This window comes from Malaya genurostris, chromosome 1, assembly GCF_030247185.1.
Source record: "Malaya genurostris strain Urasoe2022 chromosome 1, Malgen_1.1, whole genome shotgun sequence".
Classification (NCBI taxonomy): Eukaryota; Metazoa; Arthropoda; class Insecta; order Diptera; family Culicidae; genus Malaya; species Malaya genurostris.
This window is the reverse complement of record NC_080570.1, coordinates 16093554-16160553: the sequence shown is the minus strand read 5'-3', so window position 1 is coordinate 16160553 and position 67000 is coordinate 16093554. Positions and strand designations below refer to the sequence as shown.

General features: G+C 39.0%; 2 protein-coding genes across 2 annotated transcripts; both read left to right on the top strand.

The window, feature by feature from the left end:
* Positions 1 to 6461: 6461 nt before the first annotated feature.
* Positions 6462 to 29563, top strand: LOC131433309 (zinc finger protein Xfin-like). The gene is made up of 3 exons (XM_058600096.1): positions 6462 to 6634; positions 6715 to 8154; positions 26366 to 29563. The coding sequence occupies exons 1-3, from the start codon at positions 6558 to 6560 to the stop codon at positions 29433 to 29435; spliced, it is 4587 nt and encodes a 1528-aa protein (XP_058456079.1). The 5' UTR covers positions 6462 to 6557; the 3' UTR covers positions 29436 to 29563.
* LOC131433325 (uncharacterized) lies at positions 20545 to 23730 on the top strand. Its single transcript, XM_058600097.1, has 2 exons — positions 20545 to 23461; positions 23541 to 23730. Exon 1 carries the CDS (start codon positions 20957 to 20959, stop codon positions 23168 to 23170), a length of 2214 nt encoding a protein of 737 aa, XP_058456080.1. The 5' UTR covers positions 20545 to 20956; the 3' UTR covers positions 23171 to 23461; positions 23541 to 23730.
* Positions 29564 to 67000: the final 37437 nt, after the last annotated feature.

Genomic DNA, 67000 nt, shown 5'->3' with positions numbered 1-67000 from the left:
TAAAAACCTCAAACGCTCAGGTCGCATCTCTCATTCGCTTGCTGGCCATCGAGGCGAGAGGACCAGCCAGCAGCAGCAGCGGGAATTAAACTTTCCACCAGCAGCGAGAGAGAATGCACCTTCTGCGTGGTTAATAAAAACCTCAAACGCTCAGGTCGCATCTCTCATTCGCTTGCTGGCCATCGAGGCGAGAGGATCTTAACCAGCAGCAGCAGCGAGAGTTAACCAGCAGCGACGGAGAATGCACCTTCTGCGTGGTTAATAAAAACCTCAAACGCTCAGGTCGCATCTCTCATTCGCTTGCTGGCCATCGAGACGAGAGGACCTTAACCAGCAGCAGCAGCGAGAGTTAACCAGCAGCGACGGAGAATGCACCTTCTGCGTGGTTAATAAAAACCTCAAACGCTCAGGTCGCATCTCTCATTCGCTTGCTGGCCATCGAGGCGAGAGGACCAGCCAGCAGCAGCAGCGGGAATTAAACTTTCCACCAGCAGCGAGAGAGAATGCACCTTCTGCGTGGTTAATAAAAACCTCAAACGCTCAGGTCGCATCTCTCATTCGCTTGCTGGCCATCGAGGCGAGAGGACCAGCCGGCAGCAGCAGCGGGAATTAAACTTTCCACCAGCAGCGAGAGAGAATGCACCTTCTGCGTGGTTAATAAAAACCTCAAACGCTCAGGTCGCATCTCTCATTCGCTTGCTGGCCATCGAGGCGAGAGGACCAGCCAGCAGCAGCAGCGGGAATTAAACTTTCCACCAGCAGCGAGAGAGAATGCACCTTCTGCGTGGTTAATAAAAACCTCAAACGCTCAGGTCGCATCTCTCATTCGCTTGCTGGCCATCGAGGCGAGAGGACCTTAACCAGCAGCAGCAGCGAGAGTTAACCAGCAGCGACGGAGAATGCACCTTCTGCGTGGTTAGTAAAAACCTCAAACGCTCAGGTTGCATCTCTTATTCGCTTGCTGGCCACCAAGGCGAGAACCAGCAGCGACTGAAACTGGATTCTGAGTCTGTTATTGGATCTAAATTTAGGTCTTGAACTCAGGGTCCAGTTCTCTATTCCAGACTTCTATTCGGTTCTTCTTAAAACCATAATAATACTCCTAAAGGATTATGCGGAATTTACTTTACTGTACCTCTATACAACCCATTTTTTATTTATGGCGAAAAATCGTTTTCAAATTTCAGAGCTTAGTTCCGGAATATGAGTTTAGAATTCAGAGTCTGCGTGCTGAATTGGATTCTGGAAAATGATTGTAGTTCTAGAACTAAAATCCAATTGAGTTCTGAGTCTGTTCTATGTTCTAAATTTAATTCTTGAACTCAGTTCCAGTTATTAATTTCAGAATTCTTCAAATCGGTTCTTTTTAGAACCATAATAATACTCCCAAAGAATTAAGCGAAATTTTACTTTTCTGTACTCTATACAGTCCATTTTTAAATTAGTTGCAGTTTGTAGAACTTCCTTTTGATTTGCTATATAAAATGCATAGCACCGACTCGGAAGCCATTCATTTCGAATTTGGCTGTCGTTGTCAACGTATCGATTATTTTATTATAAAGAACTATACTGCTTATTTCATAATATTTAATTGCGTTTCAGAATGATTAATGTAACTAATCTGTAATCTAGTCTAGGCGCATCGTTTAAAATTCTAGTAATGAAAGAGGGGGAAGTTGCACAATTCAAACAATCGATCAACTACCAATTCGAATTCGGAAGTATAAATAAAGCGTGTCATATTCGTATTCACGACATCCAGTTATGTCTCTGACATTACACACCCGTACTTTTTATTAACCACGCAGAAGGTGCATTCTCTCTCGCTGCTGGTGGAAAGTTTAATTCCCGCTGCTGCTGCTGGCTGGTCCTCTCGCCTCGATGGCCAGCAAGCGAATGAGAGATGCGACCTGAGCGTTTGAGGTTTTTATTAACCACGCAGAAGGTGCATTCTCCGTCGCTGCTGGTTAACTCTCGCTGCTGCTGCTGGTTAAGGTCCTCTCGCCTCGATGGCCAGCAAGCGAATGAGAGATGCGACCTGAGCGTTTGAGGTTTTTATTAACCACGCAGAAGGTGCATTCTCTCTCGCTGCTGGTGGAAAGTTTAACTCCCGCTGCTGCTGCTGGCTGGTCCTCTCGCCTCGATGGCCAGCAAGCGAATGAGAGATGCGACCTGAGCGTTTGAGGTTTTTATTAACCACGCAGAAGGTGCATTCTCCGTCGCTGCTGGTTAACTCTCGCTGCTGCTGCTGGTTAAGGTCCTCTCGCCTCGATGGCCAGCAAGCGAATGAGAGATGCGACCTGAGCGTTTGAGGTTTTTATTAACCACGCAGAAGGTGCATTCTCCGTCGCTGCTGGTTAACTCTCGCTGCTGCTGCTGGTTAAGGTCCTCTCGCCTCGATGGCCAGCAAGCGAATGAGAGATGCGACCTGAGCGTTTGAGGTTTTTATTAACCACGCAGAAGGTGCATTCTCTCTCGCTGCTGGTGGAAAGTTTAATTCCCGCTGCTGCTGCTGGCTGGTCCTCTCGCCTCTATGGCCAGCAAGCGTATGAGAGATGCGACCTGAGCGTTTGAGGTTTTTATTAACCACGCAGAAGGTGCATTCTCTCTCGCTGCTGGTGGAAAGTTTAACTCCCGCTGCTGCTGCTGGCTGGTCCTCTCGCCTCGATGGCCAGCAAGCGAATGAGAGATGCGACCTGAGCGTTTGAGGTTTTTTTAACCACGCAGAAGGTGCATTCTCCGTCGCTGCTGGTTAACTCTCGCTGCTGCTGCTGGTTAAGGTCCTCTCGTCTCGATGGCCAGCAAGCGAATGAGAGATGCGACGTGAGCGTTTGAGGTTTTTATTAACCACGCAGAAGGTGCATTCTCCGTCGCTGCTGGTTAACTCTCGCTGCTGCTGCTGGTTAAGGTCCTCTCGCCTCGATGGCCAGCAAGTGAATGAGAGATGCGACCTGAGCGTTTGAGGTTTTTATTAACCACGCAGAAGGTGCATTCTCTCTCGCTGCTGGTGGAAAGTTTAACTCCCGCTGCTGCTGCTGGCTGGTCCTCTCGCCTCGATGGCCAGCAAGCGAATGAGAGATGCGACCTGAGCGTTTGAGGTTTTTATTAACCACGCAGAAGGTGCATTCTCTGTCGCTGCTGGTTGATGATTCCACTCCCACGACGTCTGCTTCCATCGAACGCACGAAAAGAAATGATCGATTTTCGACCACGGTTCCCCTTTTATACGCATTCAGTTGAAGATATGTGCCTGACTACCTCAAAATCGCCGTCCTTGCGCGAAAAACCCAAGCGAAAGTAAAAAGTTTTCCGCGTTGTTTTCAAATTTTAAGAAAACTTAATTTTTGAGTTGTTTGTGGTTATCGCACACTGTTCAAAATATTATCCTAAATTCCTGATCATATTTTTGATGAAATGGTGAAAGAATTATGTTGCTACCATTAATACAAGTCGAGATATTCGCGATTAAGTTCTGCCCATTCTTCCATATGGCTAATTTTGAAAAGGCGCCCCATAGTAAAGTAAGTCGTATTCACGACAAAAATACCGGCAATGTTTCTTGAAGAAATTCCTAACTCACAATGACAGCAAATAGAGAAACGGGTTTCAATTCCTACTACGAAATTATTGTGTTATTTGTGATCAGTATTTAAAGAGTCGATTAATTATTCACACCTTTTTGATCCGGTTCAGTTTCTTAACGGTACCGTACATTAAATGTGGCGACCCAGCTTCTGTCGATATTATTTTATTTTCACGGAAGTCGGTCAGCCAGCAACAGTTCTGTACTGGAACGGAAACGGTTTCCTACTAAAAAGCACATGGATCTGATCAGAAAGGTGTGAATAGCATATGCACTTTTCACCCCTTTCCTTCAATTTGCACTGATTGAACCCACGATGGTTCTCGGATGCCAAGCTCAATTTCGTAAAAACATTACCAAAAAAACTAAAAATGTTTTAGATCCCCATTAATATACATTTATACATCGTGGTTTGAGCCAGAAAAATAAGTCCTTTTTCGATCGACATATTGACGTTGAAATAAAGTGCAGAGGTGATTCTCGTTTAGAGATAATACTTTCAGTAAGAGCTGTCAAATCTGGAAAATTTAAAATTAGTTAATGTTTTTAACGATTTAAAAACAGCAAATTAATTTTCGAAATTATAGTAGAAATGGAAGAAAATGTTTTCACTCTTAGGTGGTAATGTCGATCTTAATTGATTTTGTGAAAACTACAGTTTATTAGAAATTGAGCATTATACTTGATTCAATACCATTTTTCCAATGCACGAAAATAACAAGTAAAGTATCTAAAAAAATGGTACTCGATCGCTGAACATTGTAGTATTCTAGATGTCAATATTAAATTGTTTTCTTGTTAAATAAAACTAATCTAACCAACATTTCCGAAAATTTTCCATGTTTAATCGTATTTCATACTAGAAAAAGTAGTAGTATTCACTTTTAAATCGATTTCCCGCCACTCTGAGTTTACTTCCATTGCTGATATCTATTTGTATAAATGAATAAACAAAAACATCATTTCAAATCACTACTGCCGACATGATTCGCACGTGACTAGCATTAGCTTTGACTTACGGTACGTTAGTAATATCTGTTGGTTTATTTTTAAAAGGTATGCAATTTTTACACGTTTTCTCTATATTTACTGAATAAATCAACATGAAAAGACTCGTCCCTTTTCAATTTATTTACTTTAGGCTCCCTGTGTAAATAATGAACTAACGCTCTCGCGCATTTTTCGTGAAATTGGTTGGTTTCCGTGACTAAGACAAATCTGCGGATAACTTTATCATCTCATTTACAATTTCCGGTAGTAAAAAGTTCGCAAACCATCTTAAATAAAGAAAAATAAATAGCCCTTCCTTTCTACCAATTGAAGCGTCGCTCTGATTGTTGGCATGGAAAACGGAGGGAAAAACTTACGTACACAAATGGAATAACAGTTTCGCTCTTCAAGGCGCATTGTATAGAGATTTTTGCAGAATCCATATTTTTCGGCTAAATTCTAGGATTTTGAAGCTTTTATTTCTAGAAAAGAGAAACTCGATATGTTTACTTTTTTGAACACGCAGACAATTTTATTTAAAATTTTAATATATTACGCTTTGAATTCATCGATATTTTTTTTTAATCAACGCTTATTTTCATTTCACTTTGATTCAAATACATTTGATATTTACTTCAAAGCAAATAATTATTATTTTTGCGCGCACAGAAATAAATAAAATGAGCTTTGAATTCAAATACATTTCATTTCCACCTGGATCTAATTTCATTTCACTTCGAATCAAATACAATTGTTATTTGATTCAAAGCAAATAATTTTTGTGTCTACAATCAGTCTTTCGTGCGATTGTGTGTAGAATCAATTATGGATTTTTTTAATTCAATAAATTGTTATTTAAAAAAAATTTGACTAATAATTTTGTAAATTAAATTTTTATTTAGTATTGAATGCATTTTGTGCGCTCAGCTAAGTACGATTGCGGTATTGGCTCCTCTGCTTCCTTTCGTTCAATAATTTCCAAAAGCTCTGCTGAGACATCATTCTCTGGAATGAAAACAAAGGTAAGTTCCCTGTACAGACATAATTCATAACCTACCTATTCGGACGATTTTAATACTGCAGATAATTTAAATTCATAAAATCCTACGAAGCTTATTACTTCCTCGAACGACGTTTAAATGATGTAACAATAAATGAAATCTCAGCAAAAGTTGTGTTAAATATCACAAATGCAACTATGTAGTACAAAATGTTTAATTCATTTAAAATATTTTAGAATCAATAATCTCTGGCATTTTATTCAATAACGAAAAAAATTAATCAACATCCCTGAATTTGAAGCTAAGACTTAGTATATATAATTCAGTTTACTTCTAGAGTCATTTTTTTGTAATCTATGCTACGACATATTTAATTGAAATATATTTAATGTACTGTAAAAAGCATTTGAATCAAATAAATTTTAGATTTGATTCAATAAAATTTTGAAATTTAAATCCATATCTTAATATATTTGAATCTAATATACATTACCACACTAAATTTATATCAAAGAGAGTTTTATTTCATTCAAATTTTATTTGTTTCAAACAAATGTTTGAAGTTGACCTAAATACTCAATATATTAGAATCTAAAATGTTCTATTCCTCTGCGTGTAAGATTCTCTCTTCGAAAAACAGCTGAAGTGGGCTTTATCTACCCGATCCTTTAATTTTTTTGTTACCCAATATTAGGGTAACTCAAAACCACCTAATGGTGAGCTACACAAACTTACTTACTACCAAGTTAACGTGCAACACGCACGCGAAAACCGCGGATCCGATCCGATGTACGATCACTGTGTGAGTCCATTTTCCGTGGACCTTCACTGCGCATACCTGTAAACATTTTTCAAATCTCTTTGCAAGTGTTAGTGCAATCGTCGGCGTATAAACAGCCCTTGACAAGTACTTGCAAAAATTGCCGATGACAGAAGAAGCAGCAAGAAAGAAAATTTTCTGACGGCCGAAAAAAAGTGGAAAAATGGATCTTTCGGCCTCCTCCAGGGAGGATCCGTTCTCTGCGGACGGTATTTTCTCCCAGCAGGATCTCCCACTCGTGTAAGTAATCCGTTTTGAACTGTTTTTGGGGCGTTTTGTGATGTGCTTTTATGGCTTTTTTTTTCGTTTCGTCATGCCAGGCCAAATGAGAGTCTCGAGTCGTACTGTCGCTTGTGCCTGACGACGCCTGATGTGGAACCCTTGTTTCCGATGGGAAGTGATCCAAACATCTACGCACTGGAACTGATCGGGAAATATATTGGCATTGATCTCACCAGCCAGGAAGACATCCGCTGTGCCATCTGTCGGCCATGTCAGCTTATTTTGGATCAATTTGATTTGTTCCGACAGAACTGCTTGAAGGTGGATATTGCCATAAGAAGACGACGGCTGGGCCTGGATAAGGTGATGAATAGTGAGCCACTTGACGATGCAGAAGGGGACGATGGAGAAGAACCGGCGTACATTCGGTTGGCGGATCGACACTACCAATGCCGTTTATGTTCGAAAGTGTTCCCTTCCTTAGCAGTGTTCATGAATCATTGCAAGGAGTATCACCCGGAGGAGTCGAAAGTTTTTAAATGCAAATATTGTACCAAATCTTTTATGACGAAAACTGCACGTCTGCAGCATATTCGGTCTCATCAACCAAACAATGCCCAGGAAATGGATATGAACAGTGATCGGATTCAGGTCTGCGAAAAATGCATGGCCACCTTCGATTCCTACAAACTGTTGAAAATTCATCTAAAAGAACATTCGAATGATCCGAAACAGGATCCTCTTACTTGTATTACTTGTCAGAAACAGTTCAGCCGGATTACGATTCTGCGTAATCACATCCTTCGGGTGCATTTGGGAAAACTTCCCCACGTCTGCAAGCACTGTGGTATCAGTTTTGGCTATAGTCGACAGCTTCTGGTTCATCTTCAAACCGAACATGGTGTTATAATATCCGGTCCAGAATTGGTAAATCAATCTGGTCAATCTTTGAATGAAGACGATGAGCAAGAAGAGGAAATCCCTAAACCAACAGTTGAAAAACCACGAGAAATGCCCCCTCGGCCTCCAACTCCTCATCATACCGCAACTCATAGAAAGAAATCTGATTACATGTGCAGCGAATGTACAGTTTCTTGTTCCACCACGGAGGAGCTAAGAACACACCGTAAGCTCCATCAGGATCCGACCTGGTGGAAGTGCATTCACTGCCGCAACTTCGTCAAGCACCAGAAGATGCATCTAATGAAAAAACACCCTTCGATCAATGCGGACGATGTCGATGCGGCTTTCCAGCTACGCTACCGGTGCTGGCTTTGCCGAGTTTATTTCAAATCATTGCAACAAATGGAACAGCATGTCAGCAGCCGGCATGAGGTCGAGCTACCGAACAATCAACCGGAACTGCCGAAACAGCCTCCGGTACCGGAGAAACAAGCACTGGTTCCGGTAATGGCAGCTCCCGGTCCACCACCGATGATGACTGCCCAGCCTCCAATGCCGATAGGAGCGGAACACTTGCCGCTACTGTTGTCGCAGCTTGAGAATGGTGCCTGGGATTATTTGCGTGATATGGCCAGGTGAGTGATCATCATTTGTTTTTATTTTCCATAAAAATGCTACACATTTTTATCATTTTGTGCTGAATAAACATTTTAACTAATTGTTTATGTTAAGAACAACCGAACAACTAACACTCATTTTGGCTTATATGAATAGCTGAATTGCATGGCCCTAGATATTTGTATTCTTCGATTGGTCGGATGAGTGGGTAGTTTGGTATCGCCGCCGTATAAACTGTTGTCATTTAACCGTGATAAATAACATATTTGATTTACCATACTGCTGTTAACGAACACTGTTTTGTTTGGATGCGCTCGGTCTTGACCAGCAGCCGTGAGTACACGCTGATTTTTATGTTCCGTGATTAAATTTCACATCAAATCATTTCGCTACTACTGAATACTAGAATAGATACTTTGGGTTGACAACGTTGTGTTCTGTTTCGAAACTGTCTTTCAAACTGCTTAAAAAACTCAAGACTGATAATCGTGCTATGAGTTGCTAACATTTGGTTTAAAAAGGTCTTGCCTAGTTTGATCTCTTCTCATAATTTCTGACTCTTATTACCTGTAGGAATTCTACCCACTCAACAATCGATCGCATGTTACTGTTCCATTCGTCCGGAACAAGGCAATCCGAATCAAATTTCTCTCTTGTGTAAAAACAACTGTTTATGGTAAAACCCGTTAAAAGATTTCGTTGGCTTTTTCGCTATCGGCAGGTTAAGATTGGAAAACCAGATGTTTCTGGTGTCCTATTCACACTGTTATGGAAGCTAAATAAAGCTGGATTCCCGAGAGATAAAGACTCGTTCATAAAAACCGCTGTTTTTCCTCCCAAAACATTTCATATGAAGAATATCTTCGTCTAGCTGTTTGGAGTTGGTATCTACCGCCGGGAAATGAGATTAGAATAATCTGATTCTCTAGATAGATAGCATGGAAGTGACTCACAAACCGGTTTTGTTTTAAAAGAATCATAGCTTTTCGAAACAAATTCCAAATTTATTAAAAGGTAGAAGCACTCGATTCAACGCAATGCGACGAAGCCACAATTGAAGAATCACGCTACAGCCACAGCCCATAATTTTTAGTTATGTTTACGATAAAACTACTAACTTCCGCAGACTGTAGAACTTTTATTCGGATGATTTTCATATCAATATGCCTGTGAAACGTAATTTTCCAACAACATTTATCAGTATCCCAAAGTAATTTTTGATTAATCCAATATCGAAAGCGTCGTGTGCTAAACTTAGTCCATATTTGCGTTTGTGACCCTATCGATTCTCTTCCATAATGTTGAAAGAGGTTATATTGCTCTTCCAGTACAAACGGTTAATTTTTTTCTAATAAAACTCTATTTGTGATAGTTTGTGCTTTGAAACGACTAATCTTTGTACAGGTGTTTGTAATATTCTTAAATCATCATGCGTATCTCGATGTTACTTACTTTACTTTACTCTGATCTCCGGAACATGACCGATCGATCTGTAGATTTCCAAAGTTGCATTCCCATTTAGTCCTTTCCAACGAGTGCGAGATCGACCCCACAGTCGATTTTCTCTTCAAGGATTTCTGCTAAGTATCACTCCGGTCATTCTCTCGTTCGGCATTCTTGCTACGTGTTCAGCCCACTGTAGTCTACTGTGTTTTATAAACTTTCCAATGTCAACATGTTTGCATACTTGATACAGCTCGTGATTTGTGCGTCTTTTATTTAACACCGAGTATCATGATTTTTCTCCTAAACCCTAAACGAGCTCATGATTTTTCTCCTAAACCCTAAGCTAAAAATCGTCCCTCATGAACGTATAGGGCAACAGCTAGTATGAACGATGTGTATAAAGCTTACATTAAAAAAATTGACAAAACTAGTTGATTTTTCATGGGTTTATCTTCACCCGCACTGACGACACTACCAAGGCAGCATCAATCATAGTAACCCATGAGTCAGCAGACAAAATTTGACAGCTCGAACGGCACCCCACCGCGTCGGAAACAGACATCGTGCGGCACTTTGTGAACGCCGGATACGTCCGTTTCGGCTTCTAGAACATGTTGGCACTATTAGGAAACAATCAGAGCATCAAAAGAAGGCCCGGTTCCGGACGGCCGACGACCCGGAGCGACAAGAAGCTCCAATGGAAGCTGAAGAGGAAGACCTAGGAAAAACTGGCTACATCGCTGCGTGCGCTTGGCCGGGAGGTCGGTGCAACCGGTCAAACAGTGAAAAAGTACATACATGCAGCGGCAGCGGCTGAACAAGATGGTCAACTCGATTTTGCCGGCGAATCTATCTCACCCTGGATGGCAACGACTGGCAGAGCAGTTCGTATTTTACTTCCCCACGCAGGCAGTGAGCTCCGATATGAACTTCATTTCACACACTATCAGCGAGAAGAAGATATCGAAACCTTCTTTTGCTCCGGACTGGCCGTACAAAATGCCTTCCGGAAGTTGCGTCGTACGTCAAGAAATACTATAAGAGCGAAGACGTGGTATTCTGTGCGGATCTGATTGCTTTTCTAGAATGTGTCGTATATTTATTCATTGTCCCCAATTATTTTTAAATTCTTTCGTCAGTTCTAAAGTGCTAGGCTCAGTAATAGGATTAGTTTTAAATGGCAGTATTAAGTCTATGATAATTTGTTTGTATGTATTGGTTGGACTATCGTAATCCGTTGACATGAAAGATGAAGAGATTTATTGCCTAATGAAGAGCAAGACTATGAAATTTTCGCTTCATTGGGCTTTTTTTAATGCAAATAAAATAAACAATACATGTAACGTTATATGTACTTAACATTATACCTAACTATACAAATTATCATAACTTTAAATGTGAAGTTTGAGTTTTTACTTAATCAAGTTCCTCGGATTTCTGATGTCTATAGCTTGTTCATCTTAATACTCTAGTAGCTTACTAACGTCTTCTAGGAGAACAGTTTTCAATTTGTGTATATTCCACAAACTTTTTGAAAATCTGTTCGATAACATCACTCCCACTCATAAACATCTCTGATTTTCTGTTACATAAGACCACTTGGTAGACAGAAGAAGAACTGTTTCGCCAATTAATTAATAGGTATTGAAACCCTTAAACACCTTTTCGAAGAAGCCATGCTAATAAGTCAACATGACCTGAGTTGCAGGAGTCTCCAACCCTGAACTGCACGCTAGCGTCATCAATGAGAAAACTTTTAACTACTGTTCGCGTAACTAGAGCATAATTTTGATATTGAAATATTTACCATAAAATTATACGAAATATAATTCTCACTTGTTGATAAACTTTAAGACTCTCGAAAAGTTGTTTGAAGATTCCAGATGCTAGAATATTCGCGATATTTCAAATTGCTCTTTTCAAAGCGCCTCTGGTGGAGTAGTTCTCAACTAATTGTGGGCTTCGCTAGTTCAAAAAAATCTTCTGAGATAGGCCCTGAGTAAATGTGGAATATTTTTCAATATATCATTGCGAAATACAATCCAGAATCAAACCAATCTAATTGTTGTAAGAATGATGTGATTAGTAAATCATTGAATTCTTGTGAGATTTCTGAGTAAGGAAATGAAAGTGAGAAGATGAACGCTTAAGTGGTATTACGGTCAAAAATTTGTCAAATAAGAATTGTTTCAACAGACTTCGCAGCCAATTCAGAGTGTACAGAACCATTGCATGGCTGGTGCTACGATTCTACTGACACTACGAATCCTTCCAGGTCGGGGCTCGAACATACGGTTTGTAAGACCAGTGCCATATGCATTGAACCGTCAACCCGGGTATCGAAAATAAGCTATCGACGTTTTTTTCTTTCAAATTATGATAAAAAACGATATTTTATTTAAACTAAAATTTGATCCTTTATTGTACGAGATTAAACTTGAGCTTAATGAAAACCGGATGAAATTTGAGTTATTCCTTCACGAATTTTCGAACTTTTGATCGAACGCTCTTCATCAAGTTCCGAACAAGTGTTGCATCGCATTTTTTGGACGCTATAGTCCAAATTTTTTTGAACTCCTGCATGTTCCCAGCTGCCTTACTAGTCTTCTTGAAGACCCTCTTCACGATTGCCCAGTAACGTTCGATGGGTCGAAGCTGAGGGCAATTTGGTGGATTGATATTTTTCTCAATGAAATTTATACCCTTTTCCGCAAGCCAATTGAAAGTGGTTTTGGCATAGTGAGTCGATGCTAAATCCGGCCAAAAGAGTGGAGGAGTACTATGCTTTTTATATAAAAGCAGAAATCTCTTCTGGAGACACTCAGATCGATAGATTTTTGCTGGAAGAACAGGATTTTCTGCCTCTTTCTGGTAGCTCATCCAAAGAATAGTGTTTCCCAAACTTACTAATGATGGTTCTAACACTGGTATGATGCATTCCAAACCGCTTCGTCAATTTTCGCATAGTAATGCCCTTCTCACTTAGCCATGTGTCCAGAACCTTAATTTTCACTTCCTTTTCAATACGCGACATTTTAAAAACGAAGAATTTCAACCGCACAAACAAGTAAACAAACGAAAGCTGACAGCCAAACGCACAGCATACTGTGATCTGAGCATAAAAAACCATCACAAATACAAGCGTACAACTCAAATGTATGTTGATAGCTTATTTTCGATACACTTCTTAGTTTAAATGTTTCACTAGAAAATACAGAACGGAAATTCAGGTACAGGTTCACATTCACGATTCAAATGTATGTCTCGGATCCCTGTTGAATTTTCTGAATTCGAGTCCAAAATATTGTTCAAATCTAGAATTAAGGTCCAGAATTCTGCTTCCCGGATCAGAATTTAGGTTCAGATCAAAATTTTTCCAAGAATTCAGATCCAGAATCTATGCCTGGAATTTAGGTCCAAAACTGAAGTCCTAAGTACTAAATTCAGACCCAGAATTCGGATCCCGATTTCCGCTCAAGAATTCAGGTTCATGTTCTGAAACTAGGTCCAGAATTCAGGTGAGGAGTCAAGGTTCAGGATCTAGTTTCAGGTTCCAAAACTCTGTTAGGAGTTCCGGTCTTAAATCCAAATCCGGGATCAGGATTCTGGCCCATAACCAAAGTCCAAGTCCAAATTGAGAATTATTTTCCAGAATCCGGGTTTTGGTAAAACCTCTACCATGAATTTTGGTCCAGAATCTGAATCCAAATTCAGAACTCATATCCATAGGTCAAGAGTTGAGATCCACCATCTCGTTCCAGAATCCAGGTTCAGAGTAAGAATTCTGGTTCAGAATCGATGTCCCGAATTTAGGTTCAGAAATCAGATTCTCAAATTCAAATTCAGAGGTTAGGAAAAGTTACTCTATTCATGTCCAGGTTCTGAATCCAAGCATAGAATACAGATCCAAGGTCAGAATCTTTATCCAGAGTTCTGTTCATGATTCCAGGTTCAGAATCCAAAATCAGCATCAAGTTTCAGATTCTGGTGCATGTCAAATTATAATTATTATTATTATTATTACTTTGAATAAATGGTACTTTCGAGAAACGAGAGAATCGTCGCCTGAACAGGTTGCAAATTTTAGGTTAAGTTTCACTTCAGCTTCGAAACATTACCTTGCTCACTATGTACATCTAACTGTAGGGCTTTCTTCAAACCTCTTCAAACTATCCTGTTTTCTTTTATAGTACGGTTTCTTCTAAAAAAAAAACAACCTATTATTTTTATTGTTAATTACTCTTGATTACAACCAAAATTAGTTTGCAAACATAACCAGTTTACTACGCTGTTTTGATGTTGTTTATTGAGTGTTGCCTAGCAACGCAATTGGAAGAACACGTGTGCCTTTTGTAGAAGTTAATTTGATTCTTTTAATTTTTTTTCCGTCACCCACCGACAGGCACTGACTTTGCTTTCAATTCGAAAATACTACTAACAGTTGAATAATCAGACAGCTCTTTCCGTAGATTAAAACCGTTCCAACCCGATGACGGTGACGTGTGAAAGGGTGAACATGTAAATATCGCACCGATTCCAAAAATGTTTCGATCAAACTGCGTCGCTTTATCAGACTGCCCGCCAATCCATCCGAGCGCTGGATACAGATACGAGGACGCTTTGTGAGCCCCACCCCCGAACCGACAGCGTCGCATAGTAAATGAGAATTTTGCCTTTGACTCTTCCACCAGATCATCCGAGGGAACGCTGACAAAGAGTGCATGTTGGCGGTCGCACAGTGGACACCAGGAGAGACAGGATTTCCGGCCACTGATGAAATTTTGTCCGGAGACATTCCATTATCTAATGCTTAAGGGTGGTTACACCAGGACAAGCTTCAAGTGTTCGGAATGCAATCAGATGTATGCATCGGCCGCCAGTCTGGAGCAGCACTTTGCTCGCTTCCACGATACCACATCCGATGATTTCGCCTTGGACCGTCACCACTGTCTGCGATGTAGTTCGTCGTTTGTCGAGGAGAGCTACTACAATTTACATCGTTGGGTGTATCATACGGGAGTCATAAACCACCGCCAAGGCACAGTTCCCCAGGGTCAGCAGCAAATGCAGTGGCACAAGATCGGTTTACAGATCCTATTTGTGTGTCTGATTTGTTCGCAGGTAACACGAAATCGTAGCCGACACATGCGAATCCGTCACGATACGCTATATAATCCTCGGAAGCATCGATTTTCGATTCGCTACAAATGCAAACGCTGCCTGGTGATGTTCAAAGGTAGTACTACCTTGCTTACTCATCTACAATTTTGTGGGGATATCGACATCAAATTGAGGTTAAGCTATCGTAAATTGATTGAGGAGAGGAATCAGTTGGAAAGTTATACTGGAACTGAATGTATAACAAATGGCGATGATACCATCGAACAGCTACAAATAGCTGTAGTTGATGACAAAGGTTTAACCGAAGAAATAGATATAGAGCACGAGCAGAACATGGTCGTACAGGATACAGAATCGATAGAAAATGTTTCTTCTTCTGAAGACGAAGCAGAAGAGGTGATAGAAATAATAAATGATTCCGAAGAAACTCTGAGTGTCCTGGAAGACGAACGGTTAGAGCAGAACACTGCGGCTCTTTTCAATGATGGGTTGTTCGAAATCGTAGAAGACACTGAAGAGCCTGATAATGACGCTGAAGAACCTGAAAGTGAAGCTGAAGATGATTGTATTGTACAAGAAATTGAAAACTCTGTAAAAGAAACCCAATCCGAAATAGAAAATAATCTGCTTAAGGAAACCGTCTATACGGTTGAGGATAGTATGGATGAAAGCAGCGGTGACGAAACGCGGCTGGGAACTGATGATTCCGAAGCAGCTAGTGAACCGTTAGAAACTGATTCCGATATCATGATGGCTAGCGATTCGGAAAGTGACACCTACGTCCAAACGAAGAGTTCACAGTATAAGTGCAAAATTTGCGCAGAAGAATTTCGCCACGTGGTGTTGGTTCAGCGTCATATTAAAAATCGACATCCTAGCCAATGGAAAAATTTCAAGTGTTATTACTACAAGAAGACGTTTCCATCGACCGCAAACCGTGATCGACACGTCCACTTCCACAGTCTTGACCATCATTTCAAATGTATGGACTGTGATCAGATGTTTGGTTCGCAAAAACTACTCGATCAACATACGGCTCGATTTCATCGGCCGTACTCAAAAACATTCACCACTATGCGGCTGAAATGTATGTACTGTGCTCGGGAGTTTGTTGAACGTAAATACTACAATCTACACTTGAAAATCTATCACAAACACCGCAAGGAACGCATCCGGGCTCTAACCGATGAGATACATCTTTGTGAAAGGTGTGTTGAAATATTCGAAACAAGAGAATTGTTGCTAGAGCACAAAAAACAAGTCCACCATTCCAGATTTAAACAGAAGCGTTTTGAATGTCCCCGTTGCGGTAAAGATTTGAAACTCAGTAGCTTACTGAAAATTCATCTCCTCACGGTCCATTTGGGTTATCTGCCCTATAAATGTCAGCTATGCAGTAAGAGATTTTCGACACGCTACGCATTGCTCAAGCACCATAGCGCCACTCATGCCAAAATGTTCAATTGCGTTGACTGCGGAGGTCAGTTCAAATCGAAACGTAAGCTGTACAAACATCAGGAACAATGTCTACAGGATGACGTAAAATTGTGTGACAACAGCAAAGCTGTTACTGCTCACAAAGATGAAATTGGTGGCTTCCAGGTCCAGTGTGGTCACTGTGGCGTGAATACTTAAGCGCACCTTCATGTGAGTAAACCAACTTTGCAATGCTCGATTGCGGCCCCCCGAAACTTGGTCATACCTGAAAATAAACTACACTGGCTACACTGGAATGTAAACACGAAAGGAAGTAAGAGAGACTAGATGAAAGCTATACTATAATTACTGTTTTTGAGAAGAATAGTCCAGCCACAGTTTCGAGTAATTGGCAGTGAATAACAGTTTATATAAAGCTAGTTGAATTTCCGTTTAATCAGGTACGATCAATAGATTATATATGTTTTGAATTGATTGAAATTTGAATGATTGTAAATAAATGTAGAATTAACTCTTTAGATTCGTAAGATCAGTTGCACGAGCCTAACCTTAACAGAGCAGGCGTGACATGTAACAAACCGCAAACTACTAATTGATCAGTTCGGAGATACTAAACGTAAGAAAAATTACATATTTATATATACACATGAACTCACAGCATAAATCATGATTACTCCACAGGAAAATTATAATCTTTCGTTGAATATAATCACAGGTGTTTTATTTCTTCGGGATTATCGTTTCGGAAAAGTCTCTATGGTCGTTAGCCCTCGCTAACAATTTATAATTTTCGTTTACATAAGTAAACCAAGCGAACGGTCATGTCAAGTCGAAAACTACGCTCAAAACGATCAAATAAAAAGGTCGCCGGGAAAGGTGCGAACGGTGATGTGCAAACGATAGTGACGGAAGATGCAAACGAAACCATGTTCGGACAAGCCTGCCGGGCGTGCCGTGAACTAGATACGGATGAGATGGTGATGTGTGATAGTTGCTCTAAATGGTACCATTTTCATTGTGTAGGTGTTACGCAGGAAATCGAGAATTTTCCCTGGAGATGTTCCAAATGCACTGACGCAAACGGAGTTCAGGAAACAAGTTCGACTGTTAACGTTTCTCATCACAGTGATAAAAATGCACGGGAGCGAACCACTCAAAAACCATCTTCAAAAATATCGCCAAAGCAGAAGCATCAGCTGGATAGTTCGGATAAAAATCAACCAGTAGATGTTTCATTGCCAAGCCATTCATTCAAAACAGCCGGACTGGAACAGCAGAAAGCCGATTTAACTTCAGTTGACGCCGTTCGGATGTGGACAGAACTGCGAAAGTCGATAGTTAGTGGAGCTCCATCTGTCGCGTCTAGCCGTTCGTCGCAAGCACTTGCAAGACTGCAAATACAGAGATTAGAAGACATGAGAGAAGTGGAACGACGTGAAGCTGAGCGCCAACGGGTGATCGCAGCAGAGGAAGCGAGAAGAGAGAAGGATTTTCTGGAACGGAAGTATCAATTACTCGAGCAGGCTATGAGCGAAGGCAGTTCAATCAAAGCAGCATCGGAACCTGGGGAGGATAATTGGCTGCCGGAAGAATATCAACAGGAAACTCCAGGTAACGTTAGCAATTATTCTGTATCACACGAACCGGGTCCCCCAGATCCATTTCCTGCACCATCGTCTTCAATGTCGTGTCTGAACCGCAACATCACGCTGAATGTGACTCCCAGCAAAAACCACCCACGAGACACAACCCGTAGGCAACTGAATCTGAGTGTATGCCACCTTCGAAAGATTTCGATTGCGCAAAAACATAATCCGCCAGCAAATCCAACTAATTTAACGTCGCCTTTAATAATGAATTCAGCACCACGGGAATTTCATCCAAATAACTCGCGACTATCGCAAGATGGTCAGGATTCACGATGCATCTCAAATCGAGAGTACCGAGGTGGATTGGATTATTCGTCGGACAGGCAACGGAATGTACCCCATCCATCATCAATGCGTAACTGTCACTCCGATGGCTATGAGCAAGATGAATCTCTATCTATTTCTCGCAAACAGTTAGCCGCTCGTCAAGCCATTGCTAAAGATTTGCCTACGTTCTCAGGAAATCCTGAAGAATGGCCATTGTTCGTTTCCACCTTTAATAGTACAACAGCAATGTGCGGGTTCACGAACGAGGAGAATATTGTCCGGCTTCAACGCTGTCTCAAAGGCCGCGCTTATGAAGCGGTAAGGTGCAGATTGATGCATCCTTCCAATGTAAACGGTGTAATGTCTACGCTAAAGATGCTCTTTGGGCAACCGGAGGTAATTGTGAATTCGATGATATCCAAGATCAACTCTATGCCAGCTCTAAAGGAGGACAAGCTCGAAACTCTCGTGGATTTCGCCGTCAACGTTGAAAACTTCTGTGCTACAGTCGATGCTTGCGGACTCGAAGAATATTTTTATAATGTAACCTTTCTTCATCAATTAGTAAACAAGCTGCCAGCGTCAATAAAATTAAACTGGGCCCAATACAGACGGTCGCTTCCCATAATCAATCTCCCATCCTTCAGTAACTGGTTATACTCACTTGCCGAAGCAGCCAGTGCAGTTACATTCTCAAGTATCATTCCTGAAATCAAGAATACTCGCAATGACTCACGAGCAATCAGAAAAAGTAACTCATACCTCAATGCGCATTCTGAACAGCTGTCTCCAGATCATCAGCCAGCAGTGTTATCCAACGCGAAACCACCGACCAATTGTTGTCTGGTATGCAAAGGAAACTGTAAGTCGATCGCCAAATGCAGACGATTTCTTGAATTCTCTCGTGATTCCCGTTGGTCAACCGTTCGAGACCTGGGGCTTTGCCGTAGATGCCTACGTCAGCATAAAGGAGGTTGTCAGACCAGGATGTGTGGCAAGAACGGTTGCGAACTAAAACACCACGAGCTGCTACACAATGATCTGAAACACACGACATCGCCTCAGGCAGTCTCTTCGAATTCTTGTGATCAAATTTCTCCAACTAAGCGTGACGATCTTCCCAAATCAAACTCTATTACATCGGAACATGGATGTCACACTCATCAGGTTTCATCTAACAACGCTTTATTTCGCTATTTACCGGTAGTGCTTCATGGAAAGCAACGTTCAGTTCAAACATTTGCGTTTCTTGATGACGGATCGGAGCTTACACTACTTGATAGCGATTTGGCAGATGACTTACAACTTGAAGGAAATATAGAGCCCTTGTGTTTACGTTGGACAGGAGGAGCTACACGCCGTGAGGATCGTTCAAGGAGTGTCCGACTGGAAGTAGCCTCCAAACATGAGCCGTTTAGGAGGTATAGTTTACACGGTGTACGCACAGTTAAAGAACTGCTTCTTCCCCCGCAAACTATGAATATAGAAGAGCTAACTACGCGGTACCCACATCTCAGTGGCCTGCCAATTGCTTCGTACCGAGACATTCGCCCAAGGATTTTGATTGGAATCAGGCATCAACATTTGAGTTTAGTACGAAAGAGTCGTGAAGGAGCTCCACATCAGCCAGTAGCCGTTAAAACCCGGTTAGGGTGGACTGTGTGCGGAGGGGGCAATTCAGACGAAGTTTCAAGCCTCGTACATTCCGTATTCCACGTGTGTTCTTGTAAATCATCAACGGATGAAGACCTCCACAAAGCGATGAAAGAATATTTCACAATCGATGGTCTTGGTGTTACTCAGCCGAAAAGAATTCTTCTCTCTGCAGAGGACGAGCGAGCACGATCATTGCTTCAAACTTGTACCGTATTCAAAGGAGATCGTTATGAAACTGGCCTGTTGTGGCGCTATGAAAACGTTCGTTTGCCAGACAGCTATCCTATGGCTCTACGGCGGCTGCAATGCCTGAAAAAACGGATGGATAAGGATCCAGAACTGGCTGAAACTCTGAATCAAAAAATCACCGACCTTGTTACAAAGGGATACGCGAGAAAACTTACGGAGCAAGAACTAAATCAAGCTTTCCCGCGAGTCTGGTATTTGCCAATATTCCCGGTGACTAATATCCACAAACCTGGGAAAATCCGTATGGTATGGGACGCGGCTGCAGCAGCCTACGGAGTAACACTGAACTCGGTTCTATTGAAAGGGCCTGATTTGCTCTGTGATCTGTTCAACATACTGATCCGATTTCGGGAAGGCAAGATCGCGCTGACCGGAGACGTACGTGAAATGTTTTTGCAAGTTCTTATACGAGCTGAAGATCAGCAATGTCAGCGTTTCCTCTGGTACGACGATAACGGTGAAGTAGTTGTTTACATCCTAAAGGTCATGACGTTCGGAGCGTGTTGCTCCCCTAGTACGGCGCATTTTATAAAAAATTTAAACGCCGATCGATTCATAGCGAAGTTTCCAGATGCTGTTGAAGTGATCCAGAAACGTCACTACGTCGACGATATGCTGGTTAGTGTTGCGACGCATCAGCAAGCAATTGAACTCGCTAAACAGGTGAAGCAAATACATGCCGATGGCGGATTCGAGATCCGTAACTGGATAAGCAACTCCGAACAGGTTACTAAGGCGTTACAAGAGAAACGGACGGAGGAGAAGAGCCTTGACCTCTCTCCTGAATTTTCTACAGAAAAGGTTCTCGGCATGTGGTGGTGTACTTCTTCGGATACATTCACGTATAAGATTGGTTGGAATCGTTATGGTCGTGCTCTGTTAGAAGGTGAAATTCATCCAACAAAAAGGGATATGCTGCGTGTTCTGATGTCTATTTTCGATCCTCTTGGTTTGATCGCACATTTTCTCATGTACTTAAAAGTCATCCTCCAAGATGTTTGGCGTGCCGGAATTGATTGGGACGACCGAATCGACGACACACTGTTCGAAAAGTGGCAGAGATGGCTTCAAGGCTCCAAGAGTCGAAGAAATTAGTATTCCTCGGTGCTACTTCAGTCACACAGATGCTGTTGGCGAAAATATTCAGCTCCACACGTTCGTAGATGCTGGCGACAATGGCATTGCAGCAGCGTGTTATTTGCGCGTCGTTCAGGACGGCATTGTTGAGTGCAGACTAGTTGCCGCGAAAACTAGAGTCGCTCCATTAAAGTATATGTCAACGCCTAAACTTGAGCTCCAAGCAGCGTTAGTGGGCGCGCGACTATCTCGATCAGTTTCCGAAGCTCTTGTTATCAAATTCTCTCGAAAAATGTTTTGGTCAGACTCACAGGACGTAATATGTTGGATCAAGTCGGATCACCGCCGTTATTCACAGTTTGTGGCATTCCGAGTTAGTGAAATACTGGAGACGACAGAGATGAGCGAATGGAGATACGTTCCTACCGATTTAAACGTGGCAGACGATGGGACTAAATGGAAAGGGGTTCCTGATTTAACTTCAAAGGCAAGATGGTTTAACGGTCCTAAATTTCTTTATCAATCAGACGAATGTTGGCCAGTTTCGTGTAACAACTCGTTGGCTACAGAGCTAGAACTACGTCCGAGCGTATTAGTTCACTCTGTCGCAGCAGTGCCCGCGGTATGCGTTACCGACTTTTCTTCTTGGAATCGGTTAGTTAATGTCGTTGCTCTGGTACGCAGATTTGTGAAAAATTGCAAACTAAAACTCAAGAAAAGTTCAATCGTGATTGGGCCACTTTCAAGCCAAGAAATATCTTCCTCAGCTCATTATTTAATCCGTCAAGCGCAGCAGGAGACCTATCAAGACGAAATTACCGTCTTAAAACAATCACAGCAAGATCTAGAGCGTTCTACAGCGCGGATTCCCACTACAAGTTCAATTTATAAGAAATCACCGTGGATAGACCAGAATTCGATTTTGAGAATGCGAGGCCGCATCGCCGCCTGTGACTACGCTACAGAGGATGCAAAGAATCCGATAATTCTGCCCCGTGACCACCATACCACCAAGTTGATCGTTGCACATTATCACCAAAAATATCACCACCAGAATCACGAGACCGTGATTAACGAAATTCGCCAGAAATACAGCATTCCCAAACTCCGTGCGACATACTCCAAAGTAAAAAGAGACTGTCAGCGATGTATGAACTACAGAGTACTCCCGCAAGTTCCAATCATGGCCGACTTACCATCAGCACGCCTGGATGCCTTCACGCGCCCTTTCACGCATGTTGGCGTCGATTTCTTCGGACCGTACGAGATCGTCATAGGACGTCGAGCAGAAAAGCGTTGGGGGATGCTGGCAACGTGTCTCACAGTTCGGGCGATTCACATCGAGGTTGTGAACTCACTTAGTTCTGACTCGTGCATAATGGCACTTAGAAATTTTGTGGCAAGGAGAGGTAAACCGAGAACCTTTTACAGTGATCGTGGCACTAATTTTGTCGGTGCAAACCGTGTTATCAAAGAAGCAGAAGGTTCTATCAACCATGAAGAATTGATGAGAGAATTCACCGACGCGGAAACTAGCTGGACGTTTCTACCTCCTTCTTCTCCTCATATGAGTGGGAGTTGGGAACGCCTGATTGGGTGCGTTAAAAAGAACTTGATGGTAGTTCTGCATGCTCGGAAGCTCAGTGACGAAGTTCTGCGAAACGTGTTAACAGAAGTTGAAAATGTCGTAAACTCTCGACCGTTGACACATGTTCCCGTTGACGATGATTCAGCGCCTGCTTTGACCCCGAATCATTTCCTGCTGGGATCATCCAACGGAGTTAAACCGTTAAGCACTATCGTCGATACTGATGCCGTGCTTCGTCCAAGCTGGCGATTATCTCAGGTTCAAGCAAATCGTTTTTGGACACGTTGGGTAACTGATTATCTGCCAGAAATAACCCGTCGTACGAAATGGTTCAACTATACGAAACCGATCCAGCCGGATGATGTTGTAGTGATTGTCGACCCGCAATCGCCTAGGAGCTGCTGGCCAAAGGGGAGAATTATTTGCACTCAACCGGGCCGAGACGGTCTACCAAGATCAGCGACTGTAAGGACTTCGGCCGGCATTTATGAACGACCAGTTGCCAAGTTGGCCATACTAGACGTGCGGCGCGACGTTGTGTAAGCGAACTGGTGTCCAGCGTACCTGGGGGGAGTGTGGCGTGAATACTTAAGCGCACCTTCATGTGAGTAAACCAACTTTGCAATGCTCGATTGCGGCCCCCCGAAACTTGGTCATACCTGAAAATAAACTACACTGGCTACACTGGAATGTAAACACGAAAGGAAGTAAGAGAGACTAGATGAAAGCTATACTATAATTACTGTTTTTGAGAAGAATAGTCCAGCCACAGTTTCGAGTAATTGGCAGTGAATAACAGTTTATATAAAGCTAGTTGAATTTCCGTTTAATCAGGTACGATCAATAGATTATATATGTTTTGAATTGATTGAAATTTGAATGATTGTAAATAAATGTAGAATTAACTCTTTAGATTCGTAAGATCAGTTGCACGAGCCTAACCTTAACAGAGCAGGCGTGACATGTAACAAACCGCAAACTACTAATTGATCAGTTCGGAGATACTAAACGTAAGAAAAATTACATATTTATATATACACATGAACTCACAGCATAAATCATGATTCCTCCACAGGAAAATTATAATCTTTCGTTGAATATAATCACAGGTGTTTTATTTCTTCGGGATTATCGTTTCGGAAAAGTCTCTATGGTCGTTAGCCCTCGCTAACAGTTGAACGATGGCGAACTGTTGCGTAAACACTGCGAAGATGAACATCCGTTGGAAACGGTCGCATCGCAGTGTCCGAATTGTGGCAAAGTTCACCGAAATGCGTACTGCTACAAGCTACACTACGATCAACATGCGGCTCGCTCTGAAAAGGGAGACATGAAAACAAGGAACAAGTGACAGAATGATTCAAAAGAAGCGACTGCGGGGACCAGCTTCGATACCGGATCTGTGTTTATACTTTCCGATGTATCGACGGAGCCAGAATCGGAGAACGAGCAATAAAAGTCAGTTATGATTTCTATTAATCCAAATAATAAAATTTATGTAGGAATATGGTTTAATAAGGCTATCAATAAATGGTAATCCTCATAATGGTATAAATATGTCTTTTTCGTATAATCCCGTCCAAAGCTATCGTTTCAATGTCAGTTCAATATGACAAACAAATGTAGTAGATTCTTTTGGGAAACTGAATCATCCGTTTTGACACTTCTCACAACAGAATTTTTGTGTACAGGATGCACTATTGCTTGTGAAAATCGTTTTCGGTTTTATCAGCTATAGTAGGCCATGGAGCTCAAAAGTGCCATTTCCTACTCCCGTAGTATTTCACACTTGAACTCAAATACGCTGCGGAATTTCGGTTAGTTACAGAGTTGGAAGGAAGTTCTCTTTGCAGCCGAAACACGTGTTCGTGAATATTTAACTTGATTCCAAAGCCGATTAGAGTAATTTTTTTCATAAAAAAATTTTTTATTCAGGCCTTTTTGCTTACAAGCTTCACGTGGCCGATTGAGTTGATTTTTTAATAGAAATGTTATTTTTTTGGTTTTCGTTTTTTTCTCGTTGTTGTTCGTAGTCTTAAGCTAGTTGCTGTAGATGCGTCTTGTACATTGATTGCTGGTTTGATGCAGGAAGCGTTTTTCAAACAGAAGTACTGTGTTCACTAGCTCCCGTTGCTGAACAGTTGTCCTTGTCTTTGGTTGAAGGTGTCCTTTTCGCTCTTCCAATGCAAGCTTGACCGTAGTGTGCAGAGTTTGTTCACAAAACTAACATGTAACCAGCTGATTTTCGTAGGTAATCAGCGTTTTACACGGATGTGTCCCACCTTGACCTTGATGTAAGATGGAATTGCCTAACGTAGTTGCATACGTACCACTCGCACGCCATTTGTTCTTTAACTAAGATTTCAATTTCGTTTGCTGCTGGTCTAACTTTGCAGCGCTTGAAATCAATACAAATTGAATTTGGTCTTGTAGGCCAAGTTTCGGGCTTTGTTAATTCGTATTTGCCCATCTCGTACACTCTATTGTTCACTACACTGTATTGTCTTCTTTGTTTCTATCGTCTCGACTGTAAGCAATTTTGGACTGTGTCAGATGAGAACTGAAAATTGTGAGAGAATTGGTTTGAAAGTCATGTTTTAGCCAAATTGGATTGTTTTGTTAATTCGCAATACTAACGCGTAAAGAATAAAAACTTCTCTATTTTTTATAAATGAAATTACGTGATACAAAATAAACGAGTGAATAGGATTTAGACAAAATGGTTGATTCATTGCATTGACATATTCTAAACAGTTATTATAAAATAATTTTAAATCACCAAATAAAGGTCAACAGATTTCACGCACGTCTTGATTCTGTATTATTTCCGCTTTATTATTTTAAATATTAACATTATTATTTTGTTATATTGGTTGATCTGGGCAGCCGGCTACCGAGAAAAATATAAATTCATTGTTGGAAATACTAATATCAAGTGTTTTTTTTTTTACTATGCATTCAATATACCGATTTATGTTATCTCTATTAGTAACTTTGTAATATCAACGGATTTGCGTAATAGTTGATTTTTATCATTCAATTTATAATCCTGAAAGACAATCAATAACATGGAAGAAGAAAACATTCCAAGTAAAACTTTTCTCCGAAGCTAGACGGAAATTGATAGGTTGAATGAAGAGATAATTTAGTAAAATAGAGTAATCAGAAGATTTCTTAGCGATTATTGAACATCACAAACTACGGATCTGCTATAGGCTGCTAATGAATTTGCTTTTTGGATTCGACTTCCTGGTCTGAAATTACAGAGTAATCTATGCTGAACATTTTCTACCCTCGCCTAGGTAATGATGCGAAAAAGAAATGAAATCTTCAGGACAAATAGATATACTTTTCATGCGTTTTTTTTTTTCATGCGATTTTTTCATATGATTTTCCAAAGTTACGCGATTAATTTTTTGTATACGCGGGAATCGTTCAAATATTATGTTATTTCCTCTGGGACTTGTACTGATTAGAGTTTAAAATTAAAATCAAAATCGATTTTTTTACGCCATATGTTTAGAAATGCATGAAACGTTGAGATCTAAATGAAAGGTTATTTATGTTATTCTGCCTGTTACGAACGGGTCACGAAAGCAAACTGATATCTAAAGCACCATATCGTGAACGTAACGTATCGCTATAAGGCATATGAATATCATCGAAACTATGCATACGTGCCTTGATCAACGATATTAATTCATTTCCCTAATCTAAACCGTTCCCATCAATTCACAGATTCTTGACGCCGGAAAGTCTTTCTGCATTCTCGGTGAAAGTCAAAGATGAACTCCCGGAACCGATGGACACCACGACGACGAACGACGTGGTTGATTTGTCCGCCACCAGTGAGTACCGGTCGGCGAACAACAGCTCAACCTCGATGTCCGTATTTGACGTTCAGATCAAGGACGATCCGGACCAAATGGAAGACATGGACAATGACTCAGAGGATGAAACCTACATTCGACTGGAGAACCGGTTCTACCAATGCCGTGTCTGCTCCGAAACATTCCGCCATTTGCTGCAAATCCGCAAGCACACCAAGGCCCAACATCCAACGGAGTGGAAGAGCTTCAAATGTGAACACTGCAAGCGACGATTCCCTTCGGCGGCGATCCGCGATCGCCATGCCCATTTCCATACACTCAACCATCCGTTCAAGTGTACCGATTGTGATCAGATGTACGATTCAAAGCGACGAATTGAGCAACATTTCGCTATGTTCCACGACATACATTCCAGCAGCTTCTCCGTTGATCGCATTCAATGCGAACCTTGCAATTTGTGGTTTGTTGAGAAAAAGTATTATGATTTGCACTCGAGAATTTTCCACCAGCGGAAACCGCAACGTTTGAAGAACTTGACCGACACCATACAGGTTTGCGAGAGATGTTTGGCCACCTTCAGCTCCCGTGAACTGTTGGTGGATCACATCAAAAAGGTTCACGTGTCCGATCCTCCTCTGAAAAATCCCGAATGTCCACGATGCTCGAAGGATTTGAAAACGATGACCCTGCTGCGAATCCATCTGCTTGTCGTTCACTTGGGCATGCTACCGTTCGTTTGTCAACATTGCAGCGCTGCATTCGCCACTCGCCATTGGCTGCTGAAACACATCGAAAAAGAACACACCGAACTTCCGGTTTTCAATTGTCCCTCGTGTGATGAAACATTCACCGACGAGCAGAAGCGTAACAAACATGAAACCGAAGCACATCAACCACCACCACCTTCGCCACCTCCTCCACCACCGCCACCGCTTCCACCTGCACCGGTAGTTGGTAAGGCATTGAATATCTTTGCCGGTTCCGAAATGATCCCCTGTACGAAATGCGACAAAAAGCTAGAAACGAAAGATCTCCTGGGAAAACATATGATAAAGGCCCACCCGGCATTCATGCTGTTGTACAAATGTCCACTGTGCGTGAAACCGATTCGCTACCGTAAACAGCATATGCGTGTCCATCACGATGTCGAGTATGAACCGAAGGAGCATCATTATCAGACCCGGTACAAATGTCACTGCTGTTCGAAGCTGTTCAAGCAGAAACGCAATCTCACCTCTCATCTTATGGCGCATCCTTTCCATTGCGATAATTGTATGATGCGTTTCAAGACCAAGAAACAACTGTCGGCCCACTCGGCCGTACATCGAACCAGTCGTTCGTTGAAATGCGCTGATTGTGGTCTGGAATTTGGTTATCCGGCTAGGCTACAGGAGCACCGTACTCGCTTCCACAGCAGTACCTCAACGGAGGTACTTAAATTGCACAACTGCCCGTATTGTCCGAAGATTTTCATGAGTTTGTCCAACCGCGAACGCCATATTAGCGTTACTCATCCACAGAACGATTTCCAGGTACGGTGTGGTCATTGCGATCTGGAAAAGACGGACAGTATGTCCCTGCGGAAGCACTACAAAATGGATCATCCAAATGATCGGGTTACGTTCAAATGTTCCGAGTGTGATAAAGTCTACTTGAACTTGTCCAGCTACAAGGATCACCTGAAAAAGCATACCGCCACTGGGAAGGTCCGAGGGGACAGTACCAGCTCAGCAACGGCGAATGGCGAAGAAAACACATCCCTCACGGAGGGCTCTACGTCTGCGGGAGCGGAAAATTCGTCCAAGATACTGTCGGAAACCGAGATAAAGGTTGAAGAAACCAAACTGATGCCATCTGATGGTGCAACAACGGCGACGGAAATTGTGCAAGAACCGGAAATAAAAGAGGAAGAAATTGAAAAAATACCATCCGACGGTGTAACCGTCGGTGACAACGACGAGGTGAACGTGGTGGAAGCTAAGGAAAACGAACAAACGAATGAACCAGAACAGCAAATTACGGTCAACAACAACACGAACGATCAAATCAATGAAAGTAAAGTGCAACAACCTACAGAAGAAGAGAAGCAAGACATTGATCTTGTTACTATTAAACAGGAACAGATAGATATTGGAATTTCAAACACATTAGTACAGCAGCAAGAAGAGGAAGACAAAAAAGAAGAGGAAGAAGAAAAGGAAGCAGCAATTGATGGAGAAACCGTAGCAGGAACATCAACATTGCCGGACACAGAAACAGATAAATCGGAAGAGAATGTGGCAGATAAAATCATCGAACTGGACTCTGGAACAACATCTCCATTTACGGTTGACGAAAAGGAGATCAACGAACAAGGTGATGTTGAGATTGTACCAGAGACCAAACCAGTTCATGTTGAGATTGTACCAGAAACTTCTCAGGTTATTCCGGAAAAAATTACTGCAATCACGATTAAAAGAGAAGTGGTCGTATCTATTGAACCACTGAATTATGCTCATGACACACTGATTATACCGGTACCAAAACCAAAGGCAATCGCTGCAGCCGCCCTGATTTCCAAACGAGAAAATTCACCTTCAACTAATTCTGAGCGAATTGATTCTGGGTCAATTGACACAACATCCGAAAAGAACAAGTCAGGAGCAGCTTTCGAAAGAGGTGTTAATGATGATGTCAAAGCGACCTCACCCGTGGAGTCCAATTGTACTGAGACCGAGGTAAAACAGCAGCCCAAAGAGAAAAACTCTGGCCCTAGCACAGCGGAGGAATGTGGTGATGAATCGGAGATGAAAAGAAAGAAAGATGGTTCATCCGAGAAAGGCGAATCCGAACCGGCAGCAGTTGGAGGAGGGGCCGTCAGATCGTCGATGCGCTTGGCTAGAGCCAAAGCCAACTCCGAACCGGTGGCTGAAAGTAGCAGCGAGAAACAGCCAACGGCCAAACGAGTGAAGACAGAACAACCGTCGGACGATGCTTAGACGCAGATTCGTAAGTATTTAAGCAGAGATGAAGAAAAATCATATGTTAGTAGTTTATGTCGAATTTCGTCTTAAAGTTTAATGAGTGTATTCGTAAAGTATCAATATATCATAGTGTGGTAACCATGTGAGTATGTCATTGTTGGTTTCGGATCTTCGGTCCGATTCGACTGCGTGTAGTCAATGATGACAGTTCAATATTCTGTCTTTTTAGTTACAAACCGGATAAGATTCTATTTCGTAATAAAATAGGCAAAAAAGAAATTTAGAACTAAAAGCAAACTTATGTTTTTCCTGCGAAAGACGTATAAAAACGAAAATTTAAATTTTGGTATCCTAGCAGAATAAAATTATTGTTTATTCCAATAATCACTTCGAAACACTAAACAAAGATTTGTCGAATAAATCGATACTTAATTTTAAGTTATAATTTCGCAACGAAAGTTTTTTTTCTGGTCGATCAAAAGGGACTCTAAAAAAAGGCCGAAATACGAAAGGCGGAATAACGAAAGGCCGGAATGCATAAGGCCGACGGTTATCTACCACATAAACACATAAAGCCGAAATTTCGGAAAGCCGAAGCATAACAGGCCGAAATATATATATATATATATATATATATATATATATATATATATATATATATATATATATATATATATATATATATATATATATATATATATATATATATATATATATATATATATATATATATATATATATATATATATATATATATATATATATATACATATATATATATATATATATATATATATATATATATATATATATATATATATATATATATATATATATATATATATATATATATATATATATCCCTCACGTATATACAGTTACATTTTTAGCGGAATCCACTTGTTGTCTATAATTAAACTACATATTAGTTATAAAAAATTGATTTCTTTTAGTTGAGTAGAAATGATATTTATTTAAATCTGGCATCCCTGCAGTGAAGTTTGTTATTGTTTATGTGATGAGAGACCACATTTTTTCATTATTCCTCTACCAACAACTGCCTTTCTTGATCAACTTTGTTCGTTCTATTTCGCTGATCTTATTTTTCACCAGTTTTTAGAGTTGTGTGTTATTATTGTGGTACAAAGTATTTGGTAAGAATTCTAACTTTTAGTATATTTGGAGAATGTAGCATGGTAGATTCAATGAGACCAAGACTTAGCTTATCGTCACTGCAATCAAATGCAAAAAAGTTTTTATTTTGCTTCTTGGGAGATTCGGATTAAATTTAGGAAATCTGTATCATATCTGTATTCTGTATGCGTATGTAAAAATCTGTATAATACGGATAAATCTGTATAAATGGCATCTCTGCCTAAGACAACTGGGGGGCTACGTTTGTTCCAAAAGCGACCAGTTTCTGATTGGATTATTCTGGTGTCGCTACCCGCACATTAGGTTTTTTACCATCACTGCTAACCTCAATCAAATGAACACATTTTGACAGTTCAGTAGTACTGTTTGTACAAGTCGGTGTTGAACAGTCGTTCACACCGCACGCTCTTGGCTCCTGGAATTTTTTTTCTGGCTACCTAGAGTTTCATTGATTCAAGGCTTCAGTCTTATTCAAGGCTACCTGAATCACTAACAGTCTTTTTAAATACTAACAATTAGTCAGCCTTTCTCAAGGCTATACAGAGTGATATTAGAGTGACTAAGTGATACAAAGAGTAATATTAGAGTGACAGAGTGATACAAAGAGTGATATTAGAGTGACTAAGAAATTAATCAGCCTTTTTTAAGGCTAGATATTCAAAGAACTCGAACTAATCAGTCTTTTTTACGACTACCACAACATCCGTCTTTATCAAGACTTTTCCAAACTAGGAGTCTAATCAAAGACTAATTTATCCTGGTTAATTTAATTTAAAATTTCATTCATTTCAAAAATGCCTGCGTCCAACCGGAAAGGCAACAAGCCTAAGGCTAAAAATAATTCAATACGGAATAAATCACAATCCGTTATTCAACATTTTTCTAATAACATTCAGGATCTTATAGAATCTGGATGTAAAAATAAAAGACAACAGACGGATTTCCCTTCCGTTGATCCTATGCCGTCTAACAATATTTACGAGATTCTTCCTAAATCCGATTGTAGCGACATAGAAGAAAATTCTTCAAAAATTCCCAAAACGAACGCTTGCCGTTCTGGGAAGAAACAACAATCTATGCCACCAGTGACGGTGATGATTTCCGACTTCAAAGCATTCCGAATTGAGCTTTCTACTTTTCTCCCGGAAGTAAAATACTCATTTCAAATCGGACGAAGAGGAGAATGTCGAGTCTTGGTTGATGGATTAGAAGATTACGAACGTCTTATTCGATATTTGTCCGATAAACTTCATAAATTTTATTTATATGATATAAAATCAGACAGACCCTTCAAGGCTGCCTTGAAAGGCTTATCAAATGATCAAAGTACTGATGAAATTAAAAATGAACTAAAAGAATTGCTTGGTTTTGCCCCTTTCTCAAGTAATAATTATGAAAAAAAGAGCGAATGGTACTCCTAAACCACGCTCTGGAATTACCCATGAACTTTACCTAATACACTTCAATCGAAGTGATGTAAACAATTTGAAAACTTCATTTAAAGAAGCGAATGGCATTGAAGGAATCTTTGTAGGTAGACTGCCATTAGAAGAGGATGATATGGCCGATCTACCTATTAATGAATTGTTTTCGTTAGAAGTTGAACTGCAAGGCGCTCCTGTGTTTTGATTATTTACATTAGAAGAATTAAGTGGTAGATTTCTACCTGTTATACTAGCATAACTGACATTAGAAGAAGATGATGACGAGGTCGATCTACCTGTCAATAAATTGTTTTCGTTAGAAGACGAATTGGAAGGCGTACCTGTTTTTTGTTTTAAATTCGAAGAAATAAGTGCCTTAGAAGAATTAGGCGTGGCATTTGTAACGGTTTTTTGATTTTCAGGTATGTTCTGTAAATTTAAGGTCGTTGATTTGACTTGTTGTCTAAGCGAACGAGCGTTTAAAAATTTTTCCCTGACAGGACATTTCAAATAATTGGATTTATGATTTCCATCGCAATTTGAACATGAAAATTTATCAGTGGTTTCATTCATTGGACAAACGTCTTTCGAATGCGATTTACCACAATTCAAACACCGTATATCCATATGACAATTTTCGGTTCCATTGCCGAAGCCTTGGCAACGACGATATTGCGTTAAGTTTGCAATACGATTATGCCGTTTATAATGTTCCCAATGAATTTTAATGTGGGAAATGAAACGTACTTTTTCTAAAGTTTTCAAATTGTTTACATCACTTCGATTGAAGTGTATTAGGTAAAGTTCATGGGTAATTCCAGAGCGTGGTTTAGGAGTACCATTCGCTCTTTTTTTCATAATTATTACTTGAGAAAGGGGCAAAACCAAGCAATTCTTTTAGTTCATTTTTAATTTCATCAGTACTTTGATCATTTGATAAGCCTTTCAAGGCAGGCTTGAAGGGTCTGTCTGATTTTATATCATATAAATAAAATTTATGAAGTTTATCGGACAAATATCGAATAAGACGTTCGTAATCTTCTAATCCATCAACCAAGACTCGACATTCTCCTCTTCGTCCGATTTGAAATGAGTATTTTACTTCCGGGAGAAAAGTAGAAAGCTCAATTCGGAATGCTTTGAAGTCGGAAATCATCACCGTCACTGGTGGCATAGATTGTTGTTTCTTCCCAGAACGGCAAGCGTTCGTTTTGGGAATTTTTGAAGAATTTTCTGCTATGTCGCTACAATCGGATTTAGGAAGAATCTCGTAAATATTGTTAGACGGCATAGGATCAACGGAAGGGAAATCCGTCCGTTGTCTTTTATTTTTACATCCAGATTCTATAAGATCCTGAATGTTATTAGAAAAATGTTGAATAACGGATTGTGATTTATTCCGTATTGAATTATTTTTAGCCTTAGGCTTGTTGCCTTTCCGGTTGGACGCAGGCATTTTTGAAATGAATGAAATTTTAAATTAAATTAACCAGGATAAATTAGTCTTTGATTAGACTCCTAGTTTGGAAAAGTCTTGATAAAGACGGATGTTGTGGTAGTCGTAAAAAAGACTGATTAGTTCGAGTTCTTTGAATATCTAGCCTTAAAAAAGGCTGATTAATTTCTTAGTCACTCTAATATCACTCTGTCACTCTAATATTACTCTTTGTATCACTTAGTCACTCTAATATCACTCTGTATAGCCTTGAGAAAGGCTGACTAATTGTTAGTATTTAAAAAGACTGTTAGTGATTCAGGTAGCCTTGAATAAGACTGAAGCCTTGAATCAATGAAACTCTAGGTAGCCAGAAAAAAAATTCCAGGAGCCAAGAGCGTGCGGTGTGAACGACTGTTCAACACCGACTTGTACAAACAGTACTACTGAACTGTCAAAATGTGTTCATTTGATTGAGGTTAGCAGTTATGGTAAAAAACCTAATGTGCGGGTAGCGACACCAGAATAATCCAATCAGAAACTGGTCGCTTTTGGAACAAACGTAGCCCCCCAGTTGTCTTAGGCAGAGATGCCATTTATACAGATTTATCCGTATTATACAGATTTTTACATACGCATACAGAATACAGATATGATACAGATTTCCTAAATTTAATCCGAATCTCCCAAGAAGCAAAATAAAAACTTTTTTGCATTTGATTGCAGTGACGATAAGCTAAGTCTTGGTCTCATTGAATCTACCATGCTACATTCTCCAAATATACTAAAAGTTAGAATTCTTACCAAATACTTTGTACCACAATAATAACACACAACTCTAAAAACTGGTGAAAAATTAGATCAGCGAAATAGAACGAACAAAGTTGATCAAGAAAGGCAGTTGTTGGTAGAGGAATAATGAAAAAATGTGGTCTCTCATCACATAAACAATAACAAACTTCACTGCAGGGATGCCAGATTTAAATAAATATCATTGGATTCATCGATTTGACAGGTTTACTGGAATGGGTGGTGGAGTTGCCATTTTTGTCCAACGGCAAATTAAACATCGAATTTTACCTTCTTTCAATACTAAAGTTATTGAAAGCATGGGAATCGAAGTTGAAACCATTCATGGAATTTATTTCATCGCTGGAGCATATTTGCCATTTCAATGCACCGGCGATCAATTAAATTTCTTTAAAGGCGATTTGCAAAAACTCACAAGATATCGACCGAAATTTTCCGTAATAGGGGACTTAAATGCTAAGCATGTCCAGTGGAATTGTAGGCAAAATAACAGTAATGGTAAAATACTTCAAAATCAACTCTCAGCTGGTTACTTCACAGTTCTTCGTCCCAGTAATCCGACTTGTTTCTCTTCCGTGAAAAACCCGTCTACAATTGATCTGGTTCTAACGGATCAAAGTCACATTTGTAGTGAACCGATTACACATGCTGACTTTGACTCAGATCATCTTCCTGTAACATACAGACTTTCCAACGAAGCTATAATTAATCCAATTAGTTCTATATTCAACTATCATAGAGCTAATTGGTTGGATTACAGATCTCACATTGAAAATCATGTGGATCATGAAACTATTTTAGAAAATTCTGCGGACATCGACACAGCAACGTTCTCGTGATCCTGCTATGAAAAACATAGTTAAGGATTTACAAAAAGAAATTAAACATAGATTTACTCTTTTGCGAAATGAAAATTTCGCTAAAGAAGTTGAACAAATTAAACCATATTCTAAACCTTTCTGGAAACTTTCTAAGGTTCTTAAGAAACCTCAGAAACCAATTCCTGCTCTCAAGGAAGGAAATCAAATACTTCTTACAAATGGCGAAAAAGCTCAAAAACTTGCTCAGCAGTTCGAGAGTGTACACAATTTTAATTTGAAATATGAACATATTTCAACCCAAGTGTTATCACAAGATGACATTATTGAGACGAATTTTGATGAAATTTAATCAATTATTAGGAAACTTAAAAACATGAAGGCTCCTGGTAATGATGGAATTTTTAATATCCTTATTGAATATCTTCCCGATGTTGCCTTGAGACTCCTGGTTAAAATTTCCAACAAGTGTTTTTCATTGGCTTACTTCCCAAAAAGATGGAAAAACGCTAAAGTAATTCCTATCCTGAAACCTGATAAAAACCCAGCAGAAACATCAAGTTATCGACCAATTAGCTTACTTTCTTCTATCAGTAAACTTTTTGAAAAAATTATCTTGTTGATAATGATGTCTCATATAAATGAGAATTCATTATTTTATACCAGAGCAGTTTGGGTTTCGTCATGAACATCCAACTACTCATCAACTTGTCAGAGTAACGAACATGATAAAAGCAAATAAATCTACTGGGTTATCCACTGGAGTTGCTCTTCTAGACATAGAAAAAGCATTCGACAGTGTTTGGCACAAAGGTTTAATAGCAAAAATGTCTGATTTCCAGTTTCTTATTTATTTGATCAAAATGATTCAAAATTATTTAACTGATCGTACTCTTCAGGTTAGCTATCAGAATTGTAAATCTGAATTGCTACCCGTACGAGCCGGTGTTCCGCAGGGTTCGAGCGTAGCTCCAATTTTGTATAATATTTTCACTTCTGATCTTCCAAATCTACCCGTTGGTTGTCAGAAATCGCTATTCTGTGACGACACAAGTCTGTTAGCCACATGTAGAAATCTAAGAGTGATCTGCAGTCGCTTACAAAGAAGTTTAAATATTTTCAGTGATTATCTGTCAAAATGGAAAATTAAACCAAATGCAGCAAAAACGCAATTAATTATCTTTCCTCATAAGCCAAGAGCTTCTTTTCTTAAACCAAACAATAATCACATTCTCAAATTAAATGGCTTGGAATTGACATGGTCTGATCAAGCTAAATACTTAGGTTTAACGTATGACAAAAAACTCACTTTCAAGGATCACATTGAAGGAATCCAGGCAAAGTGTAACAAATATATTAAATGTTTATATCCTCTCATAAACAGAAATTCTAAGCTCTGCCTAAAAAACAAATTGTTAATTTATAAACAAATTTTCAGACCAGCCATGCTTTATGCAGTACCGATTTGGTCAAGTTGTTGTTCCACCAGGAAGAAAGCGCTTCAAAGGATTCAGAATAAAATTCTGAAAATGATTTTGAAGCGTCCTCCCTGGTTTAGTACAAATGAGTTACACAGACTCACAAATATAGAACCATTAGATGTAATGTCACATAATATTATAAGCAAATTCCGACAAAAATCGATGCAATCTTCAATTGAATCGATTCGCTCTCTGTATTAGTTAGTAAGTTAGTATATAAGTTCCTTTTCCCCATTACACAATACAAGTAGGTTTAGAATTTTTTCTACACAAAAATCTCAGAATTGCGGAAGCAAATAATGTCCTCATGGTAATAACCAAATCATATATATAATAGGGCTGAAAAGTCACCACTTGTGGCTGAACACCCAATTCAAATCTTAATAATATAATTTTAACTCATATTCCAATAAATATTTATTTAAAAAAAAAAAGAAAAAAAAACATATTTTTGTTTGTTTTTAAGAATGAAATGATTTCTTTACTACTTTTATTTCGATTTATATTCGTTTTCAAATTTCAAAGCCTGGATATTTTAAATAGTATTAAATGTTTCGGTGCTTCATCAATTCAATCAAGATCTCTGCTTCAAATGGTTTTGTTAAAAAAATGTGTTAAGTAATGTTATGAAATGTTCAAGAATATTATAAATTATCAATACATAGGGGAACCCGTAATAAAATAAACCATTGATTTTACAGCATAAACAATTGATTCACAATTAGATATATGGGTTACAATATTACTTTATTGTATCTTGACAAGATTTTTTTTTTCATTTCCCACGATTCAATATATTGTTTCTGCGATTCTATAATTGAATTTATTGTACACGTGGTGTTTCAAACAATGCAAGCTGTACATTTTATTGTTTTCCTAGTAAACATGTATAAGAAAACTTTATGATTTGAATTGTTACGATACTTAACAACCTATATATTCTATTGTAAAAAGCATTTTTACAATTAATTGAATAGTGTATAACAATACATTAAAATATTTTTCAATGGTCAAAGCAAAATTGTGGCAGGTTTTGTAACAGCAAATCGTATTGGCACATTACCGCGACACTCAATTACCGGTAGTGACACCTAGCAATGAAGAATAGAACTAAGAAAAGGAGGATTCTTCCGAAAATTTTCATATCGGAAGTGTTGGTGATTGCTGAAAATTTGACAGAAGCTGCTCGATTTTTATCTATATTGTATACAACATTTTCAATCCGGTAGAAGATGCTACAAGAATTCGAGTCTCTCAATGCATGAACCTCGAGAGAATTTTTCTACATTTCTTCGCTCCACTTCATACTCTGAGTATTTCATGGCCCTTAAAAAAAATTTCAGTCTGATAATGATCGCCGCTGTGTGGAATTTACCAAGAGAGAATCGCAAGTTGACAATTATCGCAGAAAATCGAATCGATGATTCGACTTGATGATTCTCATACTAGGTTGCAATATTTAAAAACCCTTGTGTGGAGCATTCACATACATTTTCATAGACACAACTTATACAAAGGTTATAAGCACATAGTTAGAATAAGCGGCAATAGTAAAATGATTCTATCGCAATTATCCACTGCCATACAGAATCGGATCGCGAAACGCGAATAAGCGACCGTTTGTTGCTTCAGAGAGAATCCCCACAGCAGCGTGCTAGCCGTTGATTCTCAGACGGTTCACCGAGAGAAATTCGCTCTCGCACTAGTGTCTATTCTATGCTAAATCAGACCCTTACAGCTTGGAGCGAAATCAATCTTCAGTTCAACAACGCCATCGCACGGCATCACATTCAACATATCATGTCAATTGTATGGGTGGGCAGTGCTGCTATTTTGGCGCGCACGAATTTGACATTTCTCTCCCCTGCTTCTATGTACGAGATTCGATGCGGACTCGCCTGAGGGCACCATGTTCGCAAAAAAGGATGTTGCCAATGATTTGTTCGGGAAATGTGAGAGCTGGATATCTTGTTAATATGATGTCTTTGGCTAAATGTACCATGCCGGTTTTTTTGTTGTTGCGATGATTTCGATTCTCTTTGATGGCACTGATTTAATCGTGGAAGAGTTGCGAGTGAGCATTCTTTGATACGATAAAAGCCATCCTTGTCGGAAGTTGTGATTTGCAACATTTTTATCGTTTATTCAATAGTACAAGTAGATATCAGCGATCGATTTTCAAAGTTCGACTTCTTTTTTTTGTGTAAACTACGATTAAACATGAAAAATCTTCAGAAATGTGTGAAATTGGGTAAGGTTAGGTTTTTTCGGATCAACATTTTTTTAAACAGAAACCAGTGTAATGTTGATTTCTCGAATACTAGAGAGTATAGCGATCGAGTACCATTTATTTTGGATACTTTCTTTGTTATATCCAGGCATTTGAAAAATGGTATTACACCAAGTTTAATGCTCCATTCTAAATAAACGTAAAAAACCACATCAGAGCTAAAACTTTTTCTTCAACTTCTACTATGATTTTACAAATGAATTTGCTCGTTTTTATCAGAAATCGTCGAAAAGTTTGAGTAATTGAAAAATTTCCTACCGGTTTGACTGTTCTTGCTGAAAGTATCGTCTCTAAACAAGCAGCGCCTCTACATTTCAGTTTTGCGACAATATGCAAATTGTTTTTTCTATAATATTTTATATTCGGGAAGGTGTTCGGTTGCCAGCACCCCACACGCTTAGAAAAAGTTACTCAGAGTTCGAGTACTAGTTACTCATTTTCAAATGATTACTGGAAACGTCAAAAATTGAGTAGTTATCATCAATGATATTGAGTAACTCCTACTCTAAATTTGAGTTTAACGCAATAACTCGTTTTTTTGTTACTATTCGCAAGATCAGTCTAAAAGTTGTAATAACCATTTGTAGCAACAGGTTGTATATTTTGTTAGTGAGATCGCGTATTTCGAGGGTGAGTCGCTCAACACAAACGGTGTTGTGTCTGCAAAAACCGGAATGATAAACTCCGTGTTGTGCTTTAGAATGGAACCGAATATGCTCAAATGTCATTTATGAGGAATGAGTGTATGATTGGTGCCTGAGCATAACTGACATGGATGTTAATTTGCGATTGACACACTACTCCAAGCAACCACCACTTGATATAGTATTCAGTTCAATTACTTAATATTTTAACACAATACACTCAGAACAGGAGCAATTTTTTTTGCAAATTTGGTATATGTGAAATAAAATTTCACTCAAAATTTGAGTGATAGTTACTCTATTTTTGGTACATGTACAAATAAAGTATTACTCAGCAAATGAGTAGATTTTACACAAATATCGTTTCCAGTAGAAGAACTCAAATTTGAGTAACTTCGGAGTTAGAGTTGTTCCACTTTTTCTGTAGATGAGTGAGATCTTACTCATTTTTGAGTAACTATTTTTAAGCGTGCACTGTTACTTTTGACAGACAGCGTCATTCCCAGAGTTGCCAGGTTATTTTTTCAAAAATCATTCAAAACTCAAAAATTTATTTGGATTTATCTGTGTCTACTACACACAAGGAAATTTTTGCCGGGCTTCATTTTCAGTGAGCAGAAAAAAGGTCTCCCCACCTATCGTGTAGAGGCCTAAAACCGATAAGATCTAGCGAAATATTACAAAATCTGGGAAAATTTGGAAAATCTGGCAAAAGATCTGGTTAGTTTGAGTGTCTGGCGAAATGAGGAAAATCTGGCATTTGCCAGACAAATCTGGCAACCTGGCAACACTGATCATTCCGACAAATGTCATGTGTGTGTGTGTATCAACGTTGCCAGGTATACTGATTTCTCGGTATTTATACAGATTTTTGACCTCCATACCGTAATACATATAGAATAAATACCGATTTTAGTTTTCAGCTTGATTAGACATGAGAAAAGGTTGTCGTGGGACCTTTTTTTTGCTCACCTACTTATATAGAAGAGATCCTGCTACCGATATGATACAGATAGATTTTTGGAAAAATGACCTGGCAACGCTGGTGTGTAATAGTAGACTTCCGTGAAACTAACCACCAAAAATCGAGCCACAAAAATTTATGTTGCGTATAACTAGCGCTACCTATTAGCGAGTAGCAGCACTGTGAAAAGCGCCACCTACATATGAAAAAACGAGATATATAAATCTAACCACCAAAACTGAACAACAAAACATGTTTCTCATTCATCCATACTGAATAAAGTCATTCTTTCCGTTAAAAATGTTCCAATCAAATCGAGAGTGTTGTGCTGCATTCGAATAAGGTCGTAATATTTCACAAGAAGACACTTAAACGAGATAGAGCGAGAAGAGTGGAGAGCGATGAACAGAGAAGATGTTCAGATAAAAGTGTTCGTTCGTAAGGCGGTTACGATATCCTATGTTCAGTTTACGCTGTATCACCTCAGTGCTGTTGTAAAACTGTGTCTACCACAGCTTAGGGCAGCAGAAATAACACAAGCATTCCGAATAATTGAATATTCTTCGGTAGATAGAGATATAATAATAATAATCTTTTAGGATTTTTTCTGCGCGATAGAAATAAGTCAAACTGAATTTTTCCAATTAGCTTACATGTCTATGAATCCGAAAAACATAAGGTCATCTGGCCAGTTTAACATTCTGGAATATTTTAATGGTATGGCAAAGAATTCATTTCTGATTTATTAGAAAATCAAATTTGTCCTTTGAAAAACAGCTGAAATATGTTTTGTGGTTCAGTTTTGGTGGTTAGATTTATATATCTCGTTTTTTTCATATGTAGGTGGCGCTTTCCACATTGCTGCTACTCGATAATAGGTGGCGCTAGTTAAACGCAACATAAATTTTTGTGGTTCGATTTTTGGTGGTTAGTTTCACGCAAGTTAATAGTAGAGCGTTCATTTTGTACCGAGTACTCAAACGTATAGACGCGTGTGCTTTTTGCTGTGGATAGATAATTTTTAGTTGCAGAAAAAAAGAGTTTTCTTCAATCGAAAAGGTGAGTGGATTGAATTTAATGATTTTCGCAGCCAGTTTCTACTTAATTTTCAAAATGTCTACCGATTTCGGTACACTCGCCGTGTTTTGGAGGGCGGCAAACTACTTGGGAGCAGAGATGCCAGGTCATTTTTTCAAAAATCTGATCAAACCCAAAACCTGTCTGTGAAAATCTGTGACCGTTTTCCGTGTCCCAATAGCAGTTCAAAATCAAATTTGGTGAGCAAAAAAAAAAAAAAGGTCTCACCACCCACTTCCGTACCACGTCAGCTGATCGAATTCAATGTAGTGAGCAAAAAAAACCATCAACCGCTCTGTACTTTTTGGTGCTAAACTGTACTCGATTCACAAAATCTGTTAAAATATGTGATTAATTCAAGAATCTGTGATCTTTTTCAGAAATCTGTGATCTTTTTCAGAAATCTGTAAAAATCTGTGTCAGTTTTAAAATCTGTGAAACCTGACATCCCTGCTTGGGACTTTTTTTTGTCACCTTTCTGAAGATGGAGTTCAGCTTTCTTTTTGTTGCTGACTAAACCAACGATGGGGCGGCAAATCTCTAATTTTGCCTCTAATTTTTCACGTTTTGAGAAATTTGAAGTTGAATTTCACAGACATTCATTTAAATGCTATTTTATTCGATTATACTGCTCGTGAGTTAACAGCTGCATGTAGTATATTGACATATATCGCGAGATGCTACACTGCAAGCATCACATTTGTTCGCCACCAAGAGCAATAGCACTGTACCTGGGGTCAGGAATATTCTATCGATAATAATTGTAGTCGTTTAGGATAGCGGAAAGCAATATATTACTTTTAAATTGTAGTTGGTTTCTTTTGCCACGGCTTAGTATATAAAATTCTTATATTTCTACGTTCTATTCCTTATTGTATAAATCCATTGAAATTATTTAAAATTTTTGTGTAATCACAAAACTTATTTTATTAGAAATAATTAAATTCTACATCTCTATGAAATAGAAGAAATCAACAAGGATTGTAATTTTCAGCTTTCCGATTTTCTACCGATTCTTTTTGAGATTTTACGGAAAACAAAACAAAATCAGAATTTTTGTAGTTACAAATTGCGTTTGGGTTGTGCATAAAAATTGTTTAGATCTTTTGTCCAATACAAAAATATAATTATTTTTAGAGTTTAGGTATATTTACCAAAATTTTTAAGATTGGCAGTGAAATCCAAGTTTCAATTTTTTTGTAAATTTTGTTCAAAGTAAAATTTCAACTAAAATAATAAAAAAATATATGTAATATAATTAAAAAGTTTTGTTTTGATCTTGTTTGGCAAAATTTTCCCAATAATAGAAATTCTCTGTGTTTGTTCCAAATTTTTTGAGATTCTTTGAACGGATATATAATTTTGTTTATCAATACATTGTTTCTGGTAATGATTCCAATATTTTGGAGTAGAAAAACTATACATGTCATCGCTTTAATTTTTCAGTTATGCGTTGCCCGAGCGGCGAGAGGGGGTATTTCTTTTTAAAACACTTATAAAATCGCACAATTTCCTTTTCTCTCGTTTTTTTTTTTATTCTTCTAATATCTTTTACACTTTACTGTCCTATCTTCCCTACAGCACATAACTTCGTGCCTGACCTAACTCCTAATTAATGAACAACTTAATTTTTCTTCTTAACTACTGCTTTTGGCCTGAGTGATGGTGTCCAAGTTTGATTACGGTGTTACCCGGTCGCCCAAGGAGCATTACTCTACAGTAAAATTAAGAAAAAAAAGCGAGAGAAAAGGAAATTGTGCGATTTTATAAGTGTTTTAAAAAGAAATACCCCCTCTCGCCGCTCGGGCAACGCATTGTGGTGACAGTGAAAAGAAAAAAAACATTTGAAAAAATATACGGAACGCTATTCGAGAGGAGGTATTGTGCCGCGAGTGAATTTAAAATGAAGACAGTTATAATCAGGTGAGTCTACATTTTTTTTATATACAGTGGACAAATAAACGCGCGGCAAGGCAGGTTTATGAACTCAGCAGTCTGTACATTGTCGGTACCAGTGATATCCGCGGTCATGTTAAAAATTTCTATTTCTTCACTTCGGTCAGGTTTGCGAACGATAGAGTAAAAAATAAATAGGATTTATTACGCGAGCAGACAGTTAGAATAACAGCGGTCAAGTAAATAATTGACTGAATGCATACGAAGTTCTGATCGTACTAACAATCGACGTCCGCGCGAGTATTTCGGTGCTAATGAAAGCACATAATATATAGATTGACAAAACGAGCAAACGCAGCAGATACTATCGCGTACACATATCGACGATAATATCATTGAGTAGCTTTTGCACTTGACGCGCGCGCGAATGAAATGAAATAAAGAAACAGACATATATCTGACTCTTATATTTGACAACCGCTTATGCTTCGGCAATGATTGTTGGTTCATATTTTTGCAACCAACTATAACATAAGAAAAATATCGGAACAAGTAGTTTTGCATTTTAAATTCAAAGTGTCTTAAATAGTACAATTAATCTCAAATGAAACGGTAGAACGTTTTCTCGTACTAATTAAATATATTGAAACCCATTCACGATGACGACATGTCATCCACGATTCAAAGTAACAACCTATGCACATATCCGGAATAGTGACAAAAAGCGCAAACAATGCATTTTAAACCACGCGCATAGCAGCGGTATGATGAATGATGATACATACAGTGTAAATAATAATAACAATAAAGGGTAATAACTTTGCGCGATCAACTTCGCGAACGATTGAAACATTACTAGCGCAGGTTAAATTCTCGTATGGTATGTAATACTAGGAAATTTGAAACTGTGTTGGCCATGGTCAAGATATTGCGGCCTACGATGATTTGTAGATGTTTGGAACATATCAAATTTGCTATGACTAACAAGTATTTCGAGACTCCAATCAAAATATTAAACTAATATAGATTACATGAGTTGTAGCAAAATAATAAATTACATTTACATGTCAGTTTGGTATTTTATGCTGGTTAGAGTTGCACACGATGCTAACATTTGTGCGTAATAATTTCGTGTAAAAAAAAGTACGGGTGTGTAATGTCAGAGACATAACTGGATGTCGTGAATACGAATAAAACTGACACGATTTCTTTACACTTTCGAATTCGAATTGATAGTTGATCGATTGTGTGAATTGCGAAACTTTCCCCCTTTTCACTACTAAACTTTTCAACGAGTTTTGACGTCGATTATCCAAATTGTGGAGTTCCCTACGATATTTAGCACAATTCGGAACATTTATCTCGAACGATTTTCGCACAGCGAAAAGTGCACAAACCAAATCAAATTATTTTGGATTTTCACTAAACTGATGATTTCTACCTGCGAATTTCAAAGAAGTAATCTTAATAGTTTTTGTCGTGAATACGACTTACTTTACTATGGGGTGCCTTTTCAAAATTAGCCATATGGAAGAATGGGCAGAACTTAATCGTGAATATCTCGACTTGTATTAATGGTAGCAACATAATTCTTTCACCATTTCATCAAAAATATGATCAGTAATTTAGGATAATATTTTGAACAGTGTGAGATAACCACAAACAACTCAAAAATTAAGTTTTCTCAAAATTTCAAAATAATGCGGAAAACTCTTTACTTTCGCTTGGGTTTTTCGCGCAAGGACGACGATTTTGAGGTAGTCAGGCACATATCTTCAACTGAATGCGTATAAAAGGGGAACCGTGGTGAAAATCGATCATTTCTTTTCGTGCGTTCGATGGGAGCAGACGTCGTGGGAGTTAAACCTTCAACCAGCAGCGACGGAGAGGGCGCCTTTTGCGTGGTTAAAACCTCAAACGCTCAGGTAGCAACTTTCATTCGCTTGTTGGCCTTCAAGGCGAGCAGACTGCCATCGCGAGAGTTAAACCATCAACCAGCAGCGACGGAGAGAGCGCCTTTTGCGTGGTTAAAACCTCAAACGCTCAGGTAGCAACTTTCATTCGCTTGCTGGCCTTCAAGGCGAGCAGACTGCCATCGCGAGAGTTAAACCATCAACCAGCAGCGACGGAGAGAGCGCCTTTTGCGTGGTTAAAACCTCAAACGCTCAGGTAGCAACTTTCATTCGCTTGCTGGCCTTCAAGGCGAGCAGACTGCCATCGCGAGAGTTAAACCATCAACCAGCAGCGACGGAGAGAGCGCCTTTTGCGTGGTTAAAACCTCAAACGCTCAGGTAGCAACTTTCATTCGCTTGCTGGCCTTCAAGGCGAGCAGACTGCCATCGCGAGAGTTAAACCATCAACCAGCAGCGACAGAGAGAGCGCCTTTTGCGTGGTTAAAACCTCAAACGCTCAGGTAGCAACTTTCATTCGCTTGCTGGCCTTCAAGGCGAGCAGACTGCCATCGCGAGAGTGAAACCATCAACCAGCAGCGACGGAGAGAGCGCCTTCTGCGTGGTTAAAAGCTCAAACGCTGGGCTTCAAGGCAAGCAGACTGCCATCGCGAGAGTTAAACCATCAACCAGCAGCGACGAAGAGAGCGCCTTTTGCGTGGTTAAAACCTCAAACGCTCAGGTAGCAACTTTCATTCGCTTGCTGGCCTTCAAGGCGAGCAGACTGCCATCGCGAGAGTTAAGGGCACTCCGCATTCGGCCGAGCCAACCGATCCGAGCTCTCCGGTGTTGACTTTGGCTATGGCTGAGCTACCAGCGTGCGCATGTATAGGTACGCCGGACCCGACACGATTGATACGGTGCGAAAAGCTCGGTGAGGAATATCGTTGCCAAAGATATGGATTTTATGTCGGGTCCGGCGTACCTATACATGTGCACGCCGGCAGCTCAGTCATAACCGAAGAGCGAAAAAAAGATCGGCTATGGAAATGTCGGCCGAATGCGGTTTGACCCTTAAACCATCAACCAGCAGCGACGGAGAGAGCGCCTTTTGCGTGGTTAAAAGCACAAACGCTCAGGTAGCAACTTTCATTCGCTTGCTGGCCTTCAAGGCGAGCAGACTGCCATCGCGAGAGTTAAACCATCAACCAGCAGCGACGGGGAGAGCGCCTTCTGCGTGGTTAAAAGCTCAAACGCTCAGGTAGCAACTTTCATTCGCTTGCTGGGCTTCAAGGCAAGCAGACTGCCATCGCGGGAGTTAAACCATCAGCGACGGAGAGAGCACCTGCCATCATTTGGTTTTCGGTAGTCATAACGAGAAGTCAATTTTCAGATTGTAGTTCCGCAATATAGGTTTAGAATTCAGAGCCTGCGTGCTGAAACTGGATTCTGGAACTGTATTCCGGAACTAATTTGAGTTTCGAAATTGCAATTCTAGAATTGAAACTGGATTCTGAGTCTGTTATTGGTTCTAAATTTAGTTCTTGAACTCAGGATCCAGTTCTTTATTCCAGACTTCTTCTATTTGGTTCTTTTTAGAACCATAATAATACTCCCAAAGAATTATGCGGAAATTTACTTTACTGTACTCTATAAAACCCATTCTGGTAGTCATGGCGAAAAATCGTCTTCATGTTTTAGAGCTTAGTTCTGGAATATGGGTTTAGAATTCAGAGTCTGCGTGCTGAACTAACTAAAATCGTCACCATTTTTTTTATTATAAAGAACTATACTGCTTATTTCATAGTATTTAAGTGCGTTTCAGAATGTTTAATGTAACTAATCTGTAATTTAGTCTAGGCGCATCGTTTAAATTTCTAGTAATGAAAGAGGGGAAAGTTGCACAATTCAAACAATCGATGAACTACCAATTCGAATTCGGAAGCATAAATAAATCGTGTCATATTCGTATTCACGACATCCAGTTATGTCTCTGACATTACACACCCGTACTTTTTTAGATAACATTTAGAGCCATTAGAACGGTTGATTTTATATCATGTTGTCCACTTTTCGTTTCTTGTTTTCTTTCTCTCCAATGCAAAGCACCAGTAGCTGATGCAATTGTTCTTGCTTAAATTGAAACTAGCTTTGCGTACAAACCGACACATCCGCACGCAGTGCCAAACGATGCGAAACTGGTTTAATGCGTCTTCTCGCCTTGACGACCGGAAGGCAAATGAGAACTTCGACCTGAGCGTTTGAGGTTTGGCACCACGCAAAAGGTCTGCTTTCATCGACGACTGCTCCACCTGACGATTGGAGTTCAAATGAGAGCACGACCTAAGCGTTTAAGGTTTGGCACAACGCAAAATATCTGCTCTTTTTTATTGACGACCGCTGCTCCTGACGATTGAAGTCCAAATGAAAGCACGACCCAAGCTTTTGAGGTTTTTGTCGTGAATACGACTTACTTTACTATGGGGTGCCTTTTCAAAATTTACCCTCTGAGAGAGTGATAAGTTTTTGATCGTGAATATCTCTTGTTGTATCTAACGAATCAACATAATTTTTGCTACATGCCATCGGAAATATGATCACAATTTTATGATAAAATTTTCAGTTGTGTGACATAATCTCAAATAGTTCAAAATTAAACTTTTCTGAAATGTTTGGTATAAACGAGTATCAAAGAGGATAATTCATATGGCGCGTTTGCCTTTCTCGTATTTTGAAAGCTCATAGCTCAGTGATCTGTGGAAGGATTTATATAATCTAACTACCAATAGAATCGAAATTTTTCAACTTAAACGTGTATAGCAAGAGCATTGAAGTATTTCAATAGTACACTATTGAAAAACCTATCTCATTTGACCCATGTCAACACCAGCCAATCAGAACGCGTTCTGAGGAAGAGAAGAAAATAGCTACTGCTGTACAACAAATCGTTCAAGAAAAATGTTTCAAAAAGTGGTGAATATCGTAGTGAGTTCCTCAATTTGGTCCTTCTGAATGCTAGAAACGAATCCCTACAGCATATTGATAGTCTCTTTCAATAAATTATGCAAATCCGAAATGAAATAATCGACATTGAAATTCTATATGCGGCTATTTTTATAGCCGTTAGGACCGCCCATTAGTGAAAAAGCTACAAACGAAATCACATAAAAGGAAATCTCTTAACAAAAATTGAATCAGTTTGGATTCTATCGCCACTGCGAGCAGATGTGTTTTGTGTCGTCTGCACAGCTAGTTTCGCTTTCGACAAGAGCGATTACGTCACAGCTGCCAGTCATTTCGATGGATGAAAAAGCAACGTTGGAGAGCATTATAAAAAATCAGCCGTTCTAATGGCTCTAAAATTTTTCTAAAGAACTATTAGGATTTGTTTTTCGCAAATCGCAGGTAATTATCCTCAGTTTAGTGCAAATCAAGAACAATTTGGTTAGATTTGTGCACTTTTCGCTGTGTGAAATTCACAGTAATCGAGATCAAGTGAAGCCTTTTTTTGCGAAAAATGTTCCGAGTTTAATATCGTAGAGAATTACGCAATTTGACCCTTCTGAATGCTGGAAATGAATCCCTACAGCATATTGATAGTTTTTTTCAAAAAATTTTGCAAATCCGAAATGAAATAATCGACATAAAAATTCTGTATGCGGCTATTTTTATAGCCGTTAGGACCGCCCATTAGTGAAAAAGCTACAAACGAAATCAAATAAAAGGAAATCTCTTAACAAAAATTGAATCAGTTTGGATTCTATCGCCACTGCGAGCAGATGTGTTTTGTGTCGTCTGCACAGCTAGTTTCGCTTTCGACAAGAGCGATTACGTCACAGCTGCCAGTCATTTCGATGGATGAAAAAGCAACGTTGGAGAGCATTATAAAAAATCAGCCGTTCTAATGGCTCTAAAATTTTTCTAAAGAACTATTAGGATTTGTTTTTCGCAAATCGCAGGTAATTATCCTCAGTTTAGTGCAAATCAAGAACAATTTGGTTAGATTTGTGCACTTTTCGCTGTGTGAAATTCACAGTAATCGAGATCAAGTGAAGCCTTTTTTTGCGAAAAATGTTCCGAGTTTAATATCGTAGAGAATTACGCAATTTGACCCTTCTGAATGCTGGAAATGAATCCCTACAGCATATTGATAGTTTTTTTCAAAAAATTTTGCAAATCCGAAATGAAATAATCGACATAAAAATTCTGTATGCGGCTATTTTTATAGCCGTTAGGACCGCCCATTAGTGAAAAAGCTACAAACGAAATCAAATAAAAGGAAATCTCTTAACAAAAATTGAATCAGTTTGGATTCTATCGCCACTGCGAGCAGATGTGTTTTGTGTCGTCTGCACAGCTAGTTTCGCTTTCGACAAGAGCGATTACGTCACAGCTGCCAGTCATTTCGATGGATGAAAAAGCAACGTTGGAGAGCATTATAAAAAATCAGCCGTTCTAATGGCTCTAAAATTTTTCTAAAGAACTATTAGGATTTGTTTTTCGCAAACCGCAGGTAATTATCCTCAGTTTAGTGCAAATCAAGAACAATTTGGTTAGATTTGTGCACTTTTCGCTGTGTGAAATTCACAGTAATCGAGATCAAGTGAAGCCTTTTTTTGCGAAAAATGTTCCGAGTTTAATATCGTAGAGAATTACGCAATTTGTCCCTTCTGAATGCTGGAAATGAATCCCTACAGCATATTAATAGTTTTTTTTTTTCAATAAATTTGCAAATGCGAAATAAAATAATCGACATTAATATTCTGTATGCGACTATTTTTATAGCCGTTAGGACCGCCCATTAGTGAAAATGCTACAAACGAAATCACGTAAAAGAAAGCTCCTAACAAAAATCTAATCAGTTTGGATTCTATCGCCAATGCGAGCAGATGTATTTTGTGCCGTTTGCAAAGCTAGTTTCGCTTCCGATAAGAGTGATTACGTCACAGCTGCCAGTCATTTCGATGGATGAATAAGCATCGTTGGAAAGCATTATAAAAAATCAGCCGTTCTAATGGCTCTAAAAGTTTTCTGAAGAACTATTAGGATGTGTTGTTCGCAAATCGAAAGAAAATATCCTCAGTTTAGTGCAAATGTAGAACAGTTTGGTTAGATTCTTGCACTTTTCGCTGTGTGAAATTCACAGTAATCGAGATCAAGTGAAGCCTTCTTTGTTTTTGCGAAAAATGTGGAAAAGGGGAATGCTTGCATAATTCATACAATTGATCAACTATTTGATATTCGGAAGTGTTAAGGAACATGTCATTTGTTTTCGTATTCACGACATCCAGTTATGTCTCTGACATTACCCACCCGCCTTTTTACCACGCAAAAGGTCTGCTTTCATGGACGACTGCTCCACCTGACGACTGAAGTCTAAATGAGAGTTGCGACCTGAGCGTTTGAGGTTTTTAACCACGCAGAAGGTGCACTCTCCGAAGCTGCTGGTCCCACGACGTCTGCTTGCATCCAACGCACAAGAAGAAATGATCGAATTTCGAAGACGGCTCCCCTTTTATACGCAGGCAGTTGAAGATATGTGCCTGACTACCTCAAAATCGTCGTCCTTGCGCGAAAAACCCAAGCAAAAGAACAGAGTTTTCCGCGTTGTTTTCAAAATTTGAGAAAACTTAATATTTGAGTTGTTCGTGGTTATCTCACACTGTTCAAAATATTATCCTAAATTCCTGATTATATTTTTGATGAAATAGTGAAAGAATTATGTTGCTGCCTTTAATACAAGTCGAGATATTCACGATTAAGTTCTGCCCATTCTTCCATATGGCTAATTTTGAAAAGGCATGCATAATTTTTTTTTTTTTTGCATAAATATCTGTTTATTAATCTTATTTTTGTGTATTACATCAACATTTTACAGTACAAGTGTTTTGACCCTTTGGCCTTTCATCTTTGTTGTTCATACGACTCGTTATTAATATTAGGTGTTTTAGTTACTCTTGTTTTACATACTAATGTTTAATCATAATATTTATTTTAATTATTTATAAAATGTCTACCTACTTATAACTATCCTTAACCTAATACGTACAAATTTTGAATTATTTGTATTTCAGAGATTGAGCACCTCTCGACAAATTTCGTGCAGTATTGTTCGAATTTTTGTTCTAGTATATCCAGTGAGGCAATCTCATGTACTTCACTAGTCCTTGTCCAAGGGGGTAGATTTAGAATCATCTTTAAGATCTTACTTTGAATGCGCTGAAGCCTAAGTTTGTGTGTTCGTGCACAGCCCCGCCAAACAGGGACTGCGTATTCAATTGCGGGGTAGATGATTTGTTTATAGACAGCCATCTGGTTCTTCAGGCACAGTTTAGATGTTCTACAAATCAGCGGATACAGAGACCTAATGAGTATGCTGCATTTTTTAACGATTTTGTCAACATGTGACCTGAATATCAGATGTCTGTCAAAGGTGAGTCCTAGATAGATAACTTCATCGGACCATTGAATGACCTCATCACCGAATCGTATTCTGCATTCGTCTGATGGAACAAGTTTTGGAGATCTTGAATGTGGAAACAAGATGACCTGAGTTTTTGCTGCATTGATCACAATTTTCCAGCTTGTAAAATATTCCGTTAAAGCGTCCAGACCTGTCTGTAGTTTATTTTTCAGAGCATTAATGACACGACCTTTGTAAAGAATGGCAGTATCATCAGCAAATTGTGACAGAACACCACCACCTGGAAGAGGTGGGATGTCTGATGTGAAAATGTTGTATAGAATGGGACCTAGGATACTTCCCTGGGGTACACCAGCAGGAATAGTAAATCTTTCTGAAAGTGCATTATTCAGAGAAACCTGGAATGCTCTATCTGCAAGATAATTTTTGATAATTTTAATAAGATACATGGGAAAATTATACCGATTCAGTTTAAACACCAGGCCATCGTGCCACACATTATCGAATGCCTTTTCAATATCCAATATTGCCATGGCAGTCGTTTTGGACACTGATTTGGTTTGCTGGATGACGTTGTTAACCCTTGTGAGCTGGTGGATGGTGGATCTTCCTTTCCGGAACCCAAACTGTTCTTCCAGAAATATATCCTGTTCATCTGCAAAAGCAAGAATTCGCCTTTGTATTGACTTTTCAAACAGCTTGGATAGGGCAGAGAGTAAGCTGATGGGCCGATAGCTCTTGGAAAAGGAAGGATCTTTCCCCGGTTTCAAAACTGGGATAACTTTAGCTAACTTCCACATTGAAGGGAAGTAACCAAGCTCCCAGCACCTGTTAAAAATTTTAGCTAAGAAGACAAATGAGCGAATACTCAAATGTTTCAGCTCAATGTTGAATGTGTTGTCGAAACCGGGGGCCTTCATATTTTTGGATTTTTTCACAAAAGCCATCAGCTCATTCGCAGTGATTCTAGTTTCCTCAGGAACCAATCTGTCTGATTGGTCAACCTCAGCTACGCTATCAGCAACGGCTCTTTCATATGGACTAACAATGTTAAGTCCTAAATTGTGAGAACACACAAACTGCTGGCCTAGCGCATTTGCCTTATCTACTGGTGTGATTAAAGGTATTCCTTCAGCTGCGTCCTGGGGTGACATCAGAGGAGGAATAGGCTTCGGTTTTTTCTTAAGCACCTTCGTTAAGGACCAGAAGGGCTTTGAATGTGGGAGAATTACTCGAAGCTTTTGCTGGAAGTTCCTGTTGCGAAGCTCAGATATCCTTTCCTGGATTATCCTAGTTAAGTTGTTATAAGTAGTCTTCCTATCTAGAATGCCAGTTCGTTGATACTGCCTCCGGTAGATATTCCGAAGTCGGATGAGTTTCTTGGTGACACTGTCGATTTGAAGAGAGGAACTCGGCATGTGTTGTACTGGAACCGTCCTATCACGAGCGACTGTGATTGAATGCTGGAAGGAAGATAGGGCTGCATCGATTTCCATCGGGGAATCAAGTGGCAAATCGATATTAATAAGTTGGTCGGCGATATGTTGAAATTGGACCCAATCGGTGCGATAATAGTTCCTCCTAGGTTGAATAGGCACTGTTTCTGGTGAAGATCCCAACGTCAATATTACTGGAAAGTGGTCGGAAGAGAGCTCGTTGAAAACAACCGGAGAGCTGTCTATGGCGATGTTGCTGATGAATATATCCAAAATGGAATGAACTCCCGATCTGGAAAGTCGCGTTGGTTGATCCGGAGCGAAGATGTTGTATTGTCCAGCTTCGTAATCTTCGGCAAGTACGAATCCGTTTCGATTCTGTCTTCTGTTTCCCCACAGCTCATGCCGTGCGTTCAGGTCCCCAGCAATGATGAATTTGTTCTGTCGTCGAGTGAGCATAGCCAGATCTCGCTTCAATGATGCACACGTACCATCTCGAAGATTGGTTTGTTTGGGGCAGTACGCTGCAATGATGATGATGGGTCCCATCGTCGTTGTAATCTCAATTCCGATGGCTTCTATGATTTGCAATTTAAAGGCTGACAGAAGCCTGTGCTGAATGGATCGTTTAACGGCAATGGCAACTCCCCCTCCTCTGGTAGTTGTCCTGTCGAGCCTGTGAATCCTGTAATTGGAAATAAAAATAGAAATTTCAGGTTTAAGATGAGTTTCAGTTAAAATAGCAATATCGGCATTCTTCTCTTGAAGAAAGTCGGACAATTCAGCAGTTTTGCTCCTGAGTGAGCAAGCATTCCAATTTACTATAACCAACTCATTATATTGCATATTCGATGATGAATTTGCCTAAGGCGTTGATTTGATCTAACCGCGTTCTGCAGTTTCGTAGTTTTGTTGTCATTGTTTCAAAAATGACGATCAGTTGTTCAGCAGAGAATAAATCACCAGAGTCATCCTTTGCTTGTGGTTGATTACTGCCCCATCCCGGAGGGATTCTTGAGGAAGATTCTTTTTGGGATCCAGAGGCTGAAGTCTTTGGATTGCTGCGAGGAAGTGGCGGCAAATTCGGAATATCCCTCTTCGGTGGGAGCCGTGGGAAATTAATTTCATCCTTCTGTGGAACATTCTTGTGCGTTGATTGTTTACGGGATGCCTGTTGTCGAATTTTTGTGAACTCAGCACGTTTGGGACACGATTTGCTAGTAGATGGATGGTCGCCATCACAGTTCACACATTTTACAGCGATGTCATCTAGTAGGCAATCGTTGGTATTGTGTGGTTCGGCACATTTCCCGCACCGACTTTTCATGTGGCAATTCCTCGCTCCATGGCCGTAGTTCAAACAGTTCGTGCACTGTGTGACATCCCGATGTACCGGTTTATACTTTTGCCATTCGATGATTATGTGAAATAACGATTTAATCGTTTTCAGTTGACTCATGGTGATGGAGCCCTTCTCCAGATGAATCAGGTACAGTTGATCTCTAAACTTTTTGTCCGTATTATGGCGCTTCATTTTAAATACCATCAAAGGCTTTAGTCCAGCCTCCGACAGTGCCTGCTTTAGTTCGGCTTCCATCATGTCGGGTAGTCCTCGAATTACAACCTTCATAGGTTTGTTGGCGGCAATATCGTGTGTAGTGAATAGTGGTAGTGTAGTGTAGTGGTAGTGAAAACAAAACTATTAGAAGCGCACAGCGTGTTTGAAAAATTCCTGCATATGTTAAAAATGATGCTCGTAAAAAAAAAACATACAACTGAGGTTTTACAAAAATACAAGAGTATAAAAATGAAATGAAGTGCTACTAGTTAAAAAGATTAAGCGGCATAGCGAATTAGAGTCACATTGACAATGGCGAACGAAAATAATAATGAAGGCGGTGGTGCCTATCGATTTCCGATGTTGGATGCAATACAATGCATACCAGAATTTCATGGTTCAGTTAATGAACTGGAACCATTTTTATGTCAAATAAGTTATTTTGCGGAGCAAATCCCGCGAGGTGCGAATGAAAAACCTGTAGCAAATGTGATACTTACGAAATTAAAAGGAAATGCCGCAACTTTTATCAATAGAATAAGAGCCAATACAATAAATGATGTATTCCAAAATTTGAGAGATCAATTTGCAGTAAAAGTTACAGTAGAAGAGATTCTTATCAGGATCGAAACTCTTGAACAAAAATATGGAGAATCTTTTGAAGAGTACGCTGAAAGAGCGCTACAAATAATGGAATTTATTGACGCTCAACAAGAGAATCAAGTCACGGAGGAAGTACAAAAATCCTTTGCAGAAAGAGCATTAACGATTCATTTTATAGCAGGATTATCGAATAAAAACTTAAAGCAACTAGCAAAAAATCACAGGCTTCTTAAGTTTCAAGAATTAATAGGATGTTTACAGAAACGACAAAAAATTACACGGGGCAACTGCAAGAAAGTATGCCACCACATGAATTGTTGAAAATAAATTGTACTAGAAACAATCAATTGTTAGTGAGAATTGCTTCAGTAAATAGACCGAATGAAAAAATTAAATATATGCTCGATACTGGAGCCTTTTATAACGTGATGAGATGGGATACTGTTGCGAAAATAGGTGCAGAGGAAATAAACTATAAAGATAATTTATACATTGCAGGCTTTGATGGAACTCAATCACAGACTATTGGGTCAGTGAAAATCACGTTGATTATTGGAAAAACTCAATACAGAGTTAGGTTTTACATAGTAAAAGATTTATGTGTTCCTGTGGAGCAGAGTTTTTAAAGATATATACAATTTATGTCACTCAGAATTTCGAGTACATATGCCTAAGGGTACCAAACGAGTACATTAAAACAGAATATATTCCAATATCGGAAAAAGAAAATTTTAACAGAGCTGAGAATTATGGAACGCGTGCTGCAAATAACGATAAGGTCAACATTGCAATATCAAACCGAAATGAAAGAAACAAAGTAGTTTGTGATAGTAAACAAAAGCCAAAGATGTTGTCAAAAAGCGACAACAATTGTTACACAAATAAATCAACAAGTAGAGAGAGTACAATCAAGAAAAATATTAAGAATAATGTGGAGAATGACAAAAAAGAATTAATCATCGTTAATGCTGAAGCCTTCGAGCGCGGTATATCAAAGCATGATAAACATGAAACAAACCAAAAAGTGAATAAAAATGAAAACATTAATGTTGTGCCTCATAACAACAATGAAATATACAACAACGACGATCGTTCAGATAGTATGTTTCCCTTTTGTGGAACTAACATTGATAATGAAAAAGAACAAGATTTGTTAAATAAATATTGCAACGAGGAAGATATATATTTGCTTGATTTAGAATCAAACCAAGACCTGAGTTTAACGGAAAATAAAAGATACGGTCAAACAACTGGTCAGGACCGGACGGATAAAGTACTGGAAACAATAAATACAGATCACTTGAAAAGAGAAAACTTTGTAGGCATAGAGAGAATTATGGCAACGTATAGCGATGTCTTCTATTTGAAGGGGGATAAATTAACTATCACCGATGCAGCGGTACATGAAATTGAAACTACTTCAAACGTGCCTATCAATAAACGGCAATACAGATTTCCAGAAGCCACAAAAAAACATATTAATGAAGAAATTGAAGAAATGAGGAGGCAAAGTATCATAAGGCCTAGTAAGAGTCCGTGGAATGCACCCGTCTTATGTGTTCCTAAGAAGGACGATGAATTTGGAAACAAGAAATACAGAATTGTGGTTGACTTTAGGGCTCTAAATTTAGTAACAAAGCCATTTGTATACCCAATTCCACTAATCGACGAGATTTTAGACAATCTCGGAAACAGTAAATATTTTTCCACTTTGGATTTAAAATCGGGATTTTATCAAGTACCCATTAACCCAAAAGATGCTGCCAAGACAGCGTTTTCAACTCCAAAAGGCCACTTTGAGTTCACAAGAATGCCTATGGGTTTACGAAATAGTCCATCCACTTTTCAGCGATTAATGAATACGGTGTTGTATGAAATAAAAGATGTGAAAGCTATAGTCTACCTGGACGACATAATTGTTTTTGGTTCAACTATTGAAGAACATAATGATAACTTGTGTAAAGTTTTAAGGGCATTGCGCCGACATAATTTGAAAGTCGAGCCAGAAAAATGTCAAATTTTAAGAACAGAAATAAAATACTTAGGTCATGCAATCAACAAGGAAGGCATTCGGCCTACGGAAGAAAACATTAAGGCTATTAAAGAAATGATGGCGCCCAGGACTGTGAAAGGAGTCCGCTAATTTTTAGGGACAGTAAATTTTTATGGAAAATTTATACCACATATAGCAGAGAAACGTAAACCACTGAACGATCTCTTGCGAAAGAATGTGAAGTTTGCTTGGACAGACGAGTGTCAAAAAGCCTTTGAGGAGCTAAGAAATTTTTTAACTTCAGATGCACTGTTGGTAAGACCAAATTACAAAGACGTGTTCGTAATTACAACAGACGCTAGTGAGTACGCCCTTGGAGCAGTACTTTCTAATGAAAAATCAATTGAAAGACCAATAGCATACGCAAGCAGGGGCCTGGTAGGTGCCGAAAGAAGGTACCACACAATTGAAAATGAATTATTAGCAATTGTATGGGCAGTGAACCGTTTCAAACATTTCATTTATAATCAGAGATTTATTGTATACACTGATCATAGACCGCTAATTTCAATATGGCACTTAAAAGAAACTTCGCCAACCCTTACACGACTACGTTTAAAATTACAGGGACTCGAAATGGACATTCGCTATAAACAAGGCAAAGACAATGTTGTGGCAGACTTTTGTCGTGAATACGACTTACTTTACTATGGGGTGCCTTTTCAAAATTAGCCATATGGAAGAATGGGCAGAACTTAATCGTGAATATCTCGACTTGTATCAACGGTAACAACATAATTCTTTCATCATTTCATCAAAAATATGGTCAGGAATTTAGGATAATATTTTGAACAGTGTGAAATGACCACAAACAACTCAAAAATTAAGTTTTCTCAAACTTTGAAAACAACGCGGAAAAATCTTTACTTTTGCTTGGGGTTTTCGCGCAAGGACGACGATTTTGAGGTAGTCAGGCACACATCTTCAACTGATTGCGTATAAAAGCGGAACCGTGGTCGAAAATCGATCATTTATTCTTGTGCGTTGGATGGAAGCGGACGTCGTGGGAGTGGAATCATCAACCAGCAGCTTCGGAGAGTGCACCTTCGGCGTGGTTAAAAACCTCAAACGCTCAGGTCTCAGTCGTCAGGTGGAGCAGTTGGCAATGAAAGCAGACCTTTTGCGTGGTATGAAGCCTCAAACGCTTAGGTTGTGCTTTCATTTGGACTTTAATCGTCAGATGGAGCAGTCGGTAATGCTTTTATATGGACTTCAGCCGTCAGGTGGAGCAGTGGTCAATGAAAGCAGACCTTTTGCGTGCTATAAAGCCTCGAACGCTCAGATCGTGCTTTCATTTGGACTTAAATCGTCAAGAGCAGCAGTCACTAGTAATGAAAGCAGACCTTTAGCGTTGTACAAAACCTCAAACGCTCAGGTCGCAGTACCAGTTTCCCTTCGAAGAAGATCGATTACATCATCCTGTTGGTGATCGTTTGCATTGGAGCAAAATACAACGGGAAATGGACAACAATGTGGAACATTATGCAAAATCAGCCCTTCTAATGGCTCTAAATGTTACCTAAAGAACTATAAAGATTGCTTCTTTGTAAATCGAAAATTAAAATTATTTTATCATAAAGAACCATACTGGTTATTTTGTAATATTTGTGTGTCAGAATGTTCGATGTAACTAATCTGTACTGTAGTTTGGGTGTATCGTTTAAAATTCTAGTAGTGAAAAATGTGAAAGCTTGCACAATTAACACAATCGATCAACTAATTGATATTCGGAAGCATCAAGAAAGAGTGTCAGTTTTATTCGTATTCACGACATCCAGTTATGTCTCTGGCATTACACACCTGTACTTTTTATCCAGACTGCCCGAACAAGCCGAGTCCTTACACCCTATTTCAATAGTCACTAGACAGCAAAAGCGTCAACAGCAGCAAGCAGAGGAAAATGAACTTGCGAAGCGGAAAGACGCGGAAAATAAAACAACTTCCCCAAAACAACTGAAAGACGAATCAGGCAGGTTTACGCTATTTAAAAATAAACAAAAGACAGAATGGAATCCGCACATGGACGGATTAGAAAATATCGATTTTGGATGGGACGAAAAGGAAGATTTGGGAACACTCTCATATTTCGAAGAATATGAAATATGCATAAATAACAATGACATCAAATTTGATCTGTTGAAATTTTCAAAACAAAAAACTAACGAAAGTGATTTTGATGGTACTTTCGTAATAGTAAACAGTAGATCAGCATATAAAGAACTAGCCGAGCTGATACACTTACCACACGGTTTAAAATACTACCTAAATGGAAGAGTATTTTCAATTCCAGATCGTAAAATATGGGGATTGGTTCTAAATGGCTCGAGTAGATCAATAACCGATACAAGAATTCTAATAGATGGGTTAGTAGATGCATTCGCTAACTGCGCTGAAGACCTGAAAAATGTAAAGAACATGCAAATTATCTCTTTTCGAAACATGCAGAAAACTCCTGAGGTAAATGTGTTGAGATTTATTGCCGAGAAATTTGATAAAATTTTCACACTATATGCACCAGAAAAAGATAGGATGTGGGTGCCGGAAAAAGACCGCGAAACTACATTGAAAGAATTCCACGATGCTCCTCTAGGCGGACATGTTGGAAGTAAACGCATGTTGAAAAGAATGAGTCCACTATTCCATTGGACTAATATGCGGAAGGATATTGAAAATTATGTCAAACAATGTAGCTCGTGCCAGAAAAACAAAATAGGTCGAGCGAACAAAATTCCAATGAGAATTACCACGACATCGTCCGAACCGTTCGAGAAATTGTATATGGACATAGTGGTATTACCCGAGTCAGAATGGGGGAACAGATACGGACTTGTGATGCAAGACGATCTGACCAGATATCTAATTGTAGCACCGATGGAAAATCAAGAGAGTGCCACGGTAGCGCAAACTTTCGTGAATAATTATATATGTAAATATGGAACACCCGCCGAATTGGTAACCGATAACGGAACCAATTTCGTTAGTTCTCTTATGAAAAATGTTTGTAAAATTTTAAAAATTAAAAAAATTACTACGAGTACATATCATCCACAAGCGAACTTGGTGGAACGATCGAATAGGGAACTAAAAACCTATTTAAGACAATACGTAGGTAACGAACCGAAAACATGGGATCAATTACTCCCATTCTTCAGTTTCGAATATAATACCACTGTAAATTCCTCAACGGGTTATACACCGTTTGAATTGTTATACGGAAGACGGGCGAACATCCCAAACTCCGTCTACAAATACAACAATGATGGAATGTATTATGAAGACTACGTAAATGAAATGCGATCATCATTCAAGCGATTGCATCATCAAGTACGTGAAAATTTAATCAAATCAAAAGAAAAACGTAAGGAGCTGTATGATAAAAACTCCAACGAATGGCAACCAATGTGGGGGGACTTAGTGTTAGTCAAAGCCAATCCCACAGGCGCAGGCCAAAAATTACAATCACTCTGGAGAGGACCATATGAAGTAGTCGCTCTACCTAGTGAACAGACAACAACGATTAAAAATGGAAACAGGCTTGAAAAGATCCATAATAATCGCTTGAAAAAATATACTGAATAATTTTTTCTATATACAAAAAACGTGTTTAATCCCCCTAGTAGTGAGATGATACCTTTTTTTTTTACCAATCTGCATGTGTTGTTTTGCATGAATATTCTTCGGTGTTTAAGTTTTCATGACATTATTTTAATGATCGTCGTCTTAAGCAACAGTTTGAGATTTTAATCACTCATTACTCTGTAATGTCGAAACTGCAAAGCGGATCGGATTTAAAACTAGAAGTGTGGTAATCGATTAAAGATGCCATGATAGGTAAGTTCCACTTTAGAGTTTACGGTAATTTAAGGTACTTCCAGAGCCGGTATTCAGGAACCGGCATGACCCAAACCGATTCGTATGGCCATATGACGAATAAATTACAACAGTTGTGAGTCCGACTTTGAAGCTCAATCCCATCTTCTATATCGGTTTGAATTTTAAAAAAAATTCATCATCATGTAATTCGAGAACCGGAAGTCATAATTGGGTAAAATAAATTAATTTTTGTATGTATGTATAAAATTAATTAATTTCGTATATAAGTTTATTTGAATTTGAATTTTTGTTTCTGATAATTGATTAGGTTTTTTTTGAGAAAACGATTGAGCTTTGAGAAACGATTTTATACTGAAACCGGAGTTCTAAAATCGGTGTGGCCGAAGTCAGATAAATTCACCTGAATAGCTGTATAGTTTACATTTGTTTCAAAATATTTCAGTGAAGACATCTTTGAGAAATCATAGCACGAATTAAATTTTTGGGTGCCTTCTGAATCGACAAAAAGTTAATTCTTTTTATCGGCTATCCAAGTTTGCTAACCCGATAAACCTGATTGATTTGTGTGGAATGGACATTTTTATACCAATCACCCTGTATCCCTGAAGCCGGATGTTGGATCTGACTGAAGAACAAAATGTTTTATAAATCTTGAAACTTTTCATTTGAATCTTAGATGATTCTTGGAATTCATTTGAATCTTGGATCGGTTCAGCCATCTACGAGTGGAATGAGTTGCACAATTTTAATTTTCCGAGAAAACTGAGTGAAATTATTTGTCACACGCGCATTTGCTGATCTCGACAGACGGATTCGAATGGTATATGGATGTTATGTTCTTCCAGCATTTATTGCTGTAGGTGGTTTAAAACAATATAATTAAAAAGAAATCTGCCATCATCTGGTTAATTTATGTCATATTCGAACGATTATGTTGCCAAAACCAACCGTGCTAGGATCGGTCCGAGGCTAAATGTCATTCCGCCCTCCGGGCCTCCGAAAAATTTTCGAAAGTTTTAGCGAATTCTATACCTATTATATATATATATATATATATATATATATATATATATATATATATATATATATATATATATATATATATATATATATATATATATATATATGTTTAAAGTACTTACATGTTTAAAAAAAAAAAAAGAGAGTAACCATTAGCGAACTTTGGCTGTTCAGGTCCGAAAGCTAAAAGAAAAAAAACATATATATACTTAATCCATTAAACTAATCAAACTACAAACCCGCCGCTTCCGCTGTAAGGAAGGTAAACAAAGTGAAAACAAAGACCGGCCAGCGAACACACAGAGACGAAAAGAAACAACGACGGCAATTTAACACACACGGTCCTCCAAGCCGCGGTTCAAGGATTAATTTTCTCGTAACGTTTCTACAAAAGAAAAGAAAATATAATAATAACACCACATGTCGACACATGTTACATTTAAATGTAAAAATACCACTAATTAAAAAAACGCCCTACAAAGCATACAAAGGCAGCGTTACGCCAGAGTTAAAAGGTAATCTAGTGACGTTTATACATTTAGAGAAAGACATAATAATTAAGCAAAAAGATAAAGAATGGGGGTTCATAACAGACATTGGAACGTATAATAAATGTTTCGCGATACAAGGAATGAAAATTTGTTCATTAGAAGAAATCGAGATAAACCTAGCGGAAAGTGACGAATGTATAACTAAAATATTATATAAAAGCCTAAGAAACTCATGCGAAGCAAGAACTATGAAACTAAATCACACAATGTGGTTCGAATCAGCGCATACAAATGAATGGATATATAGTGCTCCAACGAAAGAGAAGATAACCATAATTAACAACGATGTTACCACAACTAGGGAAATAATTGGAATTGGCGCGATCAAACTAAACCAAGGAATGACCTTGGTAACCGACGAAGTAAAAATAGGAAATTCTCAAGGACGAAATAGAAACAAGACAATATATCTCGAAAATATAACAGATGTCACACCGGAAAGCCTGATTAATTGGAAGCACAAGATTATTCCTGTAATAAATAAGGATAATAAGATTTTCACATTTATTGATAATAAACGCCTTTTCGACCTGGGTATTGACGTCAAAAGAATAATAGAACACCGAACACTGTTAGAAAATGTAATATATGCGCCCCTGGAACAGCCGTGGATTACGATGAGTACAGTAATTATCATATGTGGTATAGTAATGACGATATGTGCGTTCTGCCACAAAGGAAAGTTTTCATGTTGTACTAAAACCAAAACAGTGCATAACGGAAAAAGTGGATCATCGAATGACATGACCCACACAAACAAGAAAAATGTAAAAGAAGAACAAACTCAAGAAACTATAAATATTCCTTGTATCACTAACACTGAAAGGAACACTGTCGAAACAATGGTAGTAGGAACGGTCACAGCAGAAACACATGCACGCGAAATTGATGGTCAATCGAATAAAGACGCGAATATACTAGAAAACCCAGACACGCAACCCTCAAAACCGAAAACTAAAAACAAAAGCACTCGAAATGTCGTAGTGATCTGAATATTCTTTGTTTATCCTTATGGGCTGTCAGCATATGTGCGAGAATGATTGAAGCAAAAGGTATAAAGGAATGACTGGACAAGGGAAGCGCGCCCCAGAATGAATGAAGAAGAATGTCTAAATAAGCTCCACAAAAATCTATATATATTAGACAGGTAACTAACAGACAAATCCAAGTATATTTCTAGGTCTATTTAACAGCCAAAAAGAAAAAAAAAACCCGAGGCTCCGTTCGACAGGAAGAAGGAGTCGCGGTCACAAGCAGACCATCAATCTAGATGCAGTGTTCATTAGAAGAAAGGACGAAAGACGAATACAAACGAGGTGAAAAATGAGGTAATATTCGGCATGTAAAGAAAGTTGTTTAAAAAAAAGTACGGGTGTGTAATGTCAGAGACATAACTGGATGTCGTGAATACGAATAAAACTGACTCACTTTCTTTATACTTACGAATTTGAATTGGTGAATTGTGCAACTTTCCCCTTTTTCACTACTAGAATTTCAAACGATGCGCCTAAACTAAATTATAGATTAGTTACATTAATCATTCTGAAATGCAATTATATATAATGAAATAACTAGATAGTTCTTTATAATAAAAATGGGCCGTATAGAGTACAGTAAAGCAAAATTTCACATTATTCTTTGAGAGTATTATTATGGTTCTAAAAAGAACCGAATATAATTCTAAAATAAGGAACTGGACCTGAGTTCAAGAACTAAATTTAGAACCAAGAACAGAAGTTCTGCTTTCATTAACGACTGCTCCACCTGACGATTGAAGTCCAAATGAGAGTACCACCTGAGCGTTTGAGGTTTGGCACGACCGGAGCGTTTGAGGTTTGGCACGGCAAATGAAAGCACGACCTAAGCGTTTGAGGCTTTATACCACGCAAAACGTCTGCTTTCATTGCCGACTGCTCCACCTGACGACTGAAGTCCAAATGAAAGTTGCGACCTGAGCGTTTGAGGGTTTAACCACGCAAAAGGTGCACTCTCCGAAGCTGCTGGTCCCGCGACGTCTGCTTGCATCCAATGCACAAGAAGAAATGATCGAATTTCGACCACGGTTCCACTTTAATACGCAGTCAGTTGAAGATATGTGCCTGACTACCTCAAAATCGTCGTCCTTGCGCGAAAAAGCCAAGCAAAAGTAAAGAGTTTTCCGTGTTGTTTTAAAAATTTGAGAAAACTTAATATTTAAGTTGTTTGTGGTTATCTCACACTGTTCAAAATATTAACCTAAATTCCTGATCATATTTTTGATGAAATGGTGAAAGAATTATGTTGCTGCCTTTAATACAAGTCGAGATATTCACGATTAAATTCTGCCCATTTTTCCATATGGATAACTTTGAAAAGGCACCCCATAGTAAAGTAAGTCGTATTCACGACAAAAAAAAGTACGGGTGTGTAATGTCAGAGACATAACTGGATGTCGTGAATACGAATATGACACGCTTTATTTATGCTTCCGAATTCGAATTGGTAGTTCATCGATTGTTTGAATTGTGCAACTTTCCCCTCTTTCATTACTAGAAATTTAAACGATGCGCCTAGACTAAATTACAGATTAGTTACATTAAACATTCTGAAACGCACTTAAATACTATGAAATAAGCAGTATAGTTCTTTATAATAAAAAAAATGGTGACGATTTGAGTTAGTTCAGCACGCAGACTCTGAATTCTAAACCCATATTCCAGAACTAAGCTCTAAAACATGAAGACGATTTTTCGCCATGACTACCAGAATGGGTTTTATAGAGTACAGTAAAGTAAATTTCCGCATAATTCTTTAGGAGTATTATTATGGTTCTAAAAAGAACCGTATAGAAGAAGTCTGGAATAAAGAACTGGATCCTGAGTTCAAGAACTAAATTTAGAACCAATAACAGACTCAGAATCCAGTTTCAATTCTAGAATTGCAATTTCGAAACTCAAATTAGTTCCGGAATACAGTTCCAGAATCCAGTTTCAGCACGCAGGCTCTGAATTCTAAACCTATATTGCGGAACTACAATCTGAAAATTGAACTTCTCGTTATGACTACCGAAAACCAAATAATGGCAGGTGCTCTCTCCGTCGCTGATGGTTTAACTCCCGCGATGGCAGTCTGCTCGCCTTGAAGGCCAGCAAGCGAATGAAAGTTGCTACCTGAGCGTTTGAGGTTTTAACCACGCAAAAGGCGCTCTCTCCGTCGCTGCTGGTTGATGGTTTAACTCTCGCGATGGCAGTCTGCTCGCCTTGAAGACCAGCAAGCGAATGAAAGTTGCTACCTGAGCGTTTGAGGTTTTAACCACGCAAAAGGCGCTCTCTCCGTCGCTGCTGGTTGATGGTTGCTGGTTGAACTCCACGACGTCTGCTCTCATCGAACGCACGAATAGAAATGATCGATTTTCATTTTTTTTGTCGTGAATACGACTTACTTTACTATGGGGCGCCTTTTCAAAATTTACCCTCTGAGAGAGTGATAAGTTTTTGATCGTGAATATCTTCTGTTGTATCTAATGAATCAACATAATTCTTGCAACATGCCATCGGAAATATGATCACAATCTTATGATAAAATTTTCAGTTGTGTGACATAATCTTAAATAGTTCAAAATTAAACTTTTCTTAAATGTTTGGTACAAACGAGTGTCAAAGAGGATAATTCATATGGCGCGTTTGCCTTTCTCGTATTTTGGAAGCTCATAGCTCAGTGATCTGTAGAAGGATTTATATAATCTAACTACCAATAGAATCGAAAATTTTCAACTTGAACGTGTATTGCAACAACATTGAAGTTTTTCAATAGTATACTATTGAAAAACCTGTTTGATTTAACCCATGACAGCACCAGCCAATCAGAACGCGAGATGTCTGCATCTATACAAGAGCATCCATATAAAAGTTGAGTGCTTCATTTTTCCTACCATTTGCTGAGCATCTGTTCCCGAAACAAGACACACGAGAGCAACATCGTGGACCTGTCGTCTCACTGTTTCCCGTTCTGCGTACAGGAAAGGAATTCTGAAAGGCAGCCGAAAACTCCAGCAAATTCAAATAGCACTTTTAAGTGCTAAAAATAATCATAAAGAATTAGTTGAATTTTATCGCTTTCCTACCATTTTCCGAGCAACTGTTGCCGAAACAAGGCACACACGAGAAGTTAAATTAATTTGCACCGTCACCAACACATTCAATTACGAACGGCAATGCGAAAGAGGAAGTGATGATGTTG

Excerpts from the sequence above, each read along its gene's own strand:
- LOC131433325 (XM_058600097.1), top strand. The coding sequence starts at position 20,957 with ATGTTTGGCGTGCCGGAATTGATTGGGACGACCGAATCGACGACACAC.
- LOC131433309 (XM_058600096.1), top strand. The coding sequence starts at position 6,558 with ATGGATCTTTCGGCCTCCTCCAGGGAGGATCCGTTCTCTGCGGACGGT. Across the intron at positions 6,635-6,714 it reads CAGCAGGATCTCCCACTCGT|GCCAAATGAGAGTCTCGAGT; the intron begins GTAAGTAATCCG and ends TCGTCATGCCAG. Across the intron at positions 8,155-26,365 it reads TATTTGCGTGATATGGCCAG|ATTCTTGACGCCGGAAAGTC; the intron begins GTGAGTGATCAT and ends ATCAATTCACAG.